Consider the following 72,089-nt stretch of genomic DNA (forward strand, 5'->3'; position numbering starts at 1 on the left):
CATTCTGATGCCCAATGGAAGCTTTTGTTGCATTTTGGTCATAGAGTTTGGGATCTTGTTCGCCCACCCTGTTTTTTCACTTTATCTTTATGCCAACATTGAGCTTTCAAATGCCTTACTTTACCACATCCAAAGCATTGACAAGTCTCTTTGGAAGTCCCTTGCCAAAAGGGACCCTGTTTTCCCATGTTCAGATCTTGAAAAGTCTGCATCATAGCCTGGATATAAAAAGCATTTGTGTCCATTGTGGCACAGTGTCTTATGATCTCCTCTAAAGGAGCATCCTTGTGAAGTCCTAGTACTACAATCCCCATTAGCATTTTCTCTAGTAAGTTGTCTTATCATAATTTCTATTGCTACATTTTCATCAGTAGTTTGTATGACAGCTGTCTGCAGACATCCCACAAAATCAGCAAAGGGTTCATTTGGACCTTGTGCTATTTTCATGAAGGCCTCCCCTCTATCTTGTCTTCCTGGCAGAGTACCTTATGCTTTGATAGCAGCAGAAGCAATTTGCTTATATGTTTCTTTAGTGTAATTAGTCTGCACTAAAGTTTCTGCATAAGGACCTAAATCTTCTACTTAATCAAAAGTGACTGGTATATTAACTCCAGGTTGCCTATTTTGTTGAGCTTCTGCTCTACAGAGTTCACTATACTCAGAAAGCTACAACAAGTTTTGTTCAGGTTCTAAATATGTCTTTGCTATAGATTTCCAATCACTGGAGGTTAAAATTCCATAAGCCAAATTCTCTAATATCATCTTAACATAAGACAATGTAGATCCATAAAGAGTGCAAGCCTTTTTCAGATCTTTGATAATTTCCAGATTAAAAGGAGTGTATCTTTTCCTGGCTTGACCTGAAGAGTCAAACTCTTCAATCACAGGGTTCATTTCTATTCTCAAATCAGATGTATCCTGTCCTTCCTCTTTAGCTTTAACTAATGCCTTTTGTAATTGTGTCATAGGGGGTGGACAAAACTGCTGCATGGGTGGTGCTAATGGTGTCTCTGCTCCTCCCACTCCTCCTTCTCCCTCTGCCCACAAAGGTGAAATTGAGGGAGGAGGGTCAGGAGATAGGGAATGCCCTAAGGGTGCCTGCTGGGTGTAGGAAAAAGTGAAACTGAGCTGTGAAAGTGAGAAGCTCCATACTCTGTAAGCTCATCAGCACTGTCCTTAAGGTTCTTAACTCCTTTCTTCTCCAACTCTCCATGCCCTCCAGCTGTGTTGTCAGTACCATTCCCCTATTGCTCCTTCTCCTCACACTTCCTTGTCTTGTTGTCCACATTAAAATTTTTCCTTTTTTTTTTTAAACCAACTTGTGGGCTTCTTTAAAGCCAATTGTATTATGTTGCACATAAGAAATGTTTTCTCAGGAATTGAATCAGGACCACTAACATTGTAAAATTCAGAGAGAGTTGCTCTCTCACTATTTTCCACTTATTTGGCTCTAATTTTTCTTCCTTAGAGAGCCAAGGAGATGTACCCTCTAATATATTTAGTCCAGTGATCTGCTTCCAAGTTACCAACAAACCTTGATTCTTTATTAACCTAAATATGCATGCTAAACATTCCCCTCGGGGTGGGGGAGGCTCTTTTCTTAGTATTTGTCCCATTTCAACTGAAAAATGAAAGTGACTAGTGTAGCCCTTACCAAAGTTTCCCACTTGTCTATTTTTGTACTCATCCTATTTCTGGGTCACAGGGACTTCTCCACTGAGCTTATGATTGTGTCAGTCGAACTGATGAGTATAGGTCCTTACATCCAGAGCCTCACATCTAGGGCCCCACATTTAGTGCCCCACTTTTGGATGCCAAAATTTAATGTCTGGACTAGCTCTCTGGAAGATTTCTGGATAAACCTTGGTCTTTGGTGTGGGAGTGATGAAGGCAGGAGAGCCACCATGAAGATTTCTGTTTCTGTCCCATCTTCTGTGTCTTCTCTGTGTCTGAGTCCCCATCTATGTCTCCTCTGTGTCTGTGTCTGAGTCTGAGATCGAGCTCGTGCTTGACCTCTTGTCTCCAATCCTCTCAGCCCTTAAATACCTCACTCTGATTATATCCTTACATCACACTAAGTATATGTGAACTAGAGAATCATTATCTCATCAATCACACTGAGTAAAGACACTGCTGTAAGTATCCTTGCTTCAAGTATAACTTTCCCAGAGTTCCCCCATTATATGCTGCTCTCTACACATTTTGGGATGCAAAATGTATAATTTTGATTATATCAAATTAAAAGAGTTTGTCCAAACAAAACCAATGTAGTAATCATTAGAAGGGAAGCAGGAACTATGAACCAATTTTAAAGCAAGTTGTTTTGATTAAGGCTTCATTTCTTAAATATATAAAGAATCAAGCCAAATTTAAGAGAACATGAATCATTTCCTAATTGATAAATGGTTAAAGGATTTAAAACAGGCAGTTTTCTGAAAAAGAAATCAAAGCTCTCTATAATAATACAAACAATGCTCTAAATCACTATTAGAGAAATGCAAATTGAAACAACATTGAGGTACACCTTATACCTATCAGATTGACTAAAATGATTGAAAAGGAAAATGACAAGTGTTGTAAGGGATGTGGAAAAATATGATTGCTATGTATAAAATATGCATTGCTGGTAGAGTTGTAAATTGAGTCAACCATTATGTAGAACAATTTGGAATTATGTCCAAAATGCTATATATAATCATCTATTCCCTTACACACTACTAGGTAAGTATCCCAAAGAATTTTTTAAAAAAGGAATAGAACTTATATATACAAAAATATGTATTTGTGGTGGCAAAGAATTGGAAATTAAGGGTTGGCCAACAATTAAGGAATGGATGAACAAATTGTATTATATGATTATTATAGAGTACTTTTGCAACAAAGAGGATGCTTTCAGAAAATCTTGGAAGACTTATATGAACTGATGCAAAGTAAAATGAACAGAACCAGGAGAACATTGTACACAAGGACAGCAGTTTTATACAATAAACAACTGTGAGTGACTTAGCTATTCTCAGCAATATAATGAGCCATGACAATTCCAAAAGATCTATGATGAACAATGCTTTCCATCTACAGAGAGTACTGATGTACTCTAAGTGCAGATTGAAGCATACATTTTTACTTTCCTCATTTTTCATTGTTTATTTATCTATCTGGTTTTGGTTTGCATTTTCTTTTGCAAAAGAGTACTATGGAAATGTTTTGCAAGATTATACATGCATAATGTATATCAAATTGCTTACCTTTTCAAGGACTGGGGAAGGGAGAGAGAAAGGAAAGAAGAGATTTTGGAACTCAAAATAAAAAAATGAATATTAATAATTTTTAATTGAGAAAAAATGTCAAAAAATGAAGGAACTTCCCCTTTTCCCCTTCCCTGCCCTTCCTCCTGAACCTTAGGAATGCAAGATAAATGATGAATTAAAAAAAAAAAAACACTAAGAATTTAACAAAATCAGAGTACAAGGAAATCTGTATATATTTAAATAAATCTTCCTTTTCTGATACAAATGCTTTCCTGTCAAAATTATTTTGAAATGTATATACATATAAGGTCAATATAAGGAATTAATTAGTACATAGCTTAGTTTTGTTTTTAATGATTGTTAATAAAGCAAGTCTAGACATGAGACACTGAAAGACTTGTTTCTAATAGAAATGCAAAGATCTCCTTAACAAAAAACTGAAAAATACCATTATTTATTTATACAATTTATAAATTTATATTATATGTAATATATTAAATTTATGCATAATGAATGTTTATATTTTTATTTATTAATAAGTATCCCTGTTTGTTTATTAATGAGAAAAAAAATAACCTACAAATTTCCAAGTAAATTGTTTATCTATGCAGTGACAAGGCTTGAAGAGCTTTCTCCTTAGAATAATTATCTTAGGAGAAGGAAAAAAAGAAAATGAGAATTTAATATATAAATGAGGAAAAAAAGACTTGGAAATACTTATTCATTTGCCCAAATGTCTCAAACGTTATCTTAATGGCAGGGAACAATATGGAAATAAATATTTTTGCAACATGCACTTCTTCCTACTACTTTTAAGAAAAGAGGTGATTAAAATAGAGATATTTCCTTTATCTACAGCTATCCACAGAGTCATGGGATATATAGTTTTAGATTTTGAGAGTGAAGATTTTAAGAGAAGGTAGGAAAATCTATAGCCTAAAGCTAGAAAAATGTCAGATAAGTTCAGGGAAACAGAAAGAAATTTAAAATAATTATTTTTATTATTTTTCTGACTCTAACTTTGTGACACTGACTATAACTTTTATTAATTTATTTCTATAGAGTTGAAAACTTAAAACTATACAAAAAACCAATTTACACAGTACTTGATTTAATGCTTCATATTTTGGAGGTATCATGCATCTATGAGATGTATCAGAGGGCAAATATAAAAAGCTAAATAAATTTATCAACTGAAACTTCTTGATGAGGTCACAAACCTATTGAAGTATATATACATATATATATATATTACATATATATATATATATATATTTGAGGGCTGCACTGTCAGAATCTACATATCATGTTTAACTTGGGTGGGAGATAGAGAAGAGAGGAAGAGGACAGAGAGACAATGAAAAACAGAGACAGTATGAAGAGGAAAGGGAAGAGGAGAAGTAGAATAAGGAGAAAGGAAGAAGAAAGGAAGGAGGTGGAGGAGAAAGGGGCAGACATAAAAAAAAAGGAACAAGAAAATGAAAAGAAGGAAGAAGAGGAAGGGAGAAGACAATTTTAAACTGATTTGATTTCACTGACCCTTGAAATTTTAATTATCCCTGCAGTTAGGTGGCACAGTCATTAGAGTACTGGAATTAAGATTTAGGAAGACCTGAATTTAAATCCAGCCTCAGACACTTAAATAGTTGTATGACCACAGAAAAATTATTTATAAAATGAGAATAGCAACAGCTACCTTACAGGTTTATTGTGAGGATCAAAAGAGAGAATATATGTAAAACATTTTGTAAGTCTTGAAGCACTATACAAATGTTAACTATCTGTTATTATTCCTCTCAGAGTCTTTCAGCAACAAGTACTTAACTCATAAATATTTTTTCTAATTAATAATTTTATATATTCTGCATTGGAATTTTAAAAATAATATTATTTCATTTCTCTGTATGCCTTTCAAAAACTAACATTTGATTTGTGGTTTAGTTTGCATTTAGTTGGGATGATAGATAGCCTAATAATAAAAATAAGTAAGACTTTTGACTTTCTATTTGCCTAAACCAATGACAGATAAATTCCATCTTTTTCAAGAAGCCTTTTCCTATCCCTCTTAATATCTTCCTTCTGTCAATTATTTCCTTGTTTACACACACACACACACACACACACACACACACACCCCCCTCTCTGATTGTCTGTTTCTGTTTGTCTCTCTCCATTTCTGGCTCTCTCAGTTATTTATGTTGTTCTATATGTTGTTTTCACCATTGGCAATTAGATTTTGAACCTTTGGAGGGTAGGGACTACCTTTATTTTCTTCATATTTCTAGTGCTTAGCACAGTGTCTGGCAATAGTAGGTGCTTAATAAATGCTTATTGAATGTCTATTATCTCAATTCTACAGATCACTCCCAGAAGCTTGGAGAGATTATATATCATGCATTGTCTCACAGATGACAATCCATGTCAAAGGTGGGATTTAAACTCAAGTTTCTTCTGAATACAAATCCAGTCTTCTTTCCCCTGCAACACATTAATTTATTCCACCATGACTATCTGGATTATAGGGAAGACATTTTGCATAAAGCACATCAGGGAGGTGTAATGCCTTATTGTTTCAGTGCCTGAGGAATTCCTATGTTGCCAATTTGATACCAATGTTAATATTTTTCATATCAATTCTTTGAAAAGAAATGATGATACTTCATATATAAATATACTTGGAGACTGGTGTGGCAAGTGCTATTAGATGAGGTGATGCTATGAAGGCAAATGGCAATGCCATGCAAATCATGGTATCCAAGATTCTTGGACCTTTTCAATGCAACTTATTGATTGCAAGTTGCTCTCCTGTGATTGAGCAGTTGAATAAATGATTGCTGTAGATTGTGAGTTAGAATAATGATTTGAAAGGGAAAATGTTAATAACCACTCTAGGGATTCAAAGCTAGCCAGTTCAATTACAGTGGTGCAGCTATCATTTCAAAAGCTGTGTATTATGCAGATAAAAATCCCCAAGCTTTTAAACTTTAGATTTACTTGTAGGAAGATTGATGTTATAGGAATTATGCATATTATATCTTCAGCTTCTAGAACAATTGGAAAAAAGTAAGAATTTGCTTCGTCAGAGGGACTGTTGCGCTAGATGGTGAGTAAATGATGTTAGGACAGCAATTATTTTAATCAGAGAAGATAAATATTTCTTTCCCTGAAAACTAAATACTCAATTAAGGAATAATGATTTTTAAAAAAATATATATAATTTAGGCTTAGGAGAGCTGCTAAGCTGATTGGTTTGGTAACATTGAGCAACTTTCCTACATTGTTTTTTCTTCTTCTAAAATCAGATAATGATTATTGTCATTCACTTCTGGGGTGTTGTGAGGGGAAAGAAAGTAATCAATTTGCAAAGGCTGTTTGGCTCTTCTGACAGACACATGAGAAGTGCTATTCTTCCAGAATTTGAAATTTATTTTCATCTTTGCCTTTTGCATTTGCATATATAAAATAATAGACTCATGAATAGGATTATTTCTTGTTCTCCAAAGGAAGAAATTCAAGCCAAGAAAATTGTCTTTTGTCATCTGAAGATTTAAAAGTCTTTTTATACCTTAGGTAGGAAGGAATAAACTCTCAGGTTCCTCCTGATGCTAAATTTCTGTGGAATTTGAAAATATTTGTGAGAGGATTTAGAAGAACTTAATATCTAATTATAGACCTGGTAGATCACAAAAAAAGAATTTCATTGCCCAGATAGCATTTGCAGTTCATGATGCCTGCTGATATTTGCTGTAGAAGGTGCTTCTAGCTCTGATGTCAAATCTCAGCTCTCCCACTTACTCTGTGTGACGAGACAAATTATTTAGTCTTTCCAAAAGAAGAGGGATTCTTTTTATAAGGAAGGAGAATCTGAGAGTTTTAGGGAATCCCCAGATGAAGAGATCTCCTCCATCAATATCTGTTTCCCCTTTCTCTGCCATTTAAGATTCTTGGAGTCATCTGCAATGCAAAAAGCTTAACTGGTTTGTCCAGTTAAGTCATTATGTATCAGAGGTAGGGTTTGAAACAACTCTTCCTGGTTTCAAAACCAATTCTTTAGCCACTATGCAATATTGTCTTTCAATTATTCAGAACAAAAATAATTTCAAATTACAATTTGGTGAGCTCCTACTCCTCTCAAAGTTTACTTGTTTTTCTTTAGAAAAATATATCTCCTTACTAATTGAGGTTATATAATTCAGCTCCAACACTGTATACAGTAGTACTCTTTTAAGGGAGCATCATAAGGAGCAGAATAAAGTACCTCTAAGTGACTTGGAAAAAGAAGATACTTGTAATAGCTAATACATATAATGCCTACTATGTGGCAGGCACTGTGCTAAGTTCTTTACAAATCTTATTTCATTGGTTCCTCACAACAAGCCTGGGAGGTAGATACTATTATTATACCTATTTTTATAGAAGATGAAACTGAGACAGAGGAAGGGACTTACTCAGCATATTAGAGTTTGAAACTAGATCTGAACTCATCTTTCTGAATTCAGGACTAGCAATCTATCTACTACCCTACCTAGTTGCCCTAGAAAATGACTATAATAATAATGATAATGATAACAACAACAACAACTAATATTTATATAGTGCTTACTAAGTTCCAGACACTGTAGTAAGTGTTCAACAATTATTATTACATATGATCCTTAAAATAACTCTGGGAGATAAGTACTATTAAAACCCCCATTTTAATTGATGAGGAAACTGAAGCAACCAGACTTTAATTTACTCAGTCACATTGCTGATAATTTTCTTAGATCATATTTGTACTCTTTGTGGCTCTAGCTCCAGTAGTTTATTCATCTCATCTCTAAACTGCCCTAGAAGATAACATGCTTAGAAAAGAGTGAAAAGTAGTTTCAGAGTTTGAATGTTTGAACAGCAATCTAGGCCCAGAAATCTAATAGACCTGATAAACTTTTCAATTCAAGTTTCCTCTCTTTTGTTTCCTTTTTCATTGCTAGGAATAATTTGAATAATATAAATAGAAAGTCATTATAGCATCTGACTACTATCCCTAAATTTATCGACCACATATAAATCCCTTGACTTCTGTGTTTTATAAACAAGTCAGTGTGTATACATATGTGCACATCAGCATAGTTGGGGGGGCTAGGCATAGGTTCAAGTGCTGCCTTTGCTACTTGCTTAGCTGGGTGAACTTGGGCAATTTAAATGAATTTTTTTCTCTGAATCCTTCTAGTGAGTTGTAAGCTATTCCTTTAGGAAGTCCATCCTTGTTGTATTTAAATTTTTTGCACACACAAAGACCAGCTCTGAGATATTCTATATAACTGAGAGTTGTGGCAGGGTCTGGCTGTTTCCCTGCTCTGTCTACCCTGGGTCCCTCCTTCAAACTGGGCTCTACCATCCAAGACATATGAAGGAGTAGGGGAGGAGTCTTTCCTCTGTGCTGAGGGAAAGATATGTGGTTTAATATTTAGATAGTACTTCAGAGTTTACAAAACACTTTACATGTGCTACTGAATTTTTGGATGTGAAGTAGCCATTGTTTTGAGATGAGGAGAGAGTCCCCCATTTATTTTGCACCTTGATAGGATTTTTTTTTGTCCCCATTATTGAATTTAATGTACCATACAGAATTCTTGCTTTGGAGCCAGAAGACCTGAGTTTAAATCCTGTGTCAGACACTTAACAGCAATGGGATGCTGGAGAAATTACATGTTCTGGACCTCAGAATCCTCATATGTAAATTGGGAAAAATGATTCTTGCATTAATTATCTAACAGGGTTGCTGTGAGACATATATTTTGTAGGCCATAAAATATTTTCTAAATATTTCTTATTATTACTACTATTTTTTAAACCCAATTTAAGTGGATTCTATCCTTAACTCTTTACTGTATAAACATCTTGATTCATCTGGATAAACACATGACACAGAGAGAATATCCCCCCAAATTGAAGGGTTTGTGGAAGGTTGCTGAAGTTCATGGTTTTAACTCACAATTTTGCACATTTCTAATTACATTGCAGCATTGGGGCTCAGCTTTGATGTAGCTTTAGGCTCCTCTTGTCCAAGAAAGCTTCCTCTAATTCTGGCCAGGATACTGATCAAGAGAGGAGCTCCTCCCAGAGCTGTGATGAAAACCAAAGTAAGAAACTTTCTAAGTCATAAAACTAGAGCAATGTAGGCCAGGAACAGGGAAAGGGAGCAGAATGTAATCTCCTTGGCATAGTACATTCAGTGAGTTTTCAGTAAGCACAATTGTCTGAATGCCCTCTGGGACTAGGTAGGGTTTCTTAGCTGGACAGTATTGAGGAGGAGGATGAGGATACTTACATTGGTTTAATTATAACATCTCCCTCCTGAGGGCAAAGCTGCAGGTCTCTGAGATCCTAGCTGCTCCTTGGTTCTAAGACTATATTTGTAAGACCCAATTCTCAGTCATCCCTGGTATTCTGATAGGTACCCTAAATCATTAATTCTATTTCATGTCCCTTCCAAAACTACTGTCCAAATTTCATTGTATTCCACAAAGTTGCTTCCCCAAAATAATTTTGCAGGAGTTGATCCAATATATTTTGAGCATAATGCTATTCTGCTTTTTAAATCGTGTTATTAGAAGTGGAAGAGACTTTATTTATTTATTTTTTTATTATAGCTTTTTATTTAGATATTTTATGCATGGATAATTTTATAGCATTGACAATTGCCAAACTTTTTGTTCCAATTTTTCCTCTTTCCCCCCAGCCCTTCCCCCAGATGGCAGGTTGACCAATACATGTTAAATATGTTAAAGTATAAGTTAAATACAATATATGTATACATGTCCAAACAGTTATTTTGTTGTACAAAAAGAATCGAACTCTGAAATAGTGTATAATTACCCTGTGAAGGAAATAAAAAATTCAGGTGGACAAAAATAGAGGGATTGAGAATTCTATGTAATGGTTCTTCGTCATCTCCCAGAGTTCATTCGCTGGGTGTAGCTGGTTCAATTCATTCCTGCTCCATTGGACCTGATTTAGTTCATCTCATTGCTGAAGATGGCCAGGACCATCAGAATTGATCATCATATACTATTGTTGTTGAAGTATATAATTATCTCCTGGTCCTTCTCATTTCACTCAGCATCAGTTCATACAAGTCTCTCCAGGCCTTTCTGAAATCATCCTGTTGATCATTTCTTACCGAACAATAATATTAGTGGAAGAGACTTTAGAGTTTATCTTTTCCAACTTCCTATCTTTATCCCTTTAATAACAAAATATCGCAGTATCAGCTCACATTAATACAGCATTCATACAAAGTACTTTCCTCACAATTCCCAAACATTAGATAGTGGAAATAATATTATTTCTACTTAGTAGCCAAAGAAGCTGAGGCCTTGTGAGATTAAATTACTTGATCACATTTATGTTACTAGTAAATATTAGATTTAGGAATTCTGACTCTGAATCTAGGATATACAAGTGATCATCCAACTCATGCTTAAACTCCTTCAATGAAAAAGAATTCAGAGAGGTTTAATTGTTAAGGAAATCTTCCTTATAGTAAACTAATGTCTTTAACCTTTATTTTATATAGCCTTTTAAATTAACTCTTAACTTTTTAAAATTATAATTTACTTCTAAACTTTGTGCATTTAAATATCTATTTTGTTGATGATTACTTGAGAATAAAAAGAAATTTTACAAGAAACTGTAAACTAGATTATTTACAATCTACAAATCCATGTCATTAACTTAATTAGTAACAAAAACATTCTGTGCTGATTGCCTACTTTTATACCTTTTTCCAGCTTTCTTCTCCAAAAGTCTATTGAATTTGCCCTTCTGTCAAGAATGACTCTATCTCAAGTCTTCAAAGAAACGTGATAAGAAAGAACAGAACCAATGTAACTCACTGTGACTCAAGGTATGCAGGTACAAGATTTGATGGAATATTAAGGAGGGATTAGATATACGCCAAAACAGACTCTACCTGGCTTGCATCGGCAATTGCTATAAATTATTTCTTGATTTATTGCTTTGTTGATTAAATAGATTTAAAAAAAGTCCTAATAAGGCATATTAAATTTAAAAGTGTTTTTTCCTTGGAAGCCTAGTCATTTAATACTCCAAAACTGAATTATAAATTTTACTTGAACTTGGCAAGGGTGGAGAAGAAGATTCAGAGAATGAAGGCATCATTAGATTGGAGACCTAGTGCTTGGAGGCTAATAATAATAGTTAAAAACTGACAAATAATAATAACTGACAATGGTAATAATAGTAATAATTGACATTTTTATAGACTTTAAGGTCTTCAAAGTACTTTATATCCATTATCTCATTTGTGTCTCATAGTACTCCTGTAAAATTTTTTGGTACTTTCTATTTAAAGTCACTTATAGTAGAAATGAATTGAAAGAGTAGTTGCCAAAGAAAAAGATCTTCCATCCTTTTTGACTTTCCCTAGAGTTGTGTGGATGAAGACATATTTAAAAAAAGAAATGTTTTACAATTCCCTGGTCTCTGGACACTGATTATTCTTAATAATCTCTTTCTTGCTTATTATAATAAATGTTGACCCATTCATATATAGGTGGGCCTATCCTCAAATTGGCAGATTGAACCTGCTCATATATAGAGGAAAGCTTGCATCAAGAACATTAAAGTAAAAAAATGTTTTGATGAATTAGGAAATAGTAAGAAAACAATAATAATGAATCAGTGTAGTGTTTTTTAGGAGAAGTAATGGCAAATCACCTATCTTTGCCAAGAAAACCCTAAGGACAGTATTGGGCTTGCTATGGTCCATGGAGTCACAAAGAGTTGGATACGATTGAACAGCCGAATGACAGCAAAGTATACTTTTAAGGTTTCAGGAGCCTTCCTCACAAACACTCTCTTAAGTATTCTGATATTACAGAAAAGGAAAATGAAGCTCACCATGGTCAAGTAAATTGCCCGTGGTGAAATTGTCCATTAAGTGGTGGAGCCATGACTTAAACCCAGGTTTCCTAAATGTAAATCAAGTAGATAAGAGTCCTGAAGCAAATTAATAGGAGCAACCTAGTGTCTTTTAAATTCACTGACTATTTTTTATTCATTTTGTTAGAAAGAAAAAAAACCCTTTAACTTATTTAGCACATTATCAAATTTACTAAATTACTTTATAACAAGTGTTTTCTCATGAATTCCATTACTTTGTAAATGAGAACTTTTTCCCCTTAACTTGGGTTGGTCCATAAGTGTGTTACACTTGTGAATAGGTCCTTGACCTGGAGCTATAAGGGATTTCAGGAGATATCTAGTCCAACTCTCTTATTTTATAGTGAGGAAAATAAGGCCCAGAGTGGTTGTGATTTTGAACTCATGCCCATTCTTTTGAACTGGTACCTATTTTTTCCTGGGGTAACTGGATAGCACAGATGATTAAGCACCAGGCCTGGAATCAGGAAGACTCATCTTCTTAAGTTAAAATCCAGCCTCAGATGCTTCCTAGCTGCATGACTCTGGGCAAATTACTTAATCCTATTTGCCTCAATTTCCTCATCATAAAGTGAACTGGAGAAGGAAATATCAAATCACTCCAGTATCTTTGCCATGAAAACCCCAAAAGGTGTTGGACACGTCTTATTGGACACAACTGAAAAACTGATTAAACAACAACTATTCTTTCTCTCTCCAAGATGTTCCCTAGATAGGAGAAAATAATGAAAAAGTGCTGTGGTGGAGTGAATGCTAGACCTGGTGTTACCGGCCTGGTTTCAAATCCTTGCTCTGCCATTGATTAGTGATATGTCCTCAATCAAATCATCTCATCTGTTCCAGCCTCATTTTATTCATCTATAAAACAGTACTAGTAACTCTTTCACTATCACTTTCCCAAAATTTTGAAGAGGAAAACACTGATAAATCTTAAAAAAGGTTTTAAAATGTAAGCTTGTGAAGCTGGGGCTATAATTATCTCTATTTTACAGATGAGGAAACAGATTCTGATAGTTGTGCCTAAGTCAGGGTCAGTCTGTTAGTAAATAGAAAATGAAACTGTTAAATATGTAATGGAAAAGTATTGAATCTGGGACTTGGGAACCCTGGATCTAAGTTTTGATTATGTTATGCTTTCCATTGGGCAAGTAACCACCTCTTTGAAGCTATTATCCCATCCATAATATGCCTCAAAGAGTTTTTTTTCCTAAGGATCATATGAGATAGGTGCTTTAGGTACTAGGTAAATGTAAGGAGCTGTGTGAGAGGTAGAGCTGTAATTCCATTGCAAATCTCTCTAATATCACTATCTCGTATTTTGACACTTTGAAAATGATACTAATGTCATATTATTCCAAAAAGTTGTCATATTCCTAAGAACTCAAAATAACTTTTAAATAATTGTGGTAATGTTAAATTTGGAATTACAAAGGTTAAAAACAAAATTCCTTGCTAAGAGAAATACATTTTATATTACCCAGTCACTGTAGCATAGTGATCAGAGAACTGATCTTGAAGACAATAAAATCTAGTTTCATACTTCTGACATATACTGGTTGTGACATCCTTGGGCAAATCATTTGAGTTCTTGATGTCTCAGGCAACTCTCTAAGACTATAATTTGCAGAATTTTTAATGATATATCCATGGGAAAGAATCTTTTCATTGACATACCTAAATACTAATGAAATCCTAGGTCCAGTTTATTAATGACAATTAATGACAATGGCCCATATTTATATGGCTAACTTAGCCATATAAATATGGGCCATTGTCATTAATTAACTTTCCTTTTCTTCCAAGGACTCTTGAAAGACTCAATGAATGGAAGGTTTCAACCAAACCAGAGTGACTGAATTTGTCTTCTTGGGACTTACAGATAATTGGATGTTAGAGATGTTATTTTTGGTGTCATTCTCAATCACCTATGTGCTGACCCTGTTTGGGAACCTCCTCATAGTGGTCACCATCATATTTACCCCACGTCTCCACACCCCCATGTATTTTTTTCTCAGTAACTTATCCTTCATTGACATCTGCCACTCATCTGTCACAGTCCCCAAGATGCTGGAGGGCTTCCTGTTGGAGAGAAAGACCATCTCTTTCGATGCTTGCATTGCACAACTCTTCTTTCTACACCTCTTTGCTTGTGCAGAGATCTTTCTGCTGACTATCATGGCTTATGATCGTTATGTGGCTATCTGTACCCCTTTACACTACTCCACAGTGATGAACATGAAGGTATGTGTGCAGCTCGTTTTTGCCCTTTGGCTGGGAGGCACTATTCACTCTCTTGTGCAAACCTTTCTGACTACCCGCCTGCCCTACTGTGGCCCCAACATCATTGACAGCTACTTCTGTGATGTTCCATCTGTCATAAAGCTGGCGTGTACAGATACCTACCTCACAGGGGCACTTATTGTGTCCAACAGTGGAACCATCTCCCTTGTTTGCTTTCTGGCTCTAGTGACTTCCTATACAGTCATCCTGGTCTCTCTGCGGAAGCAGTCGGCTGAAGGACGACAGAAGGCACTCTCCACCTGCACAGCCCACTTTATTGTGGTGGCTCTCTTCTTTGGACCCTGCATCTTTATCTACACACGGCCAGATACTAGTTTCTCTATTGACAAGGTGGTGGCTGTGTTCTACACGGTTGTCACTCCTTTGCTGAATCCCCTCATCTATACTTTGAGAAATAAGGAGGTGAAAGGTTCTATGAAACAACTCAGACAGCGCCAAGTTTTTTTCACAAAAGCATTTACATGAAAGGACTGGAGAGGTAGTGAGAAGTGAGATAATAATGAGATAATAAAATCCAAGGAAAAGGAAGTTTGGAATTAGGGGCAGAGGGAGGCTCTGTATGTAAGAAGGAAATTTTTTGTTAATTACTAAGAGGGTGATAGCAGCAGAGAAACTTTGAAAAACTGAAAGTATAGTGTGATAAAAAAGCATTAGATTTTTTTTTGTATTTATCATAATCAATTTAGTTTTTTTAATTCCTCAAATAAATATTCTGTAACAATTTTGCAGTCTCTAATGCATTTATATAATCACTTATTATCCCTTTGCCCTCTATAACTCTTTTTAAAAAAATTATAACTTTTTATTGACAGAACCCATGCCTGGGTAATTTTTTTACAACATTATCCCTTGCACTCATTTCTGTTCCAACTTCCCCCCTCCCTCCCTTCACCCCCTCCCCTAGATGGCAAGTAGTCCTATACATGTTAAATATGTCACATTATATCCTAGATACAATATATGAGTGCAGAACCGAACAGTTCTCTTGTTGTACAGGAAGAATTGGATTCAGAAGGTAAAAATAACCTGGAAAGAAAAACAAAAATGCAAACAGTTTACATTCATTTCCCAGTGTTCTTTCTTTGGGTGTAGCTGCTTCTGTCCATCCTTGATCAATTGAAACTGAGTTAGATCTCTTTGTTGAAGAAATCCACTTCCATCAGAATAGATCTTCATACAATATCATTGTTGAGGTAAGTCTCTCCAAGCCTCTCTGTATTCATTCTGCTGGTCATTTCTTACAGAAAAATAATATTCCATAACATTCATATACCACAATTTACCCAACCATTCTCCAATTGATGGGCATCCATTCATTTTCCAGTTTCTAGCCACTACAAACAGGGCTGCCACGAACATTTTGACATATAAAGGTCCCTTTCCCTTCTTTAGTATCTCTTTGGAGTATAAGCCCAGTAGTAGCACTGCTGGATCAAAGGGTATGCACAGTTTGATAACTTTTTGAGCATAGTTCCAAACTGAAAAGAGCATTAGATTTGAAGTAAAAGGATCTGGGTTGAAATCTTACCTCTGTTGCTAACTACTTGTGTGAATCTTGTGTGTTGATCATTTAATTTTTTTGTATCTCAATTTCCTCAGCTGTAAAATATGGAAGTTGGATTAAGGGACCTTGTGTGTTGATCATTTAATTTTTCTATATCTCAATTTCCTCAGATGTAAAATATGGAAGTTGGATTAAGGGATCTCTAGGTTCCTTCTGGGGAAACTAGGTAGAATAATGGATATACTGTTAGCCCTAGAATTGGGAAGACTCATCTTTCTGAGTTCAAATGTGACCATAGATATCTACTTTCTATGTGACCCTAGGCACTCATCTAATACTCTTTGCCTCAGTTCCTCATCTTCAAAATGATCTGGAGAAAGAAATGGCAAGCTAATCTGGTGTGTCTGCCAAGAAAACCTTAAAAAGAGGTCATGGAGAAGAGAATATGAGCTAGAGAAAGAAATGGCAAACCACTCTAGTGTCTCTGCCAAGAAAATCCCAAAAGAGATCATGGAGAGGAGGACATGACTGAAAAATGACTTAAAAACCAATAAAAAAGTTTTTTCTAGCTTTAAAGTCCTTGAGTTTGACCAATGGAAAATATAATTGTAGCAACTAGTAAAATTTGGAAATGGGATTTCAATTCACTACCAACTTCCCACAACAGGTATTGATGCTTAGCATTCATTATTTTGAATGATAATAGGATCATAGACATAAATTTGGAAGGGACTTCAGAGAGCATTTGGTCCAATTCCCTCATTATATAATGAGAACCTGAGGCCCAAAATGGTGAGAGTGATTTACTTATGGACACACAAGTAGTAGAATAAGATCAGGTCCCTAGATTACAAATCCAACACATTTTCCACTATCCAATGTTTAATCTTTAACAAGTTAATATATGGTTGGTGAATAAGTGAATGGACTTAGAACAAATTTTGGAGATACAGAGCAAAAGCAAATATAATTCCTTTTCCTATGGAACTTACATTCCAATGTAGGAAATGTATACATATATAGGTAAATATTGTTTTGTTTTTTGCTTTTTTGCACTTTTTTTCCAATTATATGTAAAAATAATTTTCAACATTAATTTTTGTAAGGTTTTGAGTTCCATTTTTCCCTCATTCCTTTTTTCTTCTCCAAGAGAGCAAGTAATCTGATATAAATTATACATATATAATCATGTAAAATATATTTCCCTATTATTGTGAAAGAAAAATCAGAAGAAAGGGAAAAATCATGAGAAAGAAAAAAACAAAAAGCAAATTAAAAAAAGTGAAAATATCATCCTTTAATCTGCATTCAGACTCCATAGCTCTTTCTCTGGATGTGTATGACATTTTCATCACAAGTCTTTTGGAATTGTCTTAAATCACTGCACTGCTGAGAAGAGCTAAGTCTATCATAATTGATCATTACGCAATATTGCTATTACAATGTTCTCCTGGTTCTGCTCACTTTAATCAGCATCAGTTCATGTATGTCTTTCCAGGATTTTCTGAAATTCACCTGCTCGTCATTTCTTATATAACAATAATAACCCACTACATTCATATAACTTATTCAGCCATTCCCCAATTGATGGGTATCTCTTCAATTTCTAATTCTTTGCCAGCACAAAAATAGCTGCTATAAATATTTTTGCACATATAGGTGTTTTCTGCCTTTTTATGATCTTTTTTTGGGATACAATTGGATCAAATGCTATGTACAATTTCATAGCCATTTGGCCATAGTTCCAAATTTCTCTCTAGAATGGTCAGATCAGTCCACAGCTTCACCAATAGTGCATTACTGTCCCAGTTTTCTGACAACTCAAAAAAGTTTGTCGTTGTCTTTTTCTGTCATCTTAGCCAATCTGAGAGGTATGTAGTGATACCTCAGAGTTGTTTTAACTCGAATTTCTCTAATCTGTAGCGATTTTAAATTTGACTGTAAATAGTTTTAGTTTCTTCATCTGAAAACTCCTGTTCATATTCTTTGACCACAGGCATATATTGTTGTTGTTGTTCAGTTGTTTTCATTTAGGTATGATTCTTTGAGACTCTATTTGCTTTTCTTGTCAGAGATACTGAAATGATTTTCTATTCCTCTTTCAGTTTATTTTACAGATGAAGAAGCTGAGACAAACAGGGTTAAGAGTACATAGCTAGTAAGTATCTGAAGCTGGATTTGAACTCATAAAGATGAGTCTTCCTAACTCTCTCTAGACCTAGCATTCTATCCACTGTATTACCTAACTGCCTATAGGGGTGTGTGTATGTGTGTGTGTGTGTGTGTGTGTATACACATATGTATATATATATATATATATATATATATACATACATACACAAAGTAGATATAATGTAACATATCTTTAAAGAGGAAGGGACCAGAAGATGAAGGTACTGAGAAAGGCTTCCTGTAGGAAATAGCATTTGAAGTCTTGAAGGAAGCCAGAGGATTCTAAGAAACAGAGGTAAAAGTGCATTCTGGGCATAATGCACAGTCAGTGCAAAGGCATGGATATGAGAAGAGTGTCGTGTGTGAGAAACAGCAAATAAGTCAGTACTGCTGGATAGTAGAGTTCATGGAGGGAACTAATATATAAGAAAATTATACATATAGGAAGGTGTAAGGTTATGATGAGATTTAAACACCAAACAATAGATTTTATATTTGACAATAATGTATTAGGGACCCCGTTAAGTTTGTTGAGTAGAGGGTAGGTGCTGATACGTTCATATTTATCCTTTAGGAAGATAACTCGGGTAGCTGGGTGAAGGATGGATTGGAGTGGGAAGAAACGAAGCAGAAAGGATAATTAAAATGACATTATTAAATAGCCCAGGCAAGATGTGATGATAAGGACCTGAACTTTGGGGTAGCTGTGTAAATAGAACAGGGGAATATAAAATATGTTGTCAGGAAATAAATGACAATGTTTGTCAACTAATTAGATCTGTAGAGCTAAGAATATGACACCAAAGTTATGAATCTGATGATTGGAAGGATGGGTGGTTCTCTTGATAGTAAGAAGGAAGTTTCAAAAAAGTGTATTCCTTGGGAGAGGGCAAAGATAATGAGTTTTGTTTAGGATCTGTTGAATTTGAGATGCCTATGGAACATCCAGTTTGAAAGGTTCAATAGGCAATTTGTAATACGTGGCTGTCACTTAGGAGAGAGATTAAGACTGAATACATCAATCTATAAATCATCTCCATAGAACTGATTATTGAATACATGGGAACTAAATAGATTACCAACTGAGAGATTATAGAGAAAGAAAAGGGAATCCAGGACAGAATCAGTTAGTGAGCATGACATGGATGAAGATCTGACAAAGGGAATTTAGATGAAAATGTCAGAGAGGCAGCTTCCTTTGAGCGATGAAGCTGGAACATATATTGTAGAGAGTTTTAAGAAGAGAGTGAGAGGAGGGAAGTGAAGTATTTTTTTTCAGTTTATCTGAAAAGGGAAGAAGAAACATGGGATAACAGCTAGTGAGAATAATAAGATCTAGTGAGAGCTTTTTGTTTTATTTTTGTTTTTTGTATGGAGGGAAGAAAACACTGGATAGGGAGAACCAATAAGTAGGCATAATCACACTTTTAATTTTACCATTATTCACAATTATTCCACTTCCATGTTCAATAACTCTCAATAATAACATTCAATTTTAAAGCATAGGGAAAATAGGATGACAAAATATAATAAATAGATAAAGGAATTTCAGAGTTCTTGAGCTTGGAAGTGGAACACGTGTGAATGATGACAAGATCAAAGATATAACTATTGCTAAGTATGATTGGATTGGAGTAGAGGAGTAGTATCTAGGAGATGAGAACATTGAGGAATTGGGAGGTGAGTTTGTTTAAGGAAACAAACATTTATGTTGAAATTCTAGGGTATGAGAGCAGGAGGTAGGATAGAAAGAGAGACTGAAAAGGTACTAAATTCATTGAGAAAGGAGGGAGAATGTCCTACAGACAATATATAAATGCTGCTAGGATCTGGATTGGATAACAAATTTGCAAAGGATGAATCTCAAGGGAGAGAGATTGCTGAGTGATGGTGGTAGTAGGAGAATATGGAAGTGAAGGTAGGGAGTAAGTGTTCCACTTCCAAGCTCATCATTCCCAGATTTTATTTATTTATTTTTTATTAAAGCTTTTTCTTTTCAAGACATGTGCATGGATAATTTTTCAACATTAAGCCTTGCAAAACCTTGTGTTCCAATTTTCCTCTCAATCTCTACCCCCTTCTCTAAATGGCAAGTAATCCAATATATGTTAAACATGGTAAAAATATATGTTAAATCCAATATATATGCATGCATATTTGTACAATTATCTTGCTGCAAAAGAAAAATCAAATCAAACAGGAAAAAATGAGAAAAAATAAAATGCAAGCAAGCAACAACAAAAATAGTGAAAATACTATGTTGTGAACCACACTCAGTTCCCACAGTCCTCTCTCTATGTGTAGATGGCTCTCTTCATCACAAGATCACTGGAACTGGTCTGAATCATCTCATTGTTGAAGAGAGCCATGTCCATCAGAATTGATCATTGTATAATCTTCTTGTTGCCATGTACAATGATCTCCTGCTTCTGCTCATTTCAGTTAGCATCAGTTCATGTAAGTCTCCTCAGGACTCTCTGAAATCATCCTGCTGGTGGAGAAAAAGATATTTTAACTAAAATTCTCCACTTGTCCTTTAAAAGTATGTATTCAATGAAGTATGTATTTATGTTCATATATAGCACTAACTCACTAATTGCTGGAAAAATAAGCCCACTAACTCTCGTCTATTGAATATTGTCTCTACAGCATGGAGCACATGGAATAATTTCATTCCTGATAATATACAATGAAATAACTCTTTTTATTCTGAACTTAACAAATACCAAATTAAAAAGAATATTTACATATAAATAGTATAATAGAAGAGTAAATAAAACAGTGGATTTCTATTTTGCACAAATATAAAATAAATTCAGTGTGAAACTTTCAGTTGTTCTAATTATAATTTTTTTAGGGTTGTTCTTTTGTTCTTTTCTAAGTATTTTTAAAAAGAGCTATTTTCTTCCCCCCCCCCCAACTTTGTCCTTTCCCTTTTTCTTTCCCTTTCCCCCTTCCTACTTTTTCCCTTTTTTTTCTCTATTCTTCCCTCTCCCTTATTTCCTTTTCCTCTCTTTCATTCTTATCCTGCACGTCTCTCTGTCTCTGTCTGTCTCTCCCCTTTTAGGAAAAAGAATAGCAAAATAAGGCTCTTATAACACATATCACATATGTCTTTAGAAGACTGTTATTGATGCATGTCTTCCAAAATCCCTGTGTATTATTGGGATGAAGAAGGCCATGGTCACTCTCATTTTATGTTCATATCAACTAGTAATTTAGGTTGATTTCCTAGAATTGGAGGCTTATATTTCTTTAAATGCTCTATTTAACATTTAATATTTGCAAAAAGGCCTAGATGTTATCTAGTACAATACCATATCCTATCTCATTTGACTTTCCAGTACCCACCAGAGGGCCTTGCACATACTAGAAGCTCATTATATAGTTGTTAAATAAAAAAAAGAATAAAATTAATAAAAGTACCCCAGGAGAAACCATTTATTCAGAACAACCTCATATGCCGATTCCCTTCTGCTATGGCTATCCAAATCCCCCCTGTCCTTTAAAGTCAACTTTCTGAAGTCTGATCTTCTTAATGAAGCCATTCTTAACGAATCTTAAATTCTTAAAGAATCATGAAATTACTTACTATATCTCATTTACCATGTCATTTTATTCTTATACACTATAGCTTTGACTTGTGGGAAGAATAATAAGCATTATTCTTTGTTTTACAGATGGAGTATTCAAGACCATGAAAAATTAAGATAATAAATTTAAGATTGGAATGAAATTTTAGGTCTTTAGATTCCCATTACATTGTTCTTTCCACTAAATGCTTCTATTTCTCTTAATGTGACAGAGTGGGAGCCCCTATCACTATGAGTGGCAAGTTTTTCTCTGATCTTTTTGTTCAAATGAAAAGCATTTGAATGGTTCTATTCTGGTCTATCATTCTCCCAGGCATGAAGTAACAATAATTTTTACTTCTTACAGCATATTCTGCTTCTGACCTCTCCTGTCTATTCTAATAGTTAACATGATAGTTCAGATTCTTATTACTTCCTGCTTTGGCTAAGTCAATAGTTTTCTAATCAGTCTCATTACCACTTTTTTCCTTCTTTATTCCCCCTCCCAATTTTCCTTCCTCCAGGCCTTTGCTCCTATAATATTATTCCAGTTATGTAACTGCCTCCTGAAATACTGTCCATTATTTCAATCTCTCTTCCCTGATTCCCCAAATAGAAAGTGAATTCTTTTATCTCCAAACTCTCATAGTACTTTGTACTTTCCTAAACATCTATTCCATTCTAACATGTTTTTTTTTTTAATCTGTGTCAGTTATGTGAAGGCAGATATGTATCTTATTCCTTTTTTTATTCTCCTCAGTGAATAGCACATAATTACTCCTCAGTATATGTTGAATAATTGTTTGAAAAGCAAACAGCATAAGGGTTGAGAATAATTTTCACTGTTCTTCTTTCCCTTCCTTTCTCCCAATTAGCTTGTTCAAGGCATTTTTCATGTCCTCATTTCTCAGAGTGTAGATGATAGGATTTAGAAGGGGGGTGACAGCTGTGAAAAACACAGACACTACTTTGTCTTCAGGAAGGCTGGTGGAAGGGCGGGAATAGATAAAGATGCAGTGTCCCAAGAAAAGGGTGACCACTGTGAGGTGGGCTGCACAGGTTGACAGGGCTTTGCGCCTACCTGCTGAAATCCGCTTCCTCAGAGACACCAGGATGACAGCATAGGAGACCACCAATACTACAAAACAGACCACAGAAATTAGTCCACTATTAGAGACAATGAGGATCTCAATGATGCGGGTATCTGTGCAGGCCAGTTTGATCACTTGAGGTACATCACAGAAGAAGTTGTCAATCTCATCAGGACCACAGTAGGGTAGTTTGATGGTGAGGGAGGTCAAAGCTACTGAGTGGATAGTCCCTCCAGTCCAGAGGGCTGCAGCCAGCAGCACACACACCTTCCAGTTCATCACTGTCATGTAGTGCAGTGGGTTGCAGATGGCCACATAGCGATCATAGGCCATGACTGTGAGGAGAAAGATTTCTGTGCAGGCAAAGAGATGCAAGAAGAACATCTGAACTACACAAGCATCAAAAGAGATGAGCTTCTCCTCAGACCAGGTGTCTACTAGCATTTTAGGGACTGTGACAGTAGAGTGGCAGACATCAATGAAGGACAAATTGCTAAGGAAAAAATACATGGGGGTGTGGAGTCGACGATCATAGATAATAGTGATAACAATGAGGATGTTACCCATCAAGGTCAGGATATAGAAAATGAGAAATACTGCAAATACAACCATCTGCACCTTCTGGTTGGTGGATAGACCTCGCAACCGGAAATAAGTCACTGAAGTCAGATTGGACAGGATAGCCTCTTCCATTCTCTTTTTTTGGGGTAATCTGTCAGAGTTAAGAACATATTAGTACTTATTGTCTAAAATATTGTGTGGCTCAGAATGGTGAATGACCACCATGGAATAAAAAAGCTGGAGATATCTCTAGGAGCAAAAGGAAGGTTTATTTATACGTTTTTGTGAGAAGTGGGCCACCCTCCAGTCAAAAAAGCAATCAAAAGGAGGCAACATTTTAGGGACAGGTTTAATAGTTTAAATAGTCCCTAACACAAATACCTTTCCCACCACTGACCCTCACTCTTATTAACTAATGTCTTACATTTTAAATAAGGGAACTACCCAGGAAATTGAACTTTGGCCAATAAGTACATGGTTGTCCATATTTCATTGAGGTAGGAAGAAAATGATGTCATGGAAGAGTAGCAGGAAGGGGAAGTAGGTATGTCCTTGGGTCAATGCCCAAGGACTACCTTGAGGTCTACTCCACCTCTGGGGTAGAAGCCTTACTTGATTTTCACAATTGTCTTTTAGAGATCTCACTCCATCTTGTTCAGTATTAATTTGGACAATTAATCATATACCAACATTAAGTAGGTGCTTAATAAAAGCTTGTTGATTGATGAATTGATACTGTTTTGTATTGTTGCTTTATTTCAATCATATAGGTTTTTTCTGCTTAATTAGGTTGTAAGACCTTTGTGGAAAAGAAGAGAAAGAGTTTTACATTTCATCTGCATCTCCCTATTCCCAAATCCTACTCCTTGCCTTCCTTCCTTCAATTCATCCTTCATAGTGTTGATAAATCAATCTTATAAAGGCACAGATTTGATCATGTCATTTCTCTATTCAAAAATTTCACTGGTTAGCTATTGCTTAGTAGATAAGACACAAACTTGTTTTTTTAGCAGGGCATTTAAGTCCTTCTGGCTTTTATATTTTTAGGCTTATTTCATACAATTTCTATTTTATCTTTGTTCCAACTAACTTGACCTATTAGTTATTCTGCCAAATCAAATTGCTGTCTCCTGCTCTTATACACTTATGTAGGATGTTCCTCATGCCTAGAATGTATTCATCTTTACCTCTTAGAATCCTTCCCTTTTTAAAAAGTTTAGATCAATTGCCATTTCCTTCACCTTTTGGGACATTTTCAGATGTGATCTCTTCTCTTGTCCTCTTCCTCTCCCCCACTCCCCCTGTTCCTTATCCCTTTCAGCTGAAAGTGATTACTCCCTCCTTTAATATTCCCAGGATACTTTGTTTTAAATATTCCTTTTGCCCCATCACATTTTACTTTGTATTATACTTACCTGTTTACATACCATATGATCCTCAATAAACTCAAAGCTCCTTGAGGACAGGGGCTATTTTCCTTCATGAACCTGGTGGATTACTATATTTTGTACATATTTCATTTCTTCAAAAATTTGTGAATTTGCATTGTAGATATTTTCTTTACTGACATAAACCTTAAGAAAGTCATTTAATCTTTTTTTGGGCCTCAGTTACTTCATTTGAAAATGAAAGATTTATACTAGATGGCTTTTGAGGTCCCTTTAAATCTAGATCTACAATCCTCTATTTTTTTAAAAATAATAATTAGCTTTTTATTTTTCAAAGTACATGAAAAGATAGTTTTCAACATTCAGCCTTCCAATCTTTTGTGTTCCAAATTTTTCTCCCTACCTTCTCCTTCTCCTAGATATAATCCTCTAATCTTATGAGATCATATCCCCTCTACAAATTAGTAGATGGTCCTTGAGAGTTGCTTTGACTGAATATTTATTATCTCCTAGCTAGTGTGGTGCTGAATCTTTTTGACTTTAGCTAAACTGGTTCTTGAAGAGTGGATATATGAACCATCATCAGGCTCATCCTTGAACCCTTCTTCATTTTAGTAGAACCTCTCAGTAATAGAAGTCTACTATAGAGCATTCAAGAGCTAAGGTCTCATTCATTCCATCATGAGCTAGCAGAATTTTAGGAGAGGCTAGACATGTAAGAAATGTTTGTTTGAACTGAACTGAAGTAATTTTAATCCAATGTTAGCTTCATTGAGGATAGAATTAATTTTGAGAAGTTAGTAAAGATATATCAAAAGAAACTCAAAGTATATACAGAAAAGTATACTTGGCGTAACAGAGCACTAAAGCCAGTAGGAACCTTAGAGCTAATTTAATCTAGCCCATCCATTTATGGATGGGATGGGAAAACTGAGACTCAGAGAAAGTAATTGCTAATTAGTACAAGAACCATGGCTAGGATTCAATAAGAAAAACATGTAAACACAAAAGAGAAGGGAGAATCATATTCATTGTCTCAGAAATAGGTATCTGTTGGACAGTCTAGAAGCAAAGATTTAGGGGGTTTGAATTTGAGATCTTTTTATTTCTTCTTATTCCAGACAGTTTCCAGGTCTCCATGTCAGTTTTTCCTCTTCCCTCTTTGCTTGTCTCTCCTACCTTGAGGATCTAATATTGATGATCTGTCTCACAATGGAAACCAGGAATATCCATATATCTGAAAACTTAATCACTAACAAAGGCCTAACAGAAAGATGTGTGTAGTTGAGATGGATGTATAAGGAATGCTTGGATAATATTTTCATTTCAATAGAGATTATCTGGTAACAAGATTCTATAATCCAAAGGAGTTAATCTCTTTCTTGCCTGGTCATTCAAACTGTGGGGCAGTTCAAGTAGGGATGTTTGGGAAGCAGGATATTATTTTTGGTACCTCTTAGCCAGCCACTCACTTATCTAATTAGTATGATTTTTCCATGACTATACAAGCCAAGAATAATGTTCTGATGTAGTAATAATTTGAATAGTCCTCATATAGCTCTTTTTGTTTGTCCAGGAAACCACAAAATGGGGTCATGAAGAGTAGGACACAGCTGAGAAGACCAAACAACAACAATCTCTTTTTGTATCTCTAGCACCTAGCCCAGGACCTGGAATATAGTAAGCATTCAATAAATGTGCATTAAATTGAACTCAAACACTGCACATTACATTAAAAAATCCATAAAGAAGTATTTAGAACAAGACTATGTATTAGCTAATCATCAATTAACAAGTAGTTATTAAGTACCTATTATGTTAAAGATATTGTGTAAGGATTGTAGATAAAAGAAAAAAATTAACTAGTCCTTATATTCAAGGAATTATATTCTTTGAAGAGGGAAGGGACATAAATAGATAAGTATAAAAACTAGTGTGAAGGAGAGATCAAGGCAGAGTACTCTATGCTACACACACTATGAGTATTTAAGGAAGGAGGGTATGCTTTTGCTGAGATTCACACACTGTACTCCCATCTTAATACTTTATGCCCTGACTTCTTTAGGATGCTTGAAGACCTTTTTTTTTGAGTGTTCTTTTGAGCACAGATAAAGCTTTTACCCAGAAACTGAGAGGTTGTGATAACAACTGAATAATTTTCTTAGTGTGCCTTGCTACTACATTACTTCTTTTCAAGCAATCTATAGTCTAGCCAAACTATGCCTCAGGAATGAACCAAATTCCTCACGAATGACATGCTCCCTCCCATTTCCAAGCCTTTGCATTAGAAGTCCCTCATTCTTCAAGTGCAATACCCACTTAATCTACACTTAGAATCCCTTCTTTCCTTAAAAACTCTTTTCAAGTGATACTCTTTCTATGAAGGTTTTTCCTATTTCTTCCCATTGCTAGTGCTTTCTCCCTCCATTTTACCTTGTCTTTATTTTATATAAGCTTTGTAAATAGTTATCATTGTTGTACTATTTGTATATATTATGTATCTATTAATTTATTTAGTTGTTACCTCACTACCTAGAAAGTAAGGTTCTTGAGGAGAGAAACGGTTTAATTTTTTTCTTTTTATCCCAGGTGCCTAGCACACAGTAAATGTTTAGTGTATGTTTATTCATTCATTAAAAGCCTGAAAGAATCTAGAAGGTGGTGATAGAGAAAATGTTTTCTTATATGTGAGTATTATTTAGAACTGGAAGAATTTAAGATTAACTAGTTCAACCATTTACTTACAGACAAGAAAACTGAGGCCCAGAGAGGTGATATGATTTGCCCAGAGTCAAGCCATTAGTTAGTTAGTGCTGGGATGATTTGAACTGAGTTCTCATGATTCTTCCTTCAATGTACTTTCTCTACTTTGGTGCAGATGAGGACCAAATTGTCTCCTTCCAAGTCAGAAGAGGATAATGAATCCAAATGACATTATTTGTTTGGATACTTGTCCTATTCTCCTTCATAGTACAATAGCAGTGTCTGAGTTGGTCTTCTGGGGCTGGAAATAGCTAATACCTAGTTATTTTTTCTTTCTTTCATAAGTTTGCCATTCTTTTAACTCACTGAGATGCAGAATTTGAAAGCTGGAAGGAACCTTGAGGACTGCCTAATTCATTGCTCTCTCTCTCTCTCTCTCTCTCTCTCTCTCTCTCTCTCTCTCTATATATATATATATATATATATATATATAAAACTGAGAACTAAATAATTTAAATCACTTGTCCAAGGTCATACCACTAATGAAATATTTGGGAAGAGAACTAATTCATGGTCACTACATTTTGCAATGAAAAATAGAAGAGTTGTACCAGAGATAGATGAACTTGTAAAGGAGTTAAAGTTTGTTTATGACAGTTTCCCATATGGTTGGCGTATTACCCTTCTGTGCCCAGCCAATTGCATTGGAATTTTCTTTTTTGATTTACCTCTATTATAGTGAGAATGTACACCCCATCTAGGGTAATCTACTCCTGTTAGTGCACTTTGCTCCACCACCCATTTGTACATTTTCTCTCCCACTGAAACTTCCTTGTTTGTTTCTTCCATGCCTTCAGGACTAGAGTCTCTAAATAATCTAATAAATGAATCTGTGCAATTAAGTGAGTAGTTAAATGACAGAAATTTTTCTTCTACCCCTCCCTCTCAGCTTTTATGCTTCTTTTAAGTAGCACATAGATATTTAAATAGTAGCCTTCTAAAGATGATTCTGTTAATGTCTAAATTAGTGGAGTGATTGTGTTGATGGGAATTTCAGACAAGATGGGGTTTAAATATATGATCATATGATGATCAAAAAAAACTAATGCTACTTTGTTTGGAGAAAACAACACTAAGGGTGTGTGTGTGTGTGTGTGTGTGTGTGTGTGTGTGGTGGGAGAGAGAGAGAGAGAGAGAGAGAGAGAGAGAGAGAGAGAGAGAGAAAGAAAGAGGGAGAGAGACAGAGAGATCGTGAGAGACAGAGACAGAGACAGAGTGAGACAGAGATAGAGATAGAGACAGAAAGAGACAGAGATAGAGACAGAGAAACAGAAAGATAGAGGCAGAGAGACAGAAACAGAGAGAGAGGGGGTGGGGAGAAAGACAGAGAAAGATAGAGAAACAGAGAGACAGAGACAGAGGCAGAGAGATGGAGAAGAAGAGAGAGACAGACACACAGAAACAAAAAGAGAGACAAAGTGAGACAGAAACAGAGAGGCAGAGACACAGAGAGAGAGATAGAGAGAGGGAAGGAGGGAGGAAGGGAGGAAGAGAGAAAAAGAGAGAAGAGAGAGAGACAGAGATAGACAAGGAAATAGAGAGACAGAAAGAGAGAGAGAGAAATACACACAGAGAGACAGAGAGATAATAGTTTTCAAGCATTTGAAGAATTCTCATGTAGAAGAGGAATTTTTCTCATTGGGTATGGCTTCAAGTGACAGAATAAGAACCAAATATGTAAAAGTTACAAGGAGATATTTAATTTCAGTAAAAAACCATTCTAAGAATTAGAATTCTTAAAAAAAATTGGAATGAGCTGTTTTGAAAAGTAGTGAGGTCATCCATTACTTTGAGGAGAGATCTTGCTTTATTTTGTTTTATTTTTTGTTTCATTAACACATAGAAACCTGATAGGAACCTCTATCTGCATTTCAGAGATGGAAGAGAATATTCATAGGGATCATGCTTTTTAGAAGGGATGGAGCCTGTTTGCTGCTGATGTCTACATTTTTTTGAATTTGTGGAACTGGGAGGCAGGGAAAAGATGCTATTAACTTTGTCTCAGTTTGTCAGGGGAGGGAATAAAGGAAAGTGAAATGTCCTTAAAAAAAAAAAAAGAGGAGTGAGTCCTCCAACACCAGGGGCCATCTAAACAGAGGCTGGAGGGGATCAGTTCTTTTAACAGGGGACTAATATGGGACTACTGGGAACAGGTCTAAGACTGAGAAATTTCGGGGCAGAAGCCACCTTTCAATAACATTCAGATTGGATCCTGTTACTCCGATTCTGAGTAGGTCTGACCTTGGTATATTTTCGCAATTTTAGGCTTCAGTCATAGGAGCTGGATTCAGATCTTTGCCCTGTCAATTACTACTTGTGGGATCTTGGGTAAATTGCTTAGTCTCTCCATGCCTCAGTTTCCTCATCTGTAAAATGAGAGGTTAGTTTAGATATTTTCAAGGTTCCATCCAATTCTAAATCTATGACATTAAAGTAGTACTGGATTTTGTAGTTCACAAAATATCCTTAGAGAGTTGATTTAAATCTTTTTTTTTTTTCCACACAAAGAAACAATCATTTGTATTTGCTTTCTTTAAGATCTTCTGAACTCTAATAGTGTTAATGCAAAACTGATACTCTCAAGAACTGACCAGATAACCTCCGGGGTAAATTCTGGGTCCAGTTTTTATCCAGTCTTGCGTTGCCAGACTCAGGCAGCATGGTTCAATTGAAAGCAGGTAGAAATTCAGCTTTCTGCCTCTATCTAATAAAATGGAATTGTAAGGTAGCTTTGAGATCTAGTCCAATTTCCTCAATTCATAGGTGAGGAAACTAAGGCATAAAAAGTATCCTAATTTACCCAAGGTCCCACAGTAAGCTCATAGCACAATTAGGATTCAAATTTGGGTCTCCTAGTTCCTAGTCCAATATGACTACCTTTTTAAAAAGTACTCCTTTTCATCACTCTCTTTTCCCCTTTCCCCTTCTACTCTCACCCCAATGCTTGGGTAAATGACTATTCAACCAACTACAGTAGAAATCTGGTGTTGATCTATAATGAAAACCTATCAAGAGAGATTAGAAATAAGAAGAAAAGGCTGATTTCTTAATCAGAGAAAAGAATAAAGCCAACAGTATGATGAAACTTACCTTTTATTGTTTCTCCAATGTACTCCAAATGATCCCACTTTTGGATAATTGACTGGTCAGTACTGAAACCTTAGCTTAAGGAAGATTACCTTGCAAGAAGTGCTTAAATAAGTGACTCTTCCTCACAGTATCTTAGTTTCCTTACCTGTAAAATGAGACTAGGAGCAGAAAATCTCTAAGGTTCCTTTCTACTTTAACATTTTATGATTTTGTGATTCCAATTTGTTTAATTTCATTTCTCCTTAGGAGAGATGAAAAACATAATTTCCTTGTGCCTTTTTTAACAGAAGAATTGCTTAATCAATGATATGATACAGTAGAGAATAGTTGCAAGTTTCCTCTAATGAAAGATGCTATTCAAATTTTACACAATTTCTTTAGAATTTCTGAAAAATTTCTATATTTTCATATAGATTCCAACAATAATTCTAAAATGTATTTTACATCTTTTCAGACAGAATTGTGATGAAAAGAATGAACTAAAATATCAATTTATTAGATCTTTAAACATCACATTTGTGTTTTGAACACAGAGCATTAGCTTAATTTTCTAAGGAGCAGATAGAAATCAAAACATCAATTTCCTTTAGTATTCTCTAAGAATTGACCATGTTCTGCTACTTTCAGAATGGATTCCTGCCTGCCACTCCCCTTTACTAGGAAAGGGGAATTTTGGAGTGGAGAGAAGAAAGAATAGGAAAAAAGGGAGAGAGGACTGTTCAGGAGTGCTCCCAAATTCCTCTGCCAGGTACTATTCCCCACTGCTCTTCTACTCTATTTATGGCCTTTTTAGCCTTGGGAAATCCTTGGAGATGATATCAACAAACGCTAGATACTAGTTAAATAAAGTGAATGTAACAGGGACTTAGGTTGCACCACTGATTGTTAAAGAAATTATTATGAAAATGTTTAAGAGTTTAAAACAGTTATGTTGTCTTTCCCATTTGAATGTGGGACAAAGATTATGTTTCTGCCTTTCTTTTTATCTTCATTATGGTATATTGTAAACACTTAATAAATGTTTGTTGATAAACTAATATCTATAGGGGCAGATGAAGTTGAAAATTAGAGCAATCATCTAGATAATTTTTTAAAAACTGCTTTGTCTAAATCATTTTAGACAAGATTATATATTGGGTGTCTGGATTAACCAGAAAATACTCTTAAATCTCTAGGGTCCTTTTTTTTGACTTATTCCCTCACTGGCTAAATCACAAGAAGAATCAAATGGTAAGAAAGGCTGATTCTATGTTTAAAAGTAAAGAATGGAATTCTTTATATTAGAATAGTATTCTAATGGCCAGGGCCATAAAAATGAGAAGAATTGAGTTAGGACCAATTTAATTTAATCCAATACATATTTATTAAGAACCTACTATTGAGCAGCTAGGTAGTGTAGTGAACTACTGGGTCTGGAGTCAGGAAGACTCATGTTCCAGCCTTAGACACTTATTAACTGATGCTGGGCAAATCACTCAATCCTGCTTGTCTCAGTTTTCTCATCTGTAAAATGAGCTGGAGAAGAAAATGGCTAACTACTACCACTCTACTATCTTGCCAAGAGAACTCCAAATGTGATTTTGGTCACAAAGTCTTAGGCATGACTGAAATGACTGAATTACAAGAAAATATGTGCAGAATATAGTGTTAGACATTCATGGTGATAAGGTTTATATAAAATGTAGTCTCTGTTCTCAGGGAGCTTATTAGATGGGGTGGAAGGGAATAAACATTTATACATATATATTAAATGCTCAGTACTGTGCAAGATGCTTTTATAAGCCTTATCTTACTGGATCTTCATAATAACTCTGAGAGGTATGTGCTATTTACAGCTGAGGAAACTGAGGCAAAAGAACTTAAGTGATTTGCTTAGAATCACAAAGCTAGTAAGTTATCATGCTCCAATGAAAGAATAAGACACAGAGAGATAAGTATAATACTTGCTTGATAGCTTTGGAGAGTCATTGCTGTCATTTGGAGACTAAGAACTTTTTAAGCATATCCACTACTACTTGAAGAGTATGAGAGAATTACACAGTTATGCTGGCCCTGCTAGAAGTTATTTTTATAGAATGACACTGTAATATTTCATTATATTTATATATCCTAATTTATTCAACTATTATCTAGTCACTGGACATCTAATTTGAATCCAGGTTTTTTACTTTTCTCTATTGTATTATGAAAAAAATTTTTGAGAGGATATTTTTCTTTCTTTCTTCTGTTTTGTCAATAATCTCTTTAAGATAAGATCCCAGTCCTAGTAACTACTGAGTCCATGAATGTGAATATCAAAAACTCACATAATATAATTTCTCCATTGTTTTTCATAAAATAAGGGGAAAATAAATTCGAGGAAGCGAGATGACTCAATGGGTAGAGTACTGGGCCTGGAATAAGGGAGACACTTATTCAATGCAACCTCAACATTTCAAATGCAACCTCATACATTAGCTATGTGATTCTAGGAAAAAAAATCGCTTAACTTTATTTATTTATTTAAATTTTTTTTTTTATTTTTCTTTTTTACTGAGGCAATTGGGGTTAAGTGTCTTGCCCAGGGTCCCACAGCTAGGAAGTGTTAAGTGTCTGAAACCAGATTTGAATTCAGGTCCTCCTGACTTCAGGGTTGGTGCTCTATCCACTTTGCCACCTAACTGCTCCACTTAACTTTTATTTGTCTTAGTCTACTGGAAAAGGAAATGATAAACCACCCCAGTATCTTTGCCAAGAAAATCTCATGGATAGTATTGGCATGCTATGGTCCACAGAGTCACAAAAAGTCACACATGACTGAATGATTGTACAACAAGAACAGACTCTGGAAAAAGCCAAAATTTTAGTAGAAGTCATTAAAAGATAGTTCATGAGGGCTGACTAATAGGAGCTAGGATTGGTTTACTAAGAACTCACCATGTCAGACTTATTTCATTTTTTTCTTTCTTTTTGAATGAATGAATAAATGAAACAGCATTTTAAAAATACTTGCAATGTGCCAAATACCACGCTAAGTGCTAAGGACACAAATATAAAAGAGAGTCTCTGCAGTTCAAGGAACCAGAGCTGACTATACATTCTAATGGAAAAAACAATTATAGGGGAGTGGTAGCTAGGAAGGGCCACTTTTGTCTAGCAAGTCACAGGTATGGTGAGTGGGACCATAGTGGAATAGGTTAATAAACCTCATTCAGGAAGACTGGCAAGATGATTTAATCATGGTTCATAGTTCTAGAACTGGAAGTGGAGAAAAGGAAAAGAAGGAGATTGGCCATTGACAAGATTTTGGAGGAAGTAGATAGAAATAAGGAAATGAAGTGAAGCATGGCAGAGGCTTAACTTTTTAATGACATTTGGATGGTCGAAATGGAAAAAAAAAAACATGGATTAGAAAATGGTATAATTATATGTATTTACAGACAAAAGTTTTGATGAATAGATTGATGTCAAGGTAGATGGAGGTATCTCTTAGGCTTCAGTAGGGCTCTGTCTGTGGTTGTTTTCTTCAACATTTTTCCCTCCACTGGCTTGATTGAAGATGCTGATACAACAATTATCTACTTTTCAGATGATACAGAGAGTTAGGAGTAGATAATAACATCCAAAACCAGATTTTAATATTATCTCAATAAATTTGGAAGAAGAGTTGAAAGCATGATGAAATTTAATGACATTTTAAAACTGTCAACCCTTTCACTAAGTGAAATATGTGAGTAAGTTCACGATTGGGGAAGACCTGGCTTGATAGAAATTCATGTGTAAAAGCCCTCAGAAATCATAAGCTCAATATTTTATCCCCACTACTATAAAAAATGGACATAACTTCAGGTTGTATTATAAACAGTATTAATATTGATAATGTGTTCATTATCTAATCACAGTTGTTAGCTGTGATAATAATATTTCATTCCCTTAAAAATATGGGATTTCTGTGGTGGAGGTATTATTTTTATTGAGGTAAATCAGACTTTCTCTATGATTTAATAGATTAAATAATCTTGGAGAGTTCTGTGACTGAAAGATTTACTTCCCTGAGGACAATATAGGAACATGCCTCTTTGACTTGAAAAGCCTGGTCCTTTAATGACATATCTAGTCCATTATTGTTTGTAGACTTGAAGATGTTATAGCTTGGCAGGACCTAGTAGAGCTCAGAATCAATTCCATTCAATAATAACAAACAACAAAAACAACAAACAACAAATAATATTTACTCAGGCTTGTCATTTAGGAAACTCCACAACATTCAAGATAATGTTTTGTTCCAAATTTTTCTCCCTCCTTCCATTATATCCCCCCTCCTCAAGAAAGCAAGTGATCTGATCGAAGTTAAACATGCAATCCTTTTAAATGTATTTCCATATGTGTCATATTGTACAAAAAAAATCAGACCAAAAGAGAAAAAAAACAGAAGAAAAAAAAGCAAATTTAAAAAATAAATATAAAAAAGTGAAAGTACTGTGCTTTTTATATTTCTCTCTCTGCTTGTGGATGGCATTTTCCATTCTAAGTCTATTGGAATTGCCTTGAATCACCACATTGCTCAACGTTGATCATCACATAATCTTGCTGTTACTGTGTGCAATGTTCTGATTCTGCTCATTTCACTTAGCATCAGTTCATGTAAGTCTTTCCAGACTTTTATGAAATTAGCTTACTCACTATTTCATATAGAACAATAATATTCCATTCCATTCATATGCCATAATTTATTCAAACATTCCCCATATAGTAAGTAAACTTTTAACAGATTAACATTTCTCATTCCCAAATCATCTTTTTTTCACTTCATTCATTTTTCCTTTTTTTATGGTACCAAACCTCAAAATGAAATCTTTCATTTCATTTGGTATGTGAAGCTCTCCATACTTAATGTGGCCTGGGGGAAGAGGAAGGAGGATTCTGAATCCACCCTTTCACCCTTGTACTAATTAGCCTAGACAAAAAAACTCTACCTGGAACTCTTTAAAAGTTTTCCACACATTTTCATGTGCCATCATTATTGAAAACTCTAGCACCAGCATCTGTTTCTCTTCCTAGACCTTCCTTCTTCACTGTTGAAGCTTGTTGTTTGTCCTTCATTTGAAAGGACCAGTGACACCATGGGATGATATCTTAACTTGAGCATGAATTGGATTTAAGTGAGGCAGAGTTGCATAACATCATTACCCCTGATGTAAGTAATTCAATGGAACAATCTCTGATCTCACTGTTATAGATAGGTATGTGATCCAGCGGTATGGATTACAACCTATCTATATCCTCTCAGTCTGTATCTTCCCTTGCATCCTCTGCAAGGGATCATCCCAAAACTGGAGGTTTTCCTCTAGGTTTTTTCTTTCTTTCTAACATTCTGTGTGTACCAGTGCTTCTTTAGGTGGCACAGAGGATAGAGCATTTGAATTAGAATCTGCAATACTTGAGTTCAAATTTTGTCTCAGATACTTATTTAATACTTATTCAACAAGTCATTGAGCCTCTTTTTGCCTCAATTTCCCCATATGTAAAATGGGGATAATTGTTGTGAGTATCAAATGATTCTAGGTACGTGAAATGCTTTATAAATCTTAAAGCACTATAGAAATGCTAGTTATTATTACTATTACTTGGGATGATCCAATACATTTTACCTTGTATATACTTTGTAACTACTTATACATATTGCTACATAAGAAACTTAGTTTATTCACAAGTTGATAATAGAAAATTCCCTAGAGGGTGATCTTTTTTAGGCAACACTTTATGGTCTATTCTTTCTCTCTCACACCATACTTACTTTCTTCATTTCTCCTCAGAAATGTAGTATTTTTGTTCATTTTTACTAAAAATGATTGAAAACGTTTTGTGCAATACATCTATGTACATATATATATATTATATGTAACTTTCATTTCCATTTCAAAATTAAATTTTAGTTTTTTTCTATTAAGAAGCATAATTTCCCCTTCTTCTATGCCCCATTCTCAATGGAGAAAAATCATCCTTGTAATAAATATGCATATTGTGAGACCATGTAAGTTTTTTCTAATTACTTTCAAGTAAGAGAGAAAGAAGTTTTTTCCTCTTATTATATATGATGTCCCAGTATTCTAAATTATAATTAAATCATGGTGGAATTTCTGGTCAATGTATGGATCTAGCATGGTACTCATGTTCCTTAGCTGCCATTCAGAATGGTTATGACACATTCTAAAAGATTTCAAAGGTTATGTGTAAAGGGCTGAAACTCTGAGTTGATGTACTGAGGTCCGACACCCATGCACTTACAGCTAATTACCAATTGGACAATACTCTATTAGCACTTGCTTGGAAAATGGCCCTTCCCACTATTCTGTGCTGGTTCAATCTTTTGGTGTATACAGAGAATTGTGGGAAGGATTAGAGGGTGGGATAAGACAAGACAGAGTCATTTTTGGGTGGGAGACGAAGAAGGAAGATTGTGGAGATTCTGCTTCCATCCTGTTCACTTCTCCCCCTAAAGACCAAGAATAAAGACCAAGGACTTATGCTTATCCTGACTCCAGCTGATTCTAAGGTATCCAGGGAGCTAACTCAGTCTTCACAGTTATGGATCCTATTTCTTTTGTATGGAGACAAACACAACACAGACAACTAGATGCATGTGAAGAAAAGTCCAGCATATCATAGTGGAAGAAATATTGAACTAGAGCTATGAGACCTAGATCTTGCTAATTACTTATATATCCTTGAATTTGTCTCTCTCAACCATTGGAAGGCCTCAGTTTTCTCAACCATGAAGTGAATGGGTTGGATTAGAGTCTAGGGTTCTACCCATTTCTTTGAGCCTTTATTTCTAAGATTACCTTTCTTTTATTCTGTGATATTTCATATATATATTGTCACCTTCATTAGAATGCAAGCTCCTTAAAAACAGGGGCTATTTTTGTTTTTTACTTTTTTTTTTTTTTTTTGATCCCTAGCACTTAGTAATAGTGTCTGGCACGTTGTAGGCATTTAATAAATGTTTGTTGATTGATTAAAGATGCTTTCCAAGTAAAAATCCTAATCAATATATTAATTAGTATGTTGTTTAATAAATGTTTGATTGATTTTTGTATTACTTAGGAAGAATAAGGGTTATTCCACATCAGCTTGGGAGATAGTTGAACCAGTTATTCCAATTTCTGAAACTCCTTTCCTATCTTCACATTCTCCTTACTGAAGGAATAAGGGTGAATAAGCCAATATTCTTAGTGTATGCTGATGATTTAATTAAATAATTGATTATGGGATTGATACTCTCCTCTTTCCTTTAGAAATGATCCAGGTAATTTTTTCCTCTTTTCTGTTTTCTTTCACAGCATGATTTGGAAATGTGTCTTGCATGACTATACATGTATGACCCATGACAAATTACATGTCTTCTCCAGGAGGCAGGGAAGGGAGAGAAGAAGAGAATTTGAAACTCAAAATTTAAAAAAAAGTTAAAATTGTTTTATGTGTAATTGGCAAAAAAAAAATATTAAGTTGAAAAAAGTGGCAAGTTATAGGCAAGCTAGTATTATTAATCTTCTATAAATCATTCATGAAATATTTAGTTAGGATGCAAGTAAATGAAAATCTCTTTGTAAAGAAATTTCTTTTAACCTTGTTTAGCTTCAGTACAGAGGGAAGAGTACTGGATATGGTATCAGAGCACCTGAGTTCAAATCCAAAGTTTGATACATACTAGGTATATGCTTTGGGGCAAGTCACCTAACCTTGTTATGGGAATTTTGCATTTCCTTTTATTATTTGGGACTCAGGGTAATTTCTCTTTCAAATTTCTTTTTTCTTTTTCTTTTTTTCTGAGGCAATTGGGGTTAAGTGACTTGCCCAGGGTCACACAGCTAGGAAGTGTTAAGTATTTGAACCCAAATTTGAACTCAGGTCCTCCTAACTTCAGAGCTGATGCTCTATCCACTGCACCACCTTGTTGCCCCCTCTTGCAAATTTTGGTTTGTTAAAAGTCTATCTTAATATTAATCTTACCTGATCAAACTCTGTCTATGGAATGTGAAAATTTGTTTAACATCTTACCAATCTTACCATAGATAAGAAGCCAGAAGTTGTTTTTTTTTTCTTCCCAATAGAGATTTTAATATTTCTTAGGTAACAAGTCAGAGAAAGAATCTCAATTATCTCTTATTCCTTGGAAACATATAAATCCTTCTCCTTAATCAATCTATTTGTGAATCTTTAAAACATAGTTTAATTTGTAACCTGACTTAGTTAACTATAAAGTATGTTGGATGAAGTTTTTTTTCCCCCTTAGGATGCATGAGATTTTGACTGTTTAACTAAGTTTGTTCAATTTTTATGACATCGAAGGAAGTATTGGAATTATGGATTTCTCTCTTTCTCTAAATTTGTTGGCCTAAGAGAAATGTACAAGATTACAAAATGTAAAAGAATTATTTTCCTGTCACTCTGACATAATTTTGACTTTAAAAAGTCTGGTTAGAATCCTAATGAAGGTTGAGGGAGGCTTGAATCTATCTTGAGTACACTAATAAAATATAGATTTTCACCTCTATAATTTCTTTCTTCTATGATAAATATATATTTGGCAGTGATACCCTAATATCTGAACCCAGAGAGGAGATATTTCTCCCATGACAGCTTCTTTGGGCCTCATTTCCTTATCTGTAAAGTGGGGAATGGGGAGTTGAGCAATGACTTCTGAGACTCCTTCCAATAAACCAATTGGTCAACAAACCTTTATCAATCACCTTCTATATGCTGGTTATTCTATTAGGTGTTAGGTATACAAAGAAAAAAATAATCTATACTCTTGAGGAAATTATATTCTATTGGGTGTATTTTTTGTATACAAAGATGGGAAAAAGGAAAAGCATTTATATAGTATTTGCTACCAGTCACCTTTCTTAAAAAACAACAACAAAAAAAGTCATCTCATTTGAAACTCATAACAATCCTAAGAGGTAGCTGCTATTATTACCATTTTATTGTTAAGGAAACTAAGGTAAACAAGAGTGAAGAGACTTGCCTAATCACAGCCAGGGAATTTCTGAGATTGAATTTAAATTTAGACCTCCCTAATCCCATAATTCTATTCACTGTGCTGCCCTAGGTTTATACAAAATAAACCCTAGGTAATTCGGAGAGAGAGTCCTGGTAGTTACCAGTATTAAGAAAAGTTTCATGTAGAAGATGGTACTTAAGTTGGATCTTGAAGAAAGTGAGAAATTTTATGAGGTAGAGATAAGAAGGGAGTGCTAAGCAGGTTTGAGAAATCAATGTAAATATACAGAGTTAGAAAATGGAGTACTATATGAGAAATAGATATAAGGATAGTTTGGCAGGATAATGCAATGTTGAAAGGGGAGAAATGTATAACAGGCATGGAAATATGAATTGGAACCAAAGTGAATGGGGTTTTAACAGTTTAACAGAGGAGATTCTATTTCATCCTAGAGCTCCTGGAGTTTATTGAGTAGTAGAATGACATGGTCAAATCAGCACATAAAGAAAATCACTTTGAATGGAAAGGAGTGGAAAGAGACATGTAATGGGGAGACCAATTAGGTACTCTGTTATAAAAATACTTGTTTTGCTTCATAAATAAAAAATAAAATAATTAAAAAAAGAATATTTCAAGAGTCTAGGTTAGAGGTATAAAATTCCCAGTGGTTGGGAATGTCTAATGAATAACTCCTATGTCTAAAACAAGATGAAATTTTAATTGGGAAATGTTTAACAAAATAAATAAATATAATAAACCATAGATAATGTTAATTTTGAGCTTTCTCAGTCAATATGAAACTTGCAGGGACTAATGTTTATTTGACTTTTATCAATCTAGGTGAGAAGTAATGAGGTCATGATTGTGCTAATATAGAGAAAAAGACAGATTTGAAGGATTTGTAATTGGAAGTATGTGGTGAAGGAGAGTAGGTAATCAAGGATAATGCTGAAATTATAATTTATATATCCTGAAAAAATGGCATTGCTCTTCATAAGATTAGGAAAGATTTGTAGAAAGTAGGGTTTTGGGTAAACAATAAGTTCTGTCTTGAACTTGATAGATTTGAGCTGGTTTTTTTTTTTTTTTTTTTAAGTCTTCTTTCAGTCTCGTCTGAACCTTTGTGATCCCATCTGAGTTTTCTTGACAAAGATACTGGAGTGGTTTGCCATTTTCTTCTCCAGCTCATTTTACAGATGAGGAAACTGAGTCAAATAGTTTTAAATGACTTATCTAGTATCACATAACTATTAAGTGTCTGGGGCCAAATTTGAACTCATATCTTCTCAACTCCAGGCCTAATGTTCTTCTATCCACTGAGCCACCTATTTGCCCATTTTAGCTCTTTTTTTGAACATTTAACTCAAATGTCCAATAGCAATGGTATGGGTCTGGTGCTTTGGAGAACTTGGCTGCCTCTAGAGATTTGGGAAATGAGCTTTATACAGATGATGATGAAATCCATGAAGCTGATTAGTTAACCAACTTATCCTTTTTTTTTTTTTCATTTTCCCAAGACTAAATGATTATTTCAGGAAAGTGCATACCTTGTATAGAAATTAATTTTCTCTGGGATTACAGAAATGTTATTGACCTTGCCCCACATCTTCAAATTAATGTCTTTAAATCACAATAGTAAGTCTTCCCAAAGAGGACCCTGTGAAAAGCAAGCTATTTTCATGACTAATGTTTCCTTCTTTTTATAGCATGTACCAACAGTCTAACCAGGAAAAATAAACTGGGACATAAGGAGGGCATCCACCAGCAATGCACTGCACAATTGCTGACATTCATCATGTTGGAGATAAGTACAAAGGGATAGGTCAGTATACTAGCAAAGAATCCAGTGACAGCCTGGGAATAACATCATTTCATTCAAAGTAGAATCCCCACTCTCCAGTGCAAAGATATTGACAAAGTAGGCCTGTGAATTATAGAGCCTCAAGGAAATGATGTCTCCTACAAAGTGAAGAATAAGGTCCACAAAGAATCCTGTGAAACTGTCTTTTTGGTAAGTGGTTACTATGCAGTCACACAGTCCGCAGTATTTGCTTTCTCTATCAATGAATTGCACCATAGACCTTAGGGTAATCACATGGAAGGGATGTGTAATGAGAATACAACAGAATGAATCATTATCTCACTAGTAATCTTTCGTTAATTTCAATTTTTTTTAGTTATTCCTCAAAATATCTCTAATATTTTCTCATTTTTCCCATTATTTTCTCAATTTTTATAGGTGAGAAAAACAAAAAAAAAATATGGAACACTTCACAAATTTGCATGTCATTCTTTTATAGGACCCATGATAATCTCTGAATTGTTCCAATTCTAGCATATGTGCTGCTGAAGCAGGCATTAACCAATATATCAATAAAACATATTTATTTAACAAATGTTAAAGATACTATTCTAAGTACTATGAGTACAAGATAATCTCATTTATTCTTTATTAATCTTTATTATTCTCTACTCTTGAAGATTTATAAATGAGAGAGAAAAGAACAGAGAAAAAGAAAGACAGCTCATGATACATTCATCAAGATGATGGATGATGAACCAGCAAAAGAAACCAAGAAAGAGAAATCAAACTGGAAGGAGAACAAATCATATAGTGTCATGAAAACCTAGAGAAGAGTATATCTAGGAGGCGAGAGTGACCAGTACTGTAAAATTCAGTCGAGAAGTCAAGAAGGATGAGGATTGAGGAAAACCATCAGATTTAATAATTAAGAGATCATGGATACCTTTGCAGAGAGCAGTTTCAATTGATTGTTGAAGTTGAAAGGCACATGAGTACAATGAGTTGAGGAGTGAGAACAGAAACAGTGGAGGGAAGAGGATATATATCTTTCTCTAGGTGTTTGGTTGAGAAAGGGAGAAGAGATAATATGAGGACTTGAGGGGATTGTAGGCTCTTATGAATTTTTTTAAGATGGAAAGAGTTTGGACATGTTAATAGGCAGAGAATGAACTTTTAGGGAGGCAAAGATTGAAGATTAGAGAATATATATAATTAATATAAATTATGGGAACAACTTGCCAAAAATAATTGCAAGAGAAGAATACAAGGATACATGAGAATGACTTCAACAAAGAGAAGAATCAACTTCTTATAATAGACTAGTGGAAAGGAAGGGAGAGTGGAGGATGAAGTCAAGGAATTTTGAGATGATGGGAATATAAGAAGCAAGAGCTTATGGTAAATGGATTCAATTTTCTCAGGATAGTAATAAGTGAGAGGGAAGGAGGCTAGGAGATGTAGGAGGTTTGTGAAGAAAAGGGAAAATTTAAAATAGTTTTTGTGGGAAATGAGATAGGAAATATTTTTTTTTCTTTTTTTCTCCAGTTGTTTTTAAATTATATTCAACTCTTCTTGACCCCTATTGGAGTTATTTTGGCAAAGATACTAGAGTGGTCTGCCATTTCCTTCTCTAGTTTATTTTACAGATGAGGAAACTGAAGCAAACTGGATTAGCTGATTTATTTAGGATCTCACAGCTAGTGTCTGAGGTCAGATTTGAATTTAAGAAGATAAGTCTTCTTGACTCCACTTGCACCACCTAGCTGCCCAGGAAATCATTTAAGGAGGAGTAAAAGGAATGCCTTGTTGCCAGAAGGGCCAAGTTGAGATTAAATAGCAAAAATCTGCAGTGTATTTTGTGAGTGAGCTGCATGTAGCAGCAAGAGTGGAACCAGAGGAAGTAAATGGTTGGGAATAAACCAAAGTTGATGTTTGTCTAAATAAGAATGGTGACAGGGACAAAGAGACAAGTGATTACAGAGTATAGTATGAAGTTCTAAATCTAGGATTTAATCCATGATCAGAATAAGTGTTGTTGTTTTTTGATGGATTTTAAAGTCCTCTGGAAAAATAAGTGACTTGTATTGAATATATAAATATTAGCTAAATATAAATAACAAAACTATGGCATATAATTCTACAGGGAATGTTGACTAAAGAGGGATTGAAGGATACTTCCAAAGACAAGTAACAGAATTGTGGTCTTATAAGGTTGTCAGAGGCATGAATGAATTCCTAAGAACAATGTCATAAACAACAATACCAAGTATGTGCTTGATGTTGTTAGATATGCAGGGAAAAATAAAAGTTTTTTTTAAAAGCTTTATCAGTAGAAGAGGAAGTTCTAAGAAGATATGACACCTTAAGGAGATAGATCAACAAAATCTGATAAGAATATATGATAATATATGATATATGATATATGGTATTCTGATAAGAATACCATTTAAGACACTCCCTATCTTTTTTCTCCTTAGCATTTAATGTTTACAAAGTACTTTATGTTGCTTGATCTTCCCAACAACATTATGAGGTAAGTGCTATTTTATTCTCATTTTACAAATGAAAGTGAAACTTAAGGAGGTAAAGTGACTTGCCCAGAATCACATAGCTAGTGTCCAAAATCAGGATTTGAATTTAGATCTTCTTGACTACAAGTCTAATATTTTATTCTTTAAGTGAACTAATTGCTTAGCATATATTTATCTAGCATTCATTCTATACCAGACTTCCTCAAGAAACTGACAATCTAGTTGAAGAGAAATACACATTCCCCAATAGAATGTAAGATCCTTGGTGATGGGGACTGTTGTTATTGATTTTTTAAAAATGATACTCCCCCCAATTATATATTAAAACAATTTTTAATAAATGTAATTTTTAAAAAATTTTGAGTTTCAAACTCCAGATTTCAGTGTCTTCCCTTTCCTCTCTTTGAGATGGTGAATAGATATATGTTTTATATATATGCAATCATGTACAATATTTGCATATTAATCATTTTATACAAAAAGACTAGGAAAACAAAAAAGAAAAAATCTTCACTTCTCAAATAAATATAAACTAAAGTATTCCTATAAATTTGATTTAGTTTATATTTATTTGAGAAATGAGGCTTTTATCAGAAATGCTTATTGCAAAATTTCTGCTTTCCTTCTAGTTTTGGTTGCAATGATTTTTTTTGTTCAAAAACTTTTAAATTTTATATAATTGAAATTAACTATTTCACCTTCCATAATGGTCTCTATATCTTGTTTGGTCTTAAATTCTTCCCTTATCTATAGATCTGACAGATAAACTATTCTGACAGATAAACTATTCCATGCTCTCAGAATTTGCTTTATGTGTGAATCATGTATCCATTTAAACCTTATCTTGGCATATGGTGTAATATGTTGGTTTACCTAATTTCAGTGATGCTATTTTCCAGTTTTCCCAGCTGTTTTTTCCAATAATGTGTTTTTGTTTCCAAATCTTGAATCTTTGTTTTTTAAAAATCATACATTAGTTACTATGGTAATTTGCTGTAATTCATTATTACTGAGCCACCATCTTATTGTTTTGATAATGACCACTTTATAATAATACAATTTGAGATCTGTTATGGCTAGATCACCTTTTTCCTCTCAGTGGTTCTCTTGATATTGTTGTTGTCTTTCCAAATGAATTTTGTTATTATTTTTTCTAGTTCTATAAAATAATTTTTAATAGTTGTTTGGTATGACACTGAATAAATGATAATTTACTTAGAATTAGAATTTTTATTAAATTGGTTTGGCCTGTTTATGATCAATTAAAATTTTGCAGTGTTTAGATCTGACTTTATTTGTGTGAAAAGTGTTGTGTATTTGTGTTTATATAGTTTCTGGGTTTATCTTGGCAGGTGGACTTTCATATTTTATACAGTTATTTTTAATGCAATTTCTCATTCTATCTTTTGCTGCTGGGCTTTGTTGATTCTGATGATTTATATGGATTCATTTTGCATCCTGCAATTTATCTGAAGTTGTTAATTATTTCTACTAATTTTTTTAAAAAATTATTTTAATTGACTCTGTAAGAATAGCATTATATCATCTTCAAAGAATGATAGTTTTATTTCCTTGTTGCTTATTCTAATTCCTTTGATTTCTTTTTCTTCTCTTATGGCTATAGCTAGCATTTTTTGTACAATACTGAATAATAGTGATGATAATGGGGCATCCTTGCTTGACCCCTGATCTTACTGTAAAGAATTTTACCTTATTCTCACTATAGATAATACTTGCTGATACTATTAGATAAATATTACTTTTTAAAAATAAACTCCATTTATTCTTAGTGTTTTTAGTAGAAATGAGCATTGTATTTTGTCTATTGAAATAATCTTATGATTTTTGTTGCTTTTGTTATTTTCCTAATTTTGACAATTTTCCTAATATTGAGCCATTCCTACATTTCTCGTATATCTCTTACCCGGTAATAGTATGTGATCCTTGATATATTCCTGAACTCTTTCCCCTAGTGTTTTATTTTATATATTTCATTAATATTTATTAGGGAAATTGCTTTATTGTTTTTTTTTCTCTGATTTGGCTCTTCCTGATTTAGATATCAGTACCATATTTGTGTTGTAAAAGGAATTTGATAGAGCTCCTTCTTTGTACATTTTCCCAAAAAAGTTTATATAGTATTGGAATTAATTGTTCTTTAAATGTTTGGTAGAATTCATTGTGAATTTATCTGGTTCTGGGAATTTTTCCTAGGAAGTTCCTTAATGGATTGTTTAATTTGTTTTTCTAAGATTGAGTTATTTAAGAATTTAATTTCCTTTTCTGCTAATCTGGGCAATTTTATATTTTTGTAAATATTCATCCATTTCACTTAGAATTTTCTTTTAAAATTAAAAAAATCTTTAAATTTTAAACATTTATTTTAAAAAATATTTTGAGTTCCAACTATTTTCTTTCCTCCTATTCTGAAGGCAAACAATCTGATATAGATTATACATGTTCAATTATGCAAAAGATATTTCCATATAAGTTATGTTGTTAAAGAGAACAGACCAAAAAATCCCCAAGAAAAATAAAGTGAAAAATAGCATTCTTTGATCTACATTCAGACTTCATTAGTTCTTTCTCTTTTCATCATGAGTCTTTTGGAATTGTCTTGGATCATTGTATTGTTGAGAATAGCTGCCATTCACAATTCTCCTAGTTCTGCTCACTTCACTTTTCATAAATTCATGTAAATCTTCCCAGGCTTTACTGAAAACATCTTACTTGTTATTTCTTATAGTATAATACAATCCCCTTTCAATTGTATATGACAACTTATTCAGCCATTCCCCAATTGATGGGTATCTCTTTGATTTCCTGTTCTTAGCCTTCACAAAAAGAGCTACTATATGTATTTTGGGTATATATAACTCTTTTTCTTTTAAAAATTTTATTTTTGGGGATATAGACTTAGTAGTGATATTGCTGGTCATAGGGAATGCATGGTTTTATAGCTGTGTTAGACATAATTCCAAATTGCTTTCCAGAATGTTTGGAGCAGTACACAGTACTTTCATATTTCAATTTTTCCACATTTCCTCGAATATATGCTATTTTAATTTTAGGTTATAACCAATCTTATAAGTGTGATGTGGTACTTTAGCATTGTTTTAATGTGTATTTCTCTAATCAGTAGGGATTTAGAGCATTTTTTTTTCATATGACCATAGATAGTTTTGATTTTTTTTCAACTGTTTTTCCAATGAGATATTTATATTTTCTTCTATTTTTTTCATTCTTTTGACTTTATTTTACTTTTCATGATGTCTTATGGAGTCATTGACTTTCATTTGCCCAATTCTAATTTTTAAGAAATTATTTTCTTCAATGAACTTTTGTATTTTTATTTCCATTTGGCTAATTCTGCTTTTTTAAGGAATCATTTCCTCCAGTGTATTTTTGTGCCTCTTTTACCATTTGGCCTGTTTTTGTTGTTGTTGTTGTTGTTGTTGTTTTCCTTTTGGTAAGGGAATTGGTATGAAGTGATTTACCCAGGTCATATAGTTAATAAATATTAAGTGTCTGAGATCAAATTTGAACTCAGGTCCTCCTGACTCCATGGTCAGTGCTCTTTTCACTGTGCCATCTAGCTGTCCCATCTATTTTGTTTTTTAAGGCATTTTTTCCTATATTTTTCCATGTCTCTTTTACTAAGCTGTTGACTCCATTTTCATGATCTGTTTGCATAATTCATTTTTTAATTTAAAAAAAGTAATTTTTACCTAGTTATAATATACATTCATCTGTTTTTCAAAACACATTTTCTTATGAATTATGTTGGGAGAGAAAAATCAGAACAAAAGAGAAAAACTATGAGGAAAAAATCAGAAGAAAAAGAGAAGAAAAGTGAATATAGCATGTTGATTTACATCCAGTTTCCATATTTCTCTCTCTGGATTCAGATGATGTTTTCCATGCATAGTTTTTTGGCATTGCCTTGGATCACTGAACTGCTGAGAAGAACCAAGTCTTTCATAATTGATCAAGGCACAATTTTGATGTTACTGTGTACAATGTATTCCTGGTTCTACTAGTTTCATTCAGCGTCAACAATTAATTTCTTTCCATAATTTTTATTCCGCCTCTATTTTTTATTTTTTAAAATTCCTTTTGAACTTTTCCAAGAATTCTTTTTTGAGTTTGAGTTCAATTTGTATTTTCCTTTAAGACTTTGGATGTAGCTGTTTTGACTTTGTTGTCTTTGGTCATCCTTATCACTTTAGTAATTTTTTATGGTATTATAAGACTCCTTTGTACTCACCCTTCGGATGATCTCATACTCTGGCAAAATGAATTGCTTTGACCAATACCAGCTGTTCTCTGAGGGATTTATGATTTTCATATTAATTGATAAATATTTAGATTTGTTGGAGCTTTCCTATTTCCCTGGGACCTAAAAAACAGAAGCAGCTGACATACCTATTCTTACTATTCTTTAAAAATCTAGGGTCATTTGTATGTGCAAAAATGTTTGTGGGAGCCTTTTTTTAGTGGCTAGAAAATAGAAACTGAGTGGATACCCATCAATTGGAGAATGGCTGAATAAATTGTGGTATATGAATGTTATGAAATATTATTGTTCTGTTAGAAATGACCAACAGGATGATTTTAGAGAGACCGGAAGAGACTTGTATGAACTGATGCTGAGTGAAACGAGCAGAACCAGTAGATCATTATACACTTCAACAACAATATTTTATGATGATCAATTCTAATGGATGTGGCCCTCTTCAACAAAGAGATGATCCAAATCAGTTCCAATTGTTCAGTATTGAAGAGAACAAGCTACACCCAGTAAAAGAACTATGGGAAATGACTGTGGACCACAACATAGCATTTCCATTCTTTCTGTTATTGTTTGCTTACATTTTTGTTTTCCTTCTCAGGTTATTTTCATCTTCTTTCTAAATCCGATTTTTCTTGTGCATCAAGATAACTGTATAAATATGTATATATAAATTGTATTTAACATATACTTTAACATATTTAACATGTATTGGACTGCCTGCCATCTAGGGGAAGGGGTAGAGGGAAGGACGGAAAAAGTTAGAACAGAAGGTTTTGCAAGGGTCAATGCTGAAAAATTACCCATCCAAATGTTTTGTAAATAAAAAGCTATAATAAATAAATTAATACAAAAAATCTAGGGTCATTTATCCTTGAATCTTCCTTCTACTTTATCTGTCAATCTGTTGCCTGCTCTTGTTAAATTTATCCCCCATAAAATATTTCATTTCCTCTCTTTTTTCTCCACTTACATAGTTATTATTCTCATTCAGACTCTCACTACTTCTCACCTAGACTCCTAATTGGCCTCTCTGAATTATCTCTGCCTTCCATCCCCCAAAATATCTTACACATAATTGTCAGATTGATATTACTAAAGCATAGGCATGAGCCATATCTTTCCCCTATTCAACAAGCTTCATTGATTTCCCATTGCCATTATGGTAAAATACAAGCTCTCCTCCTTTGGGATTCAAAATTCTTCATAATTTGGCTACAGTCTTTGTCTACAAACTGTAAACTATCTTCTTACATCTTCTTACACACATTATTCTAGCTCTAGGGTGCTACTTGCTTTTTTTGTTAAATAGGTATCTTCCACCTCTGTTCTTTTGCACCAGTTATTCTTCATATTTAAAATTCTCTTCCTTTTCTTTTCTGCCTTTTGGAATAGTTTGACTCAATTCAAGTGCCAGTTTATTCAGGATGTCTTTCCTAATTTCCCCATTTGTGAATGATCCTCTCATTGCTGCATAATTATTTTGCTTACATTTTCTGTAAATATGTGTTCCATTCACTGTCCCTTTGAGTTCAAGCTTCTTGAAGGCAGGGACTATATTACAGTTCATAGCATAGTTCTTCTTATATGATAAGTCTTTTAAAATATTTGTTAATTGATTGGTTGAAGTTTTAGAGTCAAAGAGCCCATATCCCTTGACTTCAAATATGGCATTATTTCCACTGTACTTTCTGGACTCATCAATGGAATGTGTACCACAGAAAAGAAGGGAATAAAGAATTCATACATAACTTTTTTTCTTTTTGTAGAGAATCCAGAGAGGGAAGGGAGGAAAAGCATGCACAAAAGCACTAAGGCAAGAAAGAGAATTTTTTTTCTTTTAAACGTATTTCCACATTTGTCAGGTTGCATGAGAAAAATCAGAACAAAAGAGAAAAAAATGAGAAAGAAAAACACAAGCAAAGAAATAACAACAAATGTGAAAATATAATGTTGTGATTAGCATTTAGTCTCCATTGTCCTCTCTCTGCAAACAGATGACTCTCTCCATCACAAGTTTATTGGAATTGGCCTGAATCACCAGAATGAGAATATTTTGTCCAAGATATAGTTACAGGGTTGGGTTAGGAGAAATATATTAGGGAATTTTTGTGGGATAAGTTTGAATCACTAAGAGAGACCAGATAAATGAATTTGTGCTTTACACTGTCAGATAGGCCTTCCCCTCAAACCAATATCATGAGCTATAGGAACTTCAGGTCCATTCTGCAAATAGTGGAAACTCAAACATTTTTTTCAGCTGAATGATAGATTTCCTTACCATCTTTACTCCCTCTCCCCCACCCCAAAAGTCCAGTTATACTTGCACAGAATCACAGAATTTGAAATTTGGAGGGAGAAATAGGAGCCATCTAGTCCAACCCACAACCAAAAGAAATTTTACATGACAAGTAGTCACTCAGCCTCTTCTGGAAGGTGCTCAAGGTGAGTGCCTCATTCCACTACTGGGCAATTCTAATCAAAGGGAAATTCTTCTTGACATCAAGCCTAAATCTGTCTCATTATAATTTCTGCCCACTGAGGACTCTAATTTAACTCTTCCATATAACAATCCTTTAAATATAAAAATATATCTAGTGAGGTCCTTTTCTTCTCCTGGCTAAATATCAGCAGTTTCTTCATGGAATGAAGACATGGAATCTTTTCCATCCTCATTGCACTATATTGTATACTTTCTGGCTTACCAGTCCTTTCTAGTCTGTGTTCTTTAGAATGGAGCACAATGATCCAAAATAAGTCTGACAAGGAGAAGAATTACTTCCTGAATCTTGCAGGCTCTGTCTTAATTGTAGTTCAAGATCATATTAACAAATTGATAGCCATATCACACTGCTGATTCATACTCAGTTTTTCATCCAAGAAAAACTCTAAATCCTTTTAAGAAAACATGACTAACTACCATCTTGCATTTGAGAAATAGATTTTCTAAACCCAAGTGTAAGACATATCTTTACTGAATTTTTTCTTAATAGAATCAATGCAGTGTGTCTACATTGTTGAGATCTATTTGGATGCCAACTTTGACCTTCAATCAGTTAACTATTGTTATCAGTTATCAACTGAAAATCAACTGTAAATTTGATAAGTATGCCATTTACATGTCCAAATCATTGATAAAGATGTTAAAGGACTCAGGGCCATGCACAGATGCATAGAGAACTCAACCAGGGATTCCTATTCCTCTGACTTTAAATCGTTTTCACTGCTTTTGACTTCAGTCATCTAATCAGCCAGGGTAGCTAGGTAGCACAGTGGATATAGAATACTAACCCTGAACTAAGAAATGTTCATCTTCCCCAGTTCAAATCTGGCTTAGAGACTTAGTAGTAGGTAAGTCATTTAACCCTGTTTGCCTCACTTTCTCTTTGTAAAATGAGCTGGAGTGGGAAAATGGCAAACCATGATTGAAATGCCTGAACAACAATAATAAATCTAGTCAGCTAATTCTGAATCCATCTAATTCATATAATTTCATTATCATCTAGTGTATAAGTTCCCATTTTTTCCATAAGAAGAGTATGAGATACTTTATCAAATGCTTTGCTAAAATCTAGGTAGACCATATTTATAGAATTCTCTTCATTTAGCAATTTAGTAAGCCTGTCAAAAAGGAAGATTGATTTGGCATAATTTGTTCTAGATAATGTCATGTTGTCCCTTTGTAATCTCTTCTTCCTTTTCTGTATGTATTCCAATCATTTCTTTAATAATTTAGCAATTGAAATTGTTTACTTATAAAGATTTACATATTGTTTACTGTTTGTTACTAGATGTGAAAGTACAAGAATAGTATTTTAATTCTCTGAGTCTCCCTTTCTTCTAACAGATGAAGAATAATAGCTACATTGCATATTTTATAAGATTATGTGAGAAAGAGGAAAGCACTTTGTAAATATATATGCAGTAAACTTGTATGACGTATATGTGTACATATGGTTATGCATATATCACATATATGTCATATACATATATATGAATTTGAGTTATTGTTACTTGTATTTAATTAATAATTTGCCAATCAACTTCTTGTTGATTGATAATGCTGAGACCAAATAAAAATTTCAAAGGCAATAAATTGTATTGCTATCTATAAGTGATACCTCCTCCAGAGTTGTCCCTAGTAACTTGTGGAATAGAAGAACTTTTTGAGAATCACCTCATTCTTGCCCAACATTTTTACTCAAACAATATTAGGTTAAAATGAACTCAAAGTGAAAAAAAAGATGAAACCTTCCCTGATAGCTACCTTTATCCCCACTTAGTTTGTACTCTATTCTTTTTCAAATTACACACATATATATTTTTTATTTTTGTCCATGTTATATTTCCTAGAAGAATGTAAATTCCTTGATGGGAGGGATTGTGTTGTTTTCATTTTTGTATCCACAATTCCTAGGATAGTGCCTTATTGTACAATAGGCTTCATTGTAAATTTCATTAATGTGTATTAGTTGAATCCAATGTTAATTAAAGAGAAAAGAAATTTACAATTTCTCCTACTCACCTGTAATAGAGTAACCTAGGTATGAGATTATGATGGCTTGAATTAGGAAGGTAGTAAGAAGAGAAAGTCTGAGTTCTAAAAACATTTTGAAGAAAGAAAATCTCGTGTTATCGTATTTCCCAATAATATTCTCATTAAAGAAAGCTATTTTAGGTTCCCTTCCAATTGATTTTTATTTGACAACAGCCACTTCCACTTTAGTTTGAAGGAACACAGGATCAGGAATTAGGAGATTAATTTCCTAGTCCCAATTCTGTCTCTAACTAGTTGTGTAATTTTGGGCAAGACACAACTTCTCTAGATTTTAATATGCTTATTTGTAAAACAGAGGGATTAATCTAGTTTGTTCTTTCATATCTGTTTCAGTTCCCAGGTGCTTATAAAATTTAGATTCTAAGAATTACAGTATTATGGTACAACACCCTTTTTAGGGCTTCAGCTTGAAACATCCTTTTGGCTGACAAGAAGAGGAAACAGTTAATTTCACATTTTCAATACTCCCATGAGACTTTTGAGAAGAATGGAGGAAAAAAAAATCTGGTACTATTAGGAAGAGGGAAACTGTCCCCTACAGTTCGTTTTGTGTGTAAGTGAGGCCCTAAATTGACTGCAAACAGATTAAAGAAAACCCCAAAGTAGACTTCTTTTTTTTTTTTTTTTTTTTTTTTTTTTTTGTACATTTTGGTTTTTCTTAAAGGTTAAAACAATTAGACAGGGGAATAATAATCACAGGATCAGTGATTAATAACACATTACAGTGTTGGATTGAAAGCACTCAAAGGGTTAAGATTTTCAATATAATGTTTATTACCAGAACACACACAAGTTTTCAGGGAATTAAGGGATATAGAGTTCCATTATTTTTAGATAAATTATAAGACAACAGGGTCCTTCTCCTTAGATAATGCAGAGGGAAATTCAACAAAACTAGCAGAGGGAATTCAACTTTTTAATTAATCTCCTGTGTTCCCTTACCCACTGGGCTATCATAAATGAGCTCAGAGGATGCCTTTAGTGAGTCATTATAACTTTTGCTATTATCAATTTTATTTCTGGTCCCTGAACACTACCTCTTTTTAAGAATGATAATTAACAAAGAGAGGAGGGTCCCCAACAGACCTTATTAAAACAGTTGTGGATTTATGAGGTGCTTAATTTCTGTGAATTAATGAATTAATATAACCAATAACTATTCCTTTGCAAATTTAATTTCAGGGTCATTTTTTAAATGCAAGTAATCCCAGATCTTTTAAAAAAAATAATACAACTCTATTTATTTGAAAATTTCTTGAGTTTTGTACATTTCCCCAAAGAAATTCTGGGAAATAGGTGAGGAAGAAAATGTTGGAATTATTCATTTCTTTTCATAAACATTACATAGAAGCACTTAAAAGTAGGAGACTTACAAGTACAGTGATGCATATGGTTTCTTTAGCAGAATTTCCACTTCAAAAAAATAAACAAAATAAAAATACCATTCTTCTGGAAAATTTTATAGTTCAGATATTGTAGATTTCAATCTCTTTAAATTAATCTGTATAACAAATATGATTTCCTTTATGAGACTATAATTACCAAGGCATCTCTGCTCACCTGGGATTGAGATATCCAAATTACAGTATAAATAGGTACAAATATGTTACGGGTTAAAGAGCATGGCCCAAGTATCTTAGTGAAATTTTCAGCTTTACTAGTTAAGACTTAGGACATTTATATTTATTTTCTTGAGTGCTAAGCTTGCAGAAAAGAAAAAAAAAGACAATCTTGAAAATATCAGTAAATAAATAATCTTCCTTTTGTGCTTCTCTGCTTTGATATCTGAAGTTAGTTTGAACTCTAATTATCTGTTTGCCCTTTCACTCTTTCCAGCAATTCTAGAATAAAAAATTTCAGGTGTGACAAGAGGAGTGCAAACTTTGCAATTTACAAAGCATATAATGTACATCTTTTATTTTTTCATTTGATTCTCAGAAATGTTGGGAGATAGAATGTATTATTATCACCACTTTACAGATGAGAAAATTGAGACTTGGAAAGATTAATTGGCTTTTTCAGGCTCAGATAACTAGTGGGTATCTGTGGTGACGTTCAAAAATAGACCTTTTGACTCTTGATCTATCACACCATGCTGCATGACAACAGAAAAGGAGAAAGGAAGAAAAAAGATTCAGAACTGTAGCTTGAATAAACAGAAGGGAAAAATGAAGGTTTTTAAAAAGGACTATATAGAATTACTAAGAAGAAGTCAATAGAATGATAAATGACATGAAATCGAGGACACAATATAGGGGTTGACATTGGTAGACTTTAGCATTATCCATCTATCATCTATCCATCTATCTATCTATCATCTATCAATCATCTATTTATCCATCAATCATCTATCTATTATCTCTCTCTTTCTCCATATATACAATGCATATATATGCACATATGTATACATGTGTTTATGTATATTTACATATACATATATACTATATACCCACACAAATATCTATGTATATATTACATATTTTAAAATTATTTTTATTGCATTAAATATTTCTCAATTACATGTAAATTTTTTAAACATGTATTTTTTGATAATTTTGAGGTCCAAATTTTCTTCCTTCCTTCTCTCCTCGAGAAAATAAGCAATTTGATATCAATTCTGCATGTGAAGTAATACAAAACATATTTATATATTAGCAATGCTACAAAAGAAAAGACAAAAATAAGAAAAATAAAGAAATAAAACAAAGTATAATCTTCAGTCTTCATTCAGATTTCATTGGTTTACTTTTTGGAGGTGGACAGAATTTTTTAAAATTATAGGTCCTTTGGAATTGTCTTGGATCATTGTCTTGATCAGAGTAGCTATGTCTTCCACAGTTGATCATCTTTAAAGTATTGCTGTTATTGTGTACAATATTCTTTTGGTTCTGCTTACTTCACTTTGCATGAGTTCATATACACCTTTCTGGGTTTTTCTGAATCCATCCTGCTTGTCATTTCTTATACCATAATATTATTCCATCACATTTATTTACTACAACTTGTTCAGCCATTTCCTAATTGATGGACATCTCCTCAATTTTCTATTCTTTGTCATCACAAAAAGAGCTATTATAAATATTTTTGTATATATGAGTCCTTTCCCTTTTTTTTTTTTTTTTTTTTTTTGATGTTTTTGGTACACAGACCTGGTAGGTGATATTATTGGTTCAAGGGTATGCACAATGTTATAGCTTTTTGGCTGTGGCTCCAAATAGTTCTCCAGAATGGTTGATTCTTATGCTTGCTTTGTTTCTTTTAAAAACAGAAATGAGTGTTATATTTTGTCATTCCCCTCTGAAGCTATTGATATAATCATATTTATTTTTATTGATATGGTCAGCTATGCTTATAGTTTTCCTAATATTGAACCAGACCTGCATTCCTGATACAAATCCTACCTAGTGATAGTATAATCTTTATGATGTATTACTGTATTTTTCTTGCTGGCATTTTATTTAAAGGTTTGCATCTATATTCATTTAAAAAATTGGTCTAGAATTTTCTTTCTTTGTTTTTGCTCTCCCTGGTTTAGGTATCAAAACCATATTTGTGTTATCAAAAGAATTTGATAGAACCCCTTTACATATTTTTTCAAATAGCTTATATAGTATGGGATTAATTGTTTATTAAATGGTTAGTAGAAATTATCTGAAAATCCCTCTGGTCCTGGGGGCTCTGAAATTTGACTCTAATATTCCTGGTTGTTTTCATTTTGGGAACTCTTTCAAGTGGTGATTGGTAAATTCTCTCAGTTTCTAGTTTATCTCTGGTTCTAGGATATTGAGGCAATTTTCCTTGATAATTTATAGAAATATGAAGTCGCAGAGTTTCTCTAATCATGGATTTCAGGTAGTCCAATAATTCTTAAACTATCTTTTCTCAATCTATTTTCCATGTCAAAGAGAAAATACTTTAAGCAGTCAAAAACCATTCAAATGCTGTGGAACCATTATCAGGATCATACACGATTTAGCAACTACTATGTTTAATGAACAGAGGGCTTGTAATAAGATATTATGGAAGGGAAAAGAGCTGAGAATGCAATAAAAAAAACCTACTCAGAAAAACTAAGTATAATTCTTCATGGAAAAAATAGATATTTTAACAAAATAGAGGACTTTCAAGTATTCCTAAAGATAACAAAATAGAGGACTTTCAAGTATTCCTAAAGAAAACACCAGAACTGAATAGAAAAACAGGCTTTCAAATACAAGTTAAAAGTATAAAAAAATTAAACATAAAAGAAATCATAAAGGACTCAATAAAATTAAGCTGTTTATCAATTTTTAAAACAATTATAACTTTTTATTGACAGAACCCATGCTTGGGTAATTTTTTACAACATTATTCCTTGCACTTGCTTCTGTTCCAACTTTTCCCCTCCCTCCCTCCACCCCCTCCCCTAGATGTCAAGCAGTCCTATACCTGTTAAATATGTCACAGTATATCCTAGATACAATATATGTGTGCAGAACCACACAGTTCCTTGTACAGGAAGAATTGGATTCAGAAGGTAAAATAATCCGGGAAGAAAAACCAAAATGCAAACAGTTTACATTCATTTCCCAGTGTTCTTTCTTTGGGTGTAGCTGCTTCTGTCCATCATTGAAACTGAATTACATCTTCTCTTTATTGAAGAAATCCACTTCCATCAGAATACATTCTCATACAGTATCATTGTTGAAGTATATAATGATCTCCTGGTTCTGCTCATTTCACTCAGCATCAGTTCATGTAAGTCTTTCCAAGCCTCTCTGTATTCATTCTGCTGGTCATTTCTTACAGAACAATAATATTCCATAACATTCATATACCACAATTTACCCAACCATTCTCCAATTGATGGGCATCCAATCATTTTCCAGTTTCTAGCCCCTACAAAGAGGGCTACCACAAACATTTTGTCACATACAGGTCCCTTTCCCTTCTTTAGTATCTCTTTGGGATATAAGACCAGTAGTAGCCCTGGTGGATCAAAAGGTATGCACAGTCTGATAACTTTTTGGGCATAATTCCAGATTGCTCTCCAGAATGGTTGGATTCGTTCACAATTCCACCAACAATGTATCAGTGTCCCAGTTTTCCTTCATCCCCTCCAACATTCATTATTATCTTTCGCTGTCATTCTAGCCAATCTGACAGGTGTGTAGTGGTATCTCAGAGTTGTCTTAATTTGCATTTCTCTGATTAATAATGACTTGGAGTACCTTTTCATATGGCTAGAAATAGTTTCAATTTCTTCGTCTGAGAATTGTCTGTTCATATCCTTTGTCCATTTATCAATTAGAGAATGGATTGATTTCTTATAAATTAGAGTCAATTCTCTATATATTTTAGAAATGAGGCCTTTATCAGAACCTTTAATTGTAAAAATGTTTTCCTAGTTTGTTGCTTCCCTTCTAATCTTGTTTGCATTAGTTTTGTTTGTAAAAAGCGTTTTAACTTGATATAATCAAAATTTTCTGTTTTGTGATGAATAATGATCTCTAGTTCTTCTTTGGTCACAAATTGCTTCCTCCTGCACAAGTCTGAGAGGTAAACTAGCCTATGTTCTTTTAATTTATTTGTAATCTCCTTCTTTATGCCTAAATCATGGTCCCATTTTGATCTTATCTTGTTGTATGGTGTTAAGTGTGGGTCCATGCCAAATTTCTGCCATACTAATTTCCAGCTTTCCCAGCAGTTTTTGTCAAATAATGAATTCTTATCCCAAAAGTTGGGATCTTTGGGTTTGTCAAACACTAGATTGCTATAGTTTTTGACTATTTTGTCCTGTGAACGTAACCTATTCCACTGATCAACTAATCTATTTCTTAACCAATACCAAATGGTTTTGGTGACTGCTGCTTTATAATATAGTTTTAGATCAGGTACAGCTAGGCCACCTTCAAGTGGTGGCTTTTCTAAATGAACTAGTTTGTTCTGGCCATCGAGGCCGCTCAATTTTTTTCTAGGACTTATGTTACCAATCCCTCTTATTTTATTTTTATGCAAGGTGCACTGGCTTTTGTAAAATGCCATTTTTCATTCAACATATATTAATTACTGTGTGCAGAAAGAACACTGTGCTAAGGGGTTGGAAAAATACAAAGATTCGGGAAGATACACTCCTACCTTTGCAAAACTTGCATGATCATATGGGTCACTACTGCAAAAGTCTGAACTCATTTGAATTTAGTGAACCAGCATAGTAGTGACATTAGCATTCTTATTATTCATAAAATTATATGTGATCATACTTTTAGTAGGAATTATAAGGGATTTTTGAGAGCAGAGACTGTTTAATTTTTATCTTTTTATTCCCATTGTGCACCTTCAGGTATGCTGTTTAGTAAATGCTTGTTGGATCCATTGGTTTAGGATTTAGATTCTAGACCAACCTAGTCCAACTATAGCTATTTGGTGTGGTGGATAGAATATAGGGCCTGGAGTCAGGAAACTCATCTTCTTGGGTTCAAATCTGGCCTCAGCCACTTAATTAGCTATGTGATTCTGATAGCTGAGGCTGTTTGTCTCAGTTCCTCATCTGTAAGAAAGGAATGGTAAACCATTCCATTGTCTTTGCCAAGAAAACTCAAATAGTCTCATGAAGAGTTGGACATGACTGAAAAATGATGGAACAACAAATCTCCTTTTTTTCTCTTTTGTTTTCTTCTTTCTTTCTTTTCTTTTTTTAAAAAAATAAATGAAGAAAATAGGTAAAGAAGAAATCCTGTCAAATTCCTTTAATGACATAAATATGGTACTAATACCTAAATCAGGAAGAAAATTACAGACTAATCTCCCTAATGAATATTTTAAATAAATAATTAAATTTTAACTAAAGTTTAAAAATTTTAAGTAAAATATTAGCAAAGAGATTACAGCAACTTATCAGCAGGATAATACACTATGACCAAGTAGAATTTATACTAAGATTGCAGGGTTGGTTCAATATCAGGAAATCTATTACCATAATCAACCATATCAACTACTAAACCAATAGAAATGATAAGATAATCTTAGTAGATACAGAAAAAGCTTTTGACAAAATACAGCGCCCATTCCTATTAAAAACATTAGAGAGCATAGGGATAAAGGGAGTTTTCCTTAAAAGAACAAGCAGTTATGACCTTATAACAAGGTCATAAATTCATAACCAACAGCAAGCATTATTTGTAATGGAGAGAGAAGTTGGACACATTTCCAATTAAGATCAGGGATGAAACAAGGACATCATCACTATTACTCAACCTTGTGCTAGAAATGTGGGCTTTAGCAATAAGAAAAGGAAAAAATAAATTAAAGGAATAGAATAAGTAAGAAAATAAAATTATCACTTTTTGTAGATGACATGATCTTATACTTAGAGAATCCTAGAAAATCATCCAAAAACCTATTAATAGCTTGAGCAAAGTTGCAGGATATAAAATAAATCCACACAGATCATCAGTATTTCTATATATTACTGACAAAGCCCATCATCAAGAGATGATCTTTTTAAAATAACCATAGACAAAGTAAAATATTTGTGTGTTCACCTGCCAAGACAAACCCAAGAACTATATGAACACAATTATAAAACACTTCTCACACAAATGAAGTCAGATCTAAACAACTGGAAAAATATCAATTGCTCATGGGTAGGCAGAGCTAATATAATAAAAATGACATTTCAACCTAAATTGATTTAGCTGTTCAGTGCCATACCAAACTGCCAAAAATTATTTTATAGAACTAGAAAAAATAATAACAAAACTCATCTAGAAGAACAAAAGATCAAAAATATCAGAGGAATTAATGAGAAAAAATACAAAGGATGGTAGTTTAGCACTACCAAATCTAAAACTATATTATAAAGCAGCAGTCATCAAAAACATTTGGTACTGGCTAAGAAATAGAGTGATGGTTTAGATGTACATGAGACAATAATCATAGCTTATAGTAATCTAGTATTTGATAAAGACCCAAACTCCAGCTTCTGAAATAAGAATTCACTATTTGACAAGAATTACTGGGAAAACTGGAAAATAATATGTCAGAAGCCTGACATAGACCTATCTCAGATCTCATCCCAAAATAAGGTCAAAATGGGTACATAATTTGGACATAAAGAATGATACCATAAAAAATAAGAGCGCAAGGGATAATTTACCTATCAGATCTTTATAAAAGGGAGGAATTTATGACTAAAGGCAAAATGGATAACTTTGATTACGTTAAATTAAAAAGTATTTGCACAAACAAAAACAACAGAAACAAGATTAAAAGGAAAATATAAAGTGGGGGAAAAATCTTTACAGCCAGTATTTCTGATAAAGCTCTCATTTCTAAAATATATAAAAAACCGTGTCAAATTTATAAGAATACAGGCCATTTCTCAATTGATAAATAATCAAAGGATATGAGTAGACAATTTTCAGATGATGAAATTATAGTCATATAGAAAAAATGCTCTAAATCACTATTGATTAGATAAATGCAAATTCAAACAACTCTGACATAATCACCTCACACCTCTCAGATTGGCTAATATGACAGGAAAAGATAATAAATGTTGGAGGGGATGTCAGAAAACTGGGACACCAATGCATTGTTAGTGGAGGTGTGAAATGATCCAATCAATCTGGAACTATGCCCAAAAGTCTATAAACCTTTGCATACCCTTTGACCCAGTAGTGCCACTACTGGGTTTGTATCTCAAGGAAATCATAAAGGAGGGAAAAGGACTCACATGTGCAAAAATGTTTATAGCAGCTCTTTTTGTCGTAATAAAGAATTGGAAAATGAGCAGATGCTCATCAATTGGGGAACAGCTGAATAAGCTATAGTATATGAAAGTAACAGAATATTATTGTTTTATGGAAAATGATAAGCTGATTTTAGGAATGTCTGGAAAAATTTACATGAACTGATGCTGAGCTAAACAAGCAGAATCAAGAATACATTAATTATAATAATAATAATAGCAAGAATGTGTGATGATTAACTATGAAAGACTTGTTTCTTTTAAGTGGTTTAGTGGTTCAAAACACTCCCAATAGACTTTGGGCAGAAAATGTCATCTGCATCCAGAAAAAGATCTATAGAGATTGAATGCAAATCAACTCATGCTATGTTCACTTCTTTTTTCTGTTTTTTTCCTAGTTCATGGTTTTCCCCTTTTGCTCTGATTTTTCTCTTTTAACATGATTCATAAAGCAATGTATATTAAAATAAATAAGCAAATTTAAACTTGGAAAAAAATAAATGAAGAAATTGAGCTACAGAGAGGCAAAGGAACTTGTGGTCAGAGAGTTAGAAAGTAGCAGTATTAGGATTTGAATCCAGACCTTCTGATATCCAGTCTGACATCTAATCTTTTTAGTTCTATCAGTCTTTTTCAACCTAAAGGATAGGCTGAGAACACAGGCTCTATCCAATGACATCTGCTAAAAATAGCAATAGGAGGTTATAGCTTTCCTGCTGCCATCCATGGCAAGAAAACTGATGGCATAAATATTAATTTCCAGACTTCATCTGAGTAGTTTTTTCAACTCATACTCTATCTCTTATGGAGACTTAAAATCTTCATACACTATACTCATGCTTTAGGAATCCTATTTATATCACCTTTGAAGAGTGGTCAGTGGAGGACATCTCTTGTCCTGGAATAATCCTCACCAAGTTTGGCTATAAGAAAAAATGGAGAAGGACCTGAGAATGTCATTAGTGATCCTTTGGCTACAGTAGGATTGTGAGGTGTGTGTATGTGTGTGTGTGAGTGAGTGTGTATAAAACTGCAGAGGTAGTTTCTGGGAAGAAGGGAAACTCAGGGACATCCTTTGCAACTTAGAGGAGAAGGGGCAGAAATTCACTGATTTATTTGGGTATATTTGTGATTCAGAAGATAAAATAAAAATTCTAGAGGGGGGAGATTCCATAACCAATCTTTTATGTCTGACTTCATCTTTATGCACAGGAGTGAAAGAACAGATGGAGCAGAGAGACAGAATTCTATTCTCTCTCTGAGGATTCAAGAGGTAAAGATCACAAATTTTCACTGCAGTTATAAAAAGAAAACTTTTCTTCTTTTTTAAAATACAAGCAGGATTCTATAAAATGCTCCATTTTTCTGATATTAATTCAGACAAATCAAATGGAATAAATCAAAGGAAGAATAAAAATAACTTTCAATTCAGAGACTCTTCAAAGTTTCTTATTCATACAGCTTACTAGGTGGAGGACTTAGGGACATATGCTTATGCTTCCCATGTATCTGCAGCCTCTTCCCAAACTCTGCAACAAGAACTCTCTAATCATACTAACTCTGTTATAGGGTCTTTTATTACACTTTCTTATTTTTTTAAAAGGGGAATAATTATATATAACTCTGGACATGATGATCTAAAAAACCATACTTATTATTTTTTGATGTTTTCTTTTTAAAATTTAAAATATTGTTAATCTTTTGTATTTATATCACTTTCATTTCCAAATATATCACTCTCTCCTGCCCTACCTGATGAATCATCCTTTGTAATAAAGAATTTTTTAAAGAGGGAAAAAAAGAAGAAAAAATAGCTTTGCAAAACTAACGAGCATATTAACCAAGTTTGAAACTAAATATATTTCATCATTCCCCACCCTTGCTCAAGGGAAGAAGAGGTGCATTTTCTTATGTCATCTTTGAGACTAAATTGGTTGTTATAATTAAACATTTACTTTCCTGTTCTTTACATTTACATTGATGTCATAATTTACATTATTTTATTTCTTGAATTTAATATACTTTACATTATATCATTTCATTGAAGTCTTTCTATGTTTCTCTGTATTCTTCATGTCCATTATTTCTTATAATGCAATGTTCCATTATAATCTAGTATAAAATTCCATTACATTCATGTATTTTGACTTTTTTAGTCATTCCCCAAATGTATCTATTTTGTTTTTTGTTCTTTACTGAAGGATATATTTATTAAAGTGTCCTTTGTTCCTAGAACAACTGGGTGATGAAATGGAGAGAGTGCCAGGACTAGGGTGAGGAAGACCTTAGTTCAAATATGAGTTCACACATTTACTAGTTGTGTGATTCTAAGTCATTTAATTTTGTTTCCCTCAGTTTCCTCATCTGTAAAATGAATTGGAGAAGGAAATAACCAAACCTTTCCAGTATCTTTGCCAAGAAAACCCCCAAAGGGTCACAAATATTTGGACATGACTGCATAGCAACAAATAAACTTTAGTTCCCATTATATTTCTATCCCTCCTGGCCAGGAGGTTCTTAATCTGAGATAAATCTATGTAATAATGTCTGGGCTATCTCTCTGGTGGACCTCAGGATCAGTCAGAATCAGAATCAGTCAAAGTCTTTGGTCTTTAGGAGAAAAAGTGAAGGAGGTAGGCAAGTTGCCATGTGGCTTGGAAAAGATGGATCCTGGATTCTGGAGTCTGGAGCCTGAAGCTCTCTCTCCTCAGGGTGCTGTGGTAGAGAGAGTCTGACCCTCTCTTTTAGCCCTCCAATCCTTGTCTCTGATTACTCATCACAACACATTCAGCAAGTGCCAATCATGAGGAGAGCCATCCCATCACCATATGTTTATAGAACCATTATCACACATTGAGTAAGTAATTAGCCTTAAGTGCTGCTGTCTTAGATTCAAATATACCTTTTCAGAGTTTCAGTCCTCTACATCTGTGGATTGTTGTCAGGAAGTCTGTGGATTGAACTGAAAAATTACATCTTTATTTCAACTTAATTGCAGTTATCCTTTCTACTTCGTGAGAGTTAGGGGTGCAGTATCCCCAACAATTTGGAAAATCTACATAAATTTTTTGGCCCTCCCTATACTAGAGTCTGATTTTCTTCTTTTTCTCTTATGCAATGTTTTCAGTATCTTGTTATAAAAGTTGGGTTGGTTTTATACAGTACTATATGTATTTTATATGCTTCTGAGATTCTAAACTTTTTCTGGTCATCTGTGGGACTTCATTGTCACCTGAGCTTTCCATAAAACTCAACCCAAATTTTCATTTAATTTCTTATGGTGACTCATTATATATTGGAACCCTGATGGAGAAAGTAGTGATGTTGAAAGGATAACTGTTATTTCCTTTGTAGTCCTTTGTATTTCATTTTATGCATTTGAAAGTACTATTATGGCTTCATCAGATTGCCAAAGGATTCTATGACATGAAAAAAGTTTAGAATTTCTGGTCTAGAAATACACTTTTAAGTAATTTACAATATTCTATGAATTTTCTGTGCATCAGTTTTTCCATTTGTGAAATAGAGATTAACAAATCATTTTATTCAACTACTGCACAGGATAATTTGGTTAAAAATCTATAAATATTTGAAAAAAAGTTACTTTATAAGCACATAATCTTTATTTGGTCTCTCATTCACTTGTAGCTTCCTTGGTGATAATGACGAAGGTGACAGCTCATATTTTTGTAGTACTTTCAGGCTCATAAAGCTTTATATATATATATATGTATATTACTTGATTGAATCATTTGGAAGTGACTAAGGGTATCCTGTAACATTCAAAAGGGTGATATACCCAAAAGTTGCATACATAGATATAAGAATATGTTTATGGAGGAGGTATTAAGAAGATCTGAAAGTCATTGTGCTTCTATCAATTATCACTATCCTTCTATGATATGTATCTGGATCTTCTATTGCCTTGTGGTCCTTCTCCAGTCACTAAAATTTTTTGGTTGTTTTACTGAGGTTTTTTGACTTCACATTGCAGCAAATTTTCTAGTATACCTCTTCCTGCTCAACTGTCCTTTATAATGAAGAAAAAGGATAACAAAAATTCACCCAAACAGCAAGCACATCTATCAGATGAATGAAACATTCATTATCAGTAATTATTATCACTTTCTGACTCCTCAACCCAATGAAGAGGATAGAGAGAGTGTTTCATCAACTATTTTTTGGAACCAACTTTGTTCCCTTTACTTTAATCTTTCCTAATTATATAAATAAAACTCAATTCAATTCAACAAACATTTATTAGGTGCCTGCTCTGTGCCAGACACTTTGCTAAGTGCTTGGAATGAAAATAACAAAGATGGTTCCTACCTTCAAGGAACTTGTTATCTAAAGGGGACAGAAAATCTGGGGAGTCCTGGGAGAAATCATGTGATATTTCATGGAGAAGAAACCAAGCAGAACTCCTGATGGAGAATGGAGAATTTCCTGGAAAAAAGTAAAAGGAAAACATTGCATGTAGACATTTTATCAACACATTTTCTTTAGATTTTTTAATAAACAGATTTAGTATTTTTCCCCTTCTTTAGGATGCATTGTTCGTTTCTTAGTTCCATTGGTGTTTTAATTTTTATCCCAGCATGCAGAATGTTTTCTGCTATCTGACTCATCTGTAATTGCAATTATGATTCTAACTGGCACTGTCTGGTTTATAGCTTTTCCTTTACTTCATTTACTTAATTTGATAGGGTGGATGATACTCAGGGTGTCCTATAAAATTCAGAGGACCTTGAGAGGAGTAGCTCAGAATGGCAAACTAACAATAAGAGTATATCTTATATAATAAGAGTATATCAAAATAACAATGAGTGTAGCAACTATGATTTTTTAAAAAGCATTTGTATAATCCCTGAATTTTTATATGAAAAATAGAGATGGCACTTTAGGAAGATGAGTTTGGGAAGAGTGGCTGGATCAGATCAAGTATATACTCAGAAAGTCCATGATCAGGCTATATAATCATGAAATAATGATGGCATCATTTTATGAGCTGTCTCAGACAGGAGAAGTTATCAAAAGAATGGGAAATGGTATTGGTACCTTCAAAAAGCAATTGAAAGAATAATGATAATTACCAAATGATATGCCTACTTTCATATATTTACAAAATCTTTTATATTCCCTGCATGTTTATCAAGAATATTATGATTAAAAATGCAAAAAGGAAACATGTAGGTTTTTGCACATGGTTATCTATTATAGAATAAATCTTTATAGTTATACAATTTACCAAAAAGTACAGGGTATATAATCAAATTTGTTATTTGATGATTACCACAAAACCAAATCAACCAAATTAAATCAAGAAAGCATGTAACTTAACAGAGAAAGATTCAACCTTACAGTGTTCTTTCCAATTAGGAGATTTTCAAGTATGTATCAATATCATACAAGATTCCTTAATAAATGAAATTGCAAAAAGAACTCTATTCAGCAATCTTTGGATATTTTCAAGAAAAGCAAACAATAGAGAATTATGTTAATCAACCGTTTTTGATGCTAACATGGAGGATGTCCTTGGCAAGATCCAAAAGGCATATAAGTTCTTTTTATATGGTGAAATACTCCAGATCTTCCTGTTTATTGATGATATTATATTGATTGTCTCATATTCCAGAACATTGCTAGGTTTTCTTAATAAGATTCTTGATTATTCAAGAGTCTTGGCCTAATAACCTATGGATGAAAATGCCTGTTCAGATTATATCATATAGTTTGAAGTCCAGTCTTTGATTTTGATTTATTTTGGACAACCACCTTTGTTGATAATAAGTTGAGTCCAGAATTAAATAGGAGGAAGAGAGTGGCATGGGTTGTACTTGGGAAGTTGAGCTATTCTTTTATTCTAATCTACTTTCTAGGGAAAAGACATGTTCTTTAAAAAAAAATACACACAAATATTTTCCAGATGATACTCTATGATTGTAAATCTTTCCTTTTTATAGAAATAAAAGCTAGCATGGAGAGATCCAAAGGACAATGAAGAGATGTATACTGGGGACAAATAAATTGAAGAACATTTACTATAATGACCTATAGAATGGAGTGATTAAAAAATGGCATCTAGCTATAAAGAATGAGAGAGATAACCTATAGACAACCTGAATGATCCACTGGTACTTTCAAGATTAAAAAACATAACTAGATTCATGATTCACAGTATTTTTTAAATCCCATGCATCTCTTTCAATTGCAACACCAACAAAAAGTGTTGGGGTCTTTTTTAGCCTTAAAACCTCCCTTCCAACAAAGAGCTATCTATCTATTTATCTCATCTATCTATCTGTCTATCTATCTATTTATTTATCTATGGAGTTATATAACTATATAACTCTCTCTCTCTCTCTCTCTCTCTCTATATATATATATATATATATATATCGATCCAAATGTCAAGGTCATACAAGATTCTTTAATAAATGAAACTACATAACTATTCAATCATCTTTTGATATTTTCAAAATTTTTCAAATATTTTTTAAAAATAATTGGAAATTTCAGAGTTTGCCAAATCTAGCTCTAAATTTGCTAAGGTTCACTTGATATATTATTTTTTATAATTATTTACTGTTCTAAGGTTCTTTTAAAGATTTTTTTTAAGACAAAATTTTTAGACTATAGCTGCAAGACCTCAGGGAATTGTGATTGATTAAATGGGAACCATTGACCCTGCAGAGATCCTCAAACTACAGCCTGCGAGCCAGATGCAGCAGCTGAAGACGTTTATCCCCCTCATCCAGGGCTATGAAGTTTTTTTATTTAAAGGCCCACAAAACAAAGTTTTTGTTTTTATTATAGTATGGCCCTCCAACAGTCTGCGGCCCCCTATTTAAAAAGTTTGAGGACCGCTGAGGGAGGCTTCCAGTAGATCCTTCTTAGAAGAGTTACAGAAGACTATGGGGAAAGGTCCAAAAAAAAGAATGGATGATTTTAAATCGGCATTAATAGAAGAAATGCTTACGTAAATGAGATCATAGATCTATTGAATGACTAAAGAACATCACACACTCTTTGACAAGGAAATTTCAATATCAGCAATTACCTCTTTTTGTAATGCCAGTAGGTCATACTGAGCATTCAAGGAAAACTAGTACTTTTGGTATGAGGGCTTGACAAGCCCTTTTTAGGGCTGCTCACCAATCTTTGGTGTCTACCTTTCATTGAACTGTTACTTGTGACTCCAAGAGGCTACAGCACATCCAGAAGCCACACTACAGAAAGACCATCTTGGTAAACAGGCTGAAACAGGTTGAAGGTAACTATCAGGTTTCATATCTATTGGTGGATTATCCACTATTCTAGTGGATTAAAGCAAACAGAGATTAAGTAATTTGTCCAGCTAGTAAATGTCTGAGGCTGCATTTGAACTCAGAAAAATGAACCTGCCTGAGGCTAGATTCAAACCCATGGCTTCTCCATCCCAGGGCCAGGACTCTATCCACTAACCTATCTAGTTCCTGAGTAGAAAAGTAAAATTTAGTTAGTAGTATAGAGAGACAATGAGTGTACTAGAAAAACACTAAACTAGTTATTAAAAGGATTAGATCTAAGATCTTAGATCTAATTTTGCTATTTGCTAGCTATGTAACCTTAAGTCATGTAACCTCTCATAGACAGTTACCTAATCTATTAGATGAGAACAGTAATCTTTGTACTTTCTATCTAGAAGGATGTATTTTGTTTGGTAAGGATTTTTTTGTTGCTCAGTTGTGTCCCATTATTTGGGACACCTCATTTGAGGTTTTCTTAGCAAAGCTCTAGAAGTAGTTTGCCATTTTCTTTCTCATTTTACAGATGAAGAAATTGAGGCAAACAGAGTTAAGTGGCTTGTCTAGGGTCACACAGCTGGGAAATATCTGAGGCCAGATTTAAACTTAGATGGTCTTCCTAACTCTAGGCCCTATATTCTATCCATTGTACAATGGATATCTAGCTGCCCACTGCCTGATAGGGAGGTCCAACTAGGAGTGGAAAAGGAGCCAACACAAAAAATCAAGCACAAAGAAATCACTTACAATGAGGATTAGAAAATTCTGGTCAGACCAGTGATAGTCTATTTGAACATCCAATGTTTTACTGGCTATAAATTGTTTATATGTGGTTAAGTAACATATTATATAGATTGTTGGACTTGGAGTCAAACTTGAGTTTGAGTATTTCGTTCTTAAACACTTACTAGTTCTATGATTCTTTGAAGATCTCTTAACTTTTGAGGATTTATTCTTGTAATGAGTTGATTTTGTAGACAGGTCCTGGCTGCAAAGCTGAGAGATTGAACTCACAACTGTCTGTCTGGGGAGATTGGGAGAAGATGATTCAAGTGGTTTACTTGGATCATAGGTGATCTGTCAGCAGGGCTGTGATTAGGAGTGATCAGGTAGGTGGAGATTTCTAGCATCTGGGACATACCTCATAAGTATGGGAGACAGAGATTCAGTTTGGTTCCTCTGAGGTGTCTTTTGGGGAAAAAATTCTGGAGAGTAATGACCCACTAATCAACATATTTTCCCTGATATCTTGCTGACCAGATAAGGATAGATGGTGTCCAGTTTTCAGTCTTGTTGGATTGGAGGAAGGAAGGAAATCACTGTGAACTTTAGTTTCATAGCAAGTATGCGATGTTTCTGACAGTCATCTTTTCAACTATAGATTTAAAAATAAAGATTTCTAATGAAAACCAACAAAAGTGTCTAGCACTTATAGCCACATATCATGGTTTCATAACCTGGAAAACCTGGAAGCACCTAACTCTTTAAATTTGGACATATAGTGTACCTGGCTAAACCAGACAGTGGATAACTGACAGATCTCAAATCCATCAGGGAATCAGGGAGATGTCTACCCCAGGCATGTGAAGTCTTCCTCTGGCATAATGGATGGGTGAGAACAATTTGTTTCAATGGCCATGAAGATGGCTAACAGAGACTCTATGTAGTACTTAGAGCTTGATCAGACATTGAAGATGTCAAGATCATTTACTGCAAGCTGTGCCATTACTAGTCATCTTTGTCCCTGAACTCCAATGACTGAAAGACAGAGCGAGGCTGATGACATGTTACAACTCTGCTTCACTTAAATCCAATTATGTGAGCAATTTAAAATATCCCCCATGATGTCATTGGTTGTCTTTGAAAATGAAGAGTGAACAACAACAATGTGCCAAGGCATATTCAATTTGTGCCCAAATGCTGCATCTGGGGCTCTGGTCAAGGACTCTCAGAACTTGGAGCAGAGAACTATTCCATGTTATTTTCAATTGCGAATGGAAAAAAAAAGTGTGTAAGATATAAGTGGAGGATTACAAAACTTTCCCTTCTTAATACATGGTTTACTCTTGATTTCTGTGAAGAATATTTGAATAATTTGAGTGACTTCCTTCCCCCCATCCTGCAATTGCGCAGTGGAAATTTTTGTTGTTTGGGAGAATAACTAGGGAGAAGGCATTGCTTTTTCTTCAGATCTTTAGTTCTATGAGGAGGGCTGCTTTGTACTAGTAGTAAGTGGTTGGGGTTCTCAGGTGTTGGGGGAGACAGGATACAAAGTGTGATGAGTCGTCATTAACCAACATGAAGTAAAGAAAGAAAAAGAGCTGCTCATAAAGTACAAGGGAAGGTGCTTCCTCTACACTTTCATGAGCCCTTTTATGGGTTAAGCCAGGGATTTTGAGAATCATAATACAAAAGAAGACCTTAGAAATTGTGCATTTTGATATTTTTTGAGGTATAAATAATATCGACCAACTCTAATGAGATTGAATGAGATTATAAAGTACAATTCCTGGCACATAATTGGTCATTAATAAATGTTTTTTCCTTTCCTTTTTTCCAACTCCGGGATTTTGGAGTACTATCCTTAGAGAGATAATATCTGTGGCCCTCTGCTGGGAACTGAGGAAAGCTGTAGGTTAATATTCAGCAGGATGAGACTCAATTTAGATACTGAATGTGTATTAGAGAGAAAGAGTGAAAATTAGCACCAATGTGCTCGAGAGAAACAACCCTGGACCACAACCCAAGACAACACTGTAAGAGAATGTATAAAATGTTCTATGGGAATAATGTTCATTGAAGTGTAATGCTATTTTTCCAGGGTCCTGTAATCATTTACTTGTTTCCATTAAACCTTTAAGTGAAGTGTTTTATTTTTTGAGCCTTGTGAGTCTGTGTGTACCTGTAATGCGATCTGATGAAAATACCCTTTGGGTTTAGTGTTGTCATATACTGAAGTTCCTGATTAGCTGGATGGGGACAATGAGCCAGAGAAATGAGAAATCCTATAAAGTGTCCCCAGAACCCTGCCCATAAGAAGAGAATCTATGACCCAAGGGTTATCTATATGCAAATTCACAGATTCACAGAATGTTAGTGCTGGTTGCTTAGAGATGATCTCATCTAATAGTTTCATTCTACATTTAAGGATATAGAAGAGCACACTGGTCATAAGTTGTAATATCATAGATTCTAAGCTGGAAGGGATTTTAGAGGTCATCTGGTTCAAGGCTCTCATTTTATGAATCCAAAAATTGAAGTCT

At 34.0% G+C, this 72,089-nt stretch overlaps 2 protein-coding genes and 2 pseudogenes across 2 annotated transcripts; 1 reads left to right on the forward strand and 3 right to left on the reverse strand.

The window, feature by feature from the left end:
• The first annotated feature begins 14,021 nt into the window (after positions 1-14,021).
• LOC100921469 (olfactory receptor 1509) lies at positions 14,022-14,963 on the forward strand. The gene has a single exon (XM_012544552.1). The coding sequence runs from the start codon at positions 14,022-14,024 to the stop codon at positions 14,961-14,963; it is 942 nt and encodes a 313-aa protein (XP_012400006.1).
• Positions 14,964-22,585: 7,622 nt separating this feature from the next.
• On the reverse strand, positions 22,586-23,530 carry LOC100918326 (olfactory receptor 4E1). Its single transcript, XM_003755814.1, has one exon. It carries the CDS (start codon positions 23,528-23,530, stop codon positions 22,586-22,588), a length of 945 nt encoding a protein of 314 aa, XP_003755862.1.
• A 17,703-nt stretch (positions 23,531-41,233) lies between these two features.
• LOC100921729 lies at positions 41,234-41,735 on the reverse strand (annotated as a pseudogene).
• Positions 41,736-41,880: 145 nt separating this feature from the next.
• On the reverse strand, positions 41,881-41,980 carry LOC111719738 (annotated as a pseudogene).
• Between the last annotated feature and the right edge of the window lie 30,109 nt (positions 41,981-72,089).

This window comes from Sarcophilus harrisii, chromosome 2 (genome assembly GCF_902635505.1).
Source record: "Sarcophilus harrisii chromosome 2, mSarHar1.11, whole genome shotgun sequence".
Lineage (NCBI taxonomy): Eukaryota > Metazoa > Chordata > Mammalia > Dasyuromorphia > Dasyuridae > Sarcophilus > Sarcophilus harrisii.

Bases quoted from the DNA above. Each gene is read 5' to 3' on its own strand.
- LOC100918326 (XM_003755814.1), bottom strand. From the start codon at position 23,530: ATGGAAGAGGCTATCCTGTCCAATCTGACTTCAGTGACTTATTTCCGG.
- LOC100921469 (XM_012544552.1), top strand. From the start codon at position 14,022: ATGGAAGGTTTCAACCAAACCAGAGTGACTGAATTTGTCTTCTTGGGA.